Below are 72,089 nucleotides of genomic sequence, written 5' to 3' on the forward strand. Positions count from 1 at the left end.
CTTTGCGACCCCATGGACTGTAGCCTACCACACTCCTCCGTCTGTGGGATTTTCCAGGCAAGAGTACTGGAATGGATTGCCATTTCCTTCTCCAGAGGATCTTCCCAACCCAGGGATCGAACCTGGGTCTCCAACACAATATTGTAAAGCAATTATCCTCCAATTAAAATAAACTTAAAAAAAAAACTGCATCTTCCATGAGAAAATGATTGTCAAAAGGTAGCAGGGAAGCTAAAAACCCTAGTGAATTCTTTGGACCAACAGAGCAATGTGTGGATAACAGTGATTGTATTGAAGGTATTATGGATTGAATGTTTGTGTCTCCCTCCCCCAAAATTCACACATTGAAGCCAGAATCCCCAGAGTGATAGGGCCTATAAGGAGGTAATTAAAGGTAAATTAGGTTGTACGGGTAGAGCCCTAATCCAACAGGCTGTGTCCTCAGAAGAAGAAACACCAGGAAGCTCGCTTGCTGTCTCTCAAGGCCAGAGGATGAAGCAAGATGGCGGCCATCTACAGGCCAGGAGGAGAGCCCTCACCAGACACCAAATCAGCTGGCACCTGGGATGTCCTAGCCTCCAGAGCTCTGAGAAAGTAAACTGCTGTAAAGTCACTCAGACTGTGGTTATTCTGTTGGGGCAACCCGAGTCAACTGACACAGAAGGAAAGAGAAGAGTCTGGATCTGAGGCCTCAAGGTACCAGCATACTTCACTCTGTTGTGCTTCGCTTGATTGAACTTCACGGATACTGCATTTATTACAAATGGAAAGTTCACGGCAACCCTGCATCGAGCAAAGTCTGTCAGCGGTATTTCTTCCAATAGCCTTTGCTCCCTTTGCATCTCTGTGTCACATTTGCTACTCCTCACAATATTTTTATTTTTTTATTATTATATTTGTTGTGGTGATCTTTGATGTTACTGTTTTAATTGTTTTGGAGCTCCACGAACTTTGCCCAAATAATTCAGTGAACTTCATAAATGTTGTGTGTGTTCTGACTGCTCCACCAGCCTGCTGTTTCCCTGTCTCCTCAGGTTTCCCTATTCCATGAGACAACAATATTGCAGTTAAGCTGATTAGTAACTCTAGAATAACCTGTAAGTATTCAAGTGAAAGGAAGAGCCAACAAATGTGGCAAATTTCAGTGTTGTCTCATTTTAGGAAATTGCCACAGGCACCCCAGCTTTCAGCATCCACCACCCTGATCAGTCAGCATCCATCAATATCAAGGCAAGACCTTCCCGTGAGCAAAAAGATTATGACTCCGTTAAGGCTCGGAAAATGGTTAGCATTTTTTACCATAGAATATTTTTAAATTAAGGTGTGTACATTGTTTTTTTAGACATAATGTTACTGCACACTTAGTAGACTGCAACTATACCTTTTACATGCACTCAGAAACCAAAAAATTCATGTGACTCTTATTTTGATTTTTGCTTTATTGCAGCAGTCTGGAACTGAACCCACAATACTTCTGAGTTATACTTGTACTAAAGATACACTTTGCCATCCTGAAAACGTGTTTCAGACCATGTCACCAACAGCAAACTTTTGCCCTTGAAGATCTTGTCTGGATCATCCATCATGTGCTTATGTAGGTCATACATACCCAGACAAATGTAGATATGAAAAAGCTACCCACAAATGGAAGCATTGGTCATGTGATACCAATTTTATAGGTATCAGTATAGATATAAATAATATTTTTCTGGAATAATATATAGATGAGATATGTTAATGCACCTGATACTGGAATTTTTCCTCAATAAATCTTTCCTTTTCAACTAAATTCAGCCTAAGAAGTTGCGCAGGTGCCACAAATTTTAAGAAATTGCTTCTATAGGAGGCCAGTTCAGAACCCTGTGACAAGAGGACATTCAGCCAGAAAGCCCACCATACCGAGCACACGATGCTCTAACAGTGGCATCACCACATGGATGTGGAGCTCTGCATCTCATGACCCTAAATATTAAGAATTGCTGTCTTATAGCTACAGAAAATCTCTCACAAGGCCCATCTTGGCCCACCACCACCGCCATGAGGTCCTACAGGCTCAGAGCTAAAAAGACACACTTCCAAGCATGGCAAAGGAGAAAGAACAGCATTGACCCAGAACTCAAATCTTGTTACAAAATGCTCTCAAAGACTCTGCCAAGCCCTGTGCGGTTGTGGTGAATATTGCATTAGATGAGTGGACCTCTGGATGAAGCTGGCAGGCGGCAGGGAAAATGTGAAGGATGAGACTGGCTGATTAAGGGAGATTCTGGCCTGTGTCCAGCTGCTCTCATCAGGAGCAAAGCCATTTCTTTTTCCATCCACCTGACGGTAGAGGAGGACCACCAGGACTGCTGAGTCATCACATCTGCAGGGACATTTCTCAAAGAGGAACCACAGATGGTCTTTCTCAAGACCACGATGGTGGGCCTCCCATGACGCTGACCTTGGGCCTTATACAGAGACACTCTGTTCTCATCTAGAACCATCTTCATTCAAAAGCTTCAGGCCTCAGTCTCTCTCCCTTGGATATATTTTTACCCCATCCCTTCTGACCATGAGGTATACAAGTCCTCACTTCCTTTGGAATAGTCAAAATACATCATCAATTTTAAATGTTGAGTATCATCTAAAAGTTGTACAGCTCTGTGAAGAAGAAGAGGGATATATCTATTTATAATAGAATATTCTCTGTTCACATAAATATACTCGTGTATTTATCTGCATATTACCTGTTTATGTGACCATAAAGGGCTTCCCTGGTGGCTCAGCAGTGAAGAACCCGCCTGTCAATGCAGGAGACTTGGGTTCAATCCCTGGGTCAGGAAGAACCCCTGGAGAAGAAAATGGAAACCCACTCCAGTATTCTTGCCTGGAAAAATCCCATGGAATAGAGGAGTCTATCAGGCTACAGTCCATGGGGTCACTAAGAGTCGGATGTGACTGAGCAACTGAGCATATACACCCATGCACACGTGAGCAGAGAGAGTGATGTGGAAGGATCTGTATCAAGTTGTTAGTGTTGGTTACCTGGAGGGGCAGAACTGAGAAGAAAACCGAGATTGCTGCATGTTTTTAATGCTTCTATATTAGTTCTCCACTTTTTTCTGTGATCCTGTCATTTCTATACCTGGATTCCTAAGTCAATCTTTCCCACTAGAGATTTCCTCCAAAACTTTTATCATTGCAATATCAGAAGCCTAAACTGCTTTCCCAAATGCTCCCTATTTCTCTGAGGAATGTCATACTTCTCTTGTCCCCAGAATTCAGTCTTTAATACGTCTTTCTCCTGCCTGACAATCCCACCCCCACTGCATCTTTGCCTCCTGAACTTATTTCCACTCTTACCCTCGTCGGCAAAGTAATGTCTCTGCTTTAAATAAAAAGCAGAGACATTACTTTGCCGACAACTTTCTGTCTAGTCAAGGCTATGGTTTTTCTAGTAGTCATGTATGGATGTGAGAGTTGGACTATAAAGAAAACTGAGCACCGAAGAATTGATGCTTTTGAACTGTGATGTTGGAGAAAGCTCTTCTGAGTCTCTTGGACTGCAAGGAGATCAAACGAGTCAATCCTAAAGGAAATCAACCCTGAATATTCATTGGAAGGACTGATGCTGAAACTCCAATACTTTGGCCACCTGATGTGAAGAACTGACTCCTTGGAAAAGACCCTGATGCTGGGAAAGACTGAAGGCAGGAGGAGAAGGGAACAACAGAGGATGAGATGGTTGGATGGTATCACTGACTCGATGTATATTTGTTTGAACAAGCTCCAGGAGTTGGTGATGGACAGAAAAGTCTGGCGTGCTGCAGTTCATGGGGTCGCAAAGAGTTGGACATGACTAAGCATCACTACAAACAAAGCTAGTGGAAGTGATGGAACTCCAGTAGAGCTATTTCAAATCCTGAAAGATGATTCTGTGAAAGTGATGCACTCAATATGTCAGCAAATTTGGAATACTCAGCAGTGACCACAGGACTGGAAAAGGTCAGTTTTCATTCCAATCCCAAAGAAAGGCAATGCCAAAGAATACTCAAACTACCTCACAATTGCACTCGTCTCACACACTAGCAAAGTAATGCTGAAAATTCTCCAAGCCAGGCTTCAGCAATACATGAACCATGAACTTCCAGATGTTCAAGCTGGTTTTAGAAAAGGCAGAGGAACCAGAGATCAAATTGCCCACATCTGCTGGATCATCAAAAAAGCAAGAGAGTTGCAGAAAAACATCTATTTCTGCTTCACTGACTATGCCAAAGCCTTTGACTATGTGGATCACAATAAACTGTGGAAAATTCCTCAAGAGATGGGAATACCAGACCACCTGACCTGTCTCTTGAGAAACCTGTATGCAGGTCAGGAAGCAACAGTTAGAACTGGACGTGGAACAACAGACTGGTTCCAAATAGGAAAAGGTGTATGTCAAGGCTTTATATTGTCACCCTGCTTATTTAACTCACATGCAGAGTACATCACGAGGAACGCTGGGCTGGAAAAAGCACAAGCTGGAATCAAGATTGCCGGGACAAATATCAATAACCTCAGGTGTGCAGATGACACCACCCTTATGGCAGAAAGTGAAGAAGAACTAAAGGGCCTCTTGATGAAAGTGACAGAGGAGAGTGAAAAAGTTGGCTTAAAGCTCAACATTCAGAAACCTAAGATCATGGCATCGGTCCCATCACTTCATGGCAAATAGATGGGGAAACAGGGGGAACGGACTGACTTTATTTTTCTGGGCTCCACAATCACTGCAGATGGTGATTGCAGGCATGAAATTAAAAGATGCTTACTCCTTGGAAGGAAAGTTATAACCAACCTAGACAGCATATTAAAAAGCAGAGACATCACTTTGTCAACAAAGATCCGTCTAGTCAAGGCTATGGTTTTTCCAGTGGTCATGTATGTATGTGAGAGTTGGACTATAAAGAAAGCTGAGTGCCGAGGAATTGATGCTTTTGAACTGTGGTGTTGGAGAAGACTCTTGAGAGTCTCTTGGACTACAAGGAGATCCAACCAGTCCATCCTAAAGGAGATCAGTTCTGGGTGTTCATTGGAAGGACTGATGTTGAAGCTGAAACTCCAATACTTTGGCCACCTGATGCAAAGAGCTGACTCATTGGAAAAGACCCTGATGCTGGGAAAGATTGAGGGCAGGAGAAGGGGACAACAGAGGATGAGATGGTTGGATGGCATCACCGACTCGATGGACATGGGTTTGGGTGGACTCCGGGAGTTGGTGATGGACAGGGAGGCCTGGTGTCCTGAGGTTCATGGGGTCGCAAAGAGTCGGACACGACTGAGAGACTGAACTGACTGAACTGAAGTGACTGAACTGACCCTTGCTCAGAGCCTCACTGCTGATTTCTGCCAAGGTCACTGCAGGATTCTCAGAAACCAAGCCACCACCTGCTCCAGCTTCTCCCACCTCCTACATCTCTTCTGATGCTTCTAATGTGAAGCTTCAACCCAGGCACTCAGTTAAATGTCTCATTGCCTTCTGAATAAGCTCTAATCCAGACTCACACTGGGCCTTCATTGTATAGATTCCAACTATTCCATCTTCACCCTTTGCTGTTCTCATACAGCCCATTTGCACACAAGCCAGCCTGGAGCTCAAACTTCGGAAGGTACATGCAATGATTTTCTATCTGCGTATCTCTGTTGATTCTTGGAATTCTCTGCCCTCTCCATCTCTGCCTATGGAAATTCTTCCCATCCCCTAAAGTTCATTTTGGAGGCCACTATCCCCTAACAAAATGTGTTCCCCTTCCCGCCCCATCCCCGCACCCCACCACTGCCCCACCTCTGAGTGCCTATAACACTTGGTAGGTCTTTGTAGGTTCTCATATCAAATTGTCCTGTTAGTCGTTTCTGAACTTCTCTTATCTACTCTACTATTTGAAAGCTTATTAAAGAAACAGATTAACCTAGTCCTGTCTATCTCTCCTCACCATCTAATTGCACTTGGTACTTAACAGTACTTATACATGGTAGGCACTCTACTAGCATTTGTGAACTTGGTTTGAGTTGACATTTGTCTGCAGAGAAATCAAGAGTGAAAAGACTAACACAAGTTGAGCAATCACTATGTTCCAGGCACTAAACTTAAGTGTTGTGTTAGTTTTGCTTCATTTTAACATAACACAACATAATTATGTAGCTATACACAATAACAAATTAACTAGGAGGTCCTATAAGACAATATCAGCAGTAGACACTTCTGCATATTTACTTATTATTGCAAGGGTATGCGCTTCCTTGGTGGCTCAGCTTGTTAAGAATTCACCTGCAATGTGGGAGGCCTGGGTTCAATCCCTGAGTTGGAAAGATCCCCTGGAAAAGGGAAAGGCTACCCACTCCAGTATTCTGAACTGGAGAATTCCATGGACTGTATAGTCCATGGGGTCATGAAAAGTCGGACACAACTGAGTGACTTTAACTATACACTCATTATTGTAAGGATTGTGAAAAATGATCATCAGGCAGTAAGAAATTATGAAGTACACATTTTCAAGGAAAGATTACTTTGATTTCTATGATCTTACAGTTATTTGACACTATGATACCATATCATATGCAAAGTAGGTCAGTGTTCGGTGTACTTTACAACATGCTATGATATAGCATATCATAAAATAATATCAGCTATACTATTTGACCTGAACATCCTATTTTCTGATGTGCCAATTACCAGTATATGCATCATTTCCTATAGCTCCAACACTGTGATATTAAAGAAACTATGCTTACTTAAAAATGAATGCTTATAAGCCTAAACATGCAAGGAAAATAGCTCCAGAAAAAAAAATAACTCTTAGATTAAAGCAATACTGGACTTATTTTTATTCCATAAAAAGAAACTGTTTTTAGAGGAAAATTCCCCTGCAAACCTTATTTATATATATATATATATGTATCATTCCCATACAGTGCCATATAGCCTCCCCTGACTTTCAATCCTTAAACCTTTTATTTCTAATAGTACCCAATTTTATACAGTCCTTTGAAATAATAAAAGCTTATTTTATGTTTTTAGAAATAAATTATAATCGAGAAAGATTATCTTAAATAAAGATATGTAACTTACCAACAAAGAAGTCCGAAATGGCCAAGTTAAGAAAAAAGTAATTACTGCGATGTCTAAGATTTTTGTCCACCACAAAAGCTAAAATGACCACAGCATTTCCTAGCATTATAGCAAAAGCTAGTAAGCTCATTAAAAATGCTAAAGCAATTTTTGAAAAAGAATTTATGTCATTGCTAGCAGAAGAATTTGTGTCATTAGTAAATGGCATCACATGAGAAGAATTTGTGCCATTAGTATACATGACATCAAACTTAATACAGCAAACTAAGCCAGCAAGACAATTCTGACAAGTGTCTTTTCCAGTCGAACACCTAAAATATATAGTCTCCTACACATAACAACATTTTAAGAAAGGCTAATGCTGATCTCATAGTACTTCCTGATTCTTGATAAAAGCAAACTTGTGGTAACAGTTTCCTCTTAACTGACACTGAAGAAGTGTTTCCAAAGACAGTGAAAGGTCTTATCTTAAACATTTTGATGTAACTCATCTATTTCCCATTAATAGAGCAATATTATATAAAATATAATTGATACACTCTATAGGTAAGGAATTGGACTCAAATGAGAAGATATAAATCCAGTTAAATGTCCCCTTTAGACCAAGATATAATATCAGGGGCTGAATTCACCATCACAGCTGAAACAGCGAAAAAAAAAAAATGGACAAAATATATGAAACCGTAGTTTTTGAAGCACTGGACATCAGGCAATGAAGAACATTAATCCCTGAGAGAAGAGGAGAAAGTGAGGAAAGTCCTGCAGTTGCCCCAGCTCATTGTCTTGAGAAATCTTCCAGGGCACAGAGCAGAGAAGGGTATCCAGAGTAAGCCCAGCAAATTCCCTGAGATAGGGAGGTTAAGCTGAGTTGGGCAGTACCAGACAGAATTCTGTGCCGGGGAGCTGCAGAGGACCCTCCTCAAGCATTCACCAGGATACTGATCAGCACAGTGTGTGGGGAAATGTTCTCAGACAGGAAGAAGAACCACTCAAAAAGATTAACAATACCCAGGAGTCCCAGGGAGCCAGTTACAAAATTGTTCCCACCAGTTAGACATGAAATCTCAATTCATGAATAATTGAGTAATTTACTCAAAAAGCCATTGAGTAATATTCCATATTCAGAAAGGCCTTGCCTCAGTAGTCAGAAATAGGTAGCCCCTTACTGAATACTGCTAGGATCCTGCCTCACAAATCTTAAAAGCATAACTTGAAAGGATCAAACTAGTTCCAAGTGACTTAACAGCAGCTCAAGAGTATTTGTAGAACATAAAAATATCCAGTCCCCAACAAGGTAAAATTTATACCATCTGAAATACAATTAAGAATAATCAAACATGCCAAGAAGCAGACAAATAGCATCCATAATGCAGAGAAAAATAAATCAGTGAAACCCATGACTGACACAAATACAAAGACATTAAAGCAGTTATTCTAGCTGTATTCCATATTTTTAAACAGATAGATACAATTTTTAAAAAAACAAGATGGCAGAGTAGAAGGATGTGCCCTCATCTTCTCCTCTGAAATCTCCAAAATTGCAACTAAGCTCTGAACAACCATCGACAGGAGAATGTTGGATCCCACCAAAAAAGATATCCCACTTCCAAGGGCAAAGGAGAAGCCCCAACCAGACAGTAGGAGGGATGAAATCACATTTAGAATCAAACCCCATAGAGATCTCTTCAAGAAAATTAGATATCAAGGGAACATTTCATGCAAAGATGGGTACAATAAAGAACAGAAATGGTATGGACCTAACAGAAGCAGAAGATATTAAGAAGAGGTGGTAAGAATACACAGAAGAACTGTACAAAAAAGATTTTGTGACCCAGATAACCACAATGGTGTGATCACTCACCTAGAGCCAAACATCCTGGAGTGTGAAGTCAAGTGAGCCTTAGGAAACATCACTAAGAACAAAGCTAGTGGAGGTGATGGAATTCCAGTTGAGCTATTTCAAATCTTAAAAGATGATGCTGTGAAAGTGCTGCACTCAATATGCCAGCAAACTTGGCAAACTCAGCAGCGGCCACTGAATTATAAAAGGTCAGTTTTCATTCCAATCCCAAAGAAACGCAATGTCAAAGAATATTCAAACTACCACGTAATTACACTCATCTCACACACTAGCAAAGTAATGCTGAAAATTCTCCAAGCCAGGCTTCAGCAATACATGAACCATGAACTTCCAGATGTTCAAGCTGGGTTTAGAAAAGGCAGAGGAACCAGAGGTCAAATTGCCAACATCTGCTGGATCATCGAAAAAGCAAGAGAGTTGCAGAAAAACATCTATTTCTGCTTTATTGACTATGCCAAAGCTTTTGGCTCTGTGGATCACAACAAATTGTGGAAAATTCCTTAAGAGATGGGAATACCAGACCACCTTATTTGCCTCCAGAGGAATCTTTATGCAGGTCAAGAAGCAACAGTTAGAACTGGAAGTGGAACAACAGACTGGTTCCAAATTGGGAAAGGAGTCCGTCAAGGCTATATGTTGTCACCTTGCTTATTTAACTTATATGCAGAGTACATCATGCGAAATGCCAGACTGGATGAAGCTCAAGCTGGAATCAAGATTGCCAGGAGAAATATCAACACCTCAGATATGCAAGTGACACCACCCCTATGGCAGATAGTGAAGAGGAACTAAAAAGCCTCTTGATGAAAGTGAAAGAGGAGAGTGAAAAAGCTGGCTTAAAATTCAACATTCAGAAAACTGAGATCGTGACATCTGGTCCCATCACTTCATGGCAAATAGATGGGGAAACAATGGAAACAGTGTCAGACTTTATTTTCTTGGCCTCCAGAATCACTGCAGATGGTGACTGCAGCCATGAAATTAAAAGATGCTTGTTCCTTGGAAGAAAAGCTATGGCCAATCTAGACAGCATATTAAAAAGCAGAAACATTACTTTATTGACAAAGGTCCATCTAGTCAAAGCTCTGGTTTTTCCAGTAGTCATGTTTGGATGTGAGAGTTGGACTACAAAGAAAGATAAGTGCCAAAGAATTGATGCTTTTGAACTGTGGTGTTGGAGAAGACGGTTGAGAGTCATTTGGACTGCAAGGAGATCAAACCAGTCCATCCTATAGGAAATCAACCCTGAATATTCATTAGAAGGACTGATGCTGAAACTCCAACACTTTGACCATCTGATGCAAACAACTGACTCATTTGAAAAGACCCTGATGCTGGGAAAGATTGAAGGCAGGAAGAGCAGGGGATGACAGAGGATGAGATGGTTGGATGACACCACCGACTCAATGGACATGAGTTTGAGCAAGCTCCAGGAGTTGGTGATAGACAGGTAAGTCTGCTGTGCTGCAGTCCATGGGGTCATAAAGAGTCGAACACAACTGAGTGACTAAACTGATAACAGATATAAAGGGCTTCCTTGGTAGCTCACCTGGAAAGAATCTGCAATGCAGGAGACCCCGGTTCAATTCTTGGGTTGGGAAGGTACCCTGGAGGAGGGCACAGCAACCCACTCCAATATTCTTGCCTGGAGAATCCCCGTGGACAGAGGAGTCTGCTGGAATACAGTCCATGGGGTCGCAATGAGTCCGACACGACTGAGTGACTTAAACACATAGATAAAAAAGATATTTTAAAAATACCCAAATGAAACTTCTAGAAATGAAAACTGAAATGTATGAACTAAAAATACATTAGAAAGGATTAATGAAAGATCAGAAATTGTGGAAGAAAGGATCATGAACATGAACACAGAGCAATATAAACTACTCAAAATGAAAAATGGACATAAAAGAGAATTTTTTTTAATTTAAGAGAGCTTTACTACACTATAGAACAACTTCAAGTGACTTAATGTATACCCACAGAAGTCCCTGCAGGAAGGTAGAGAGGAGGGAACATAGGGAAAAAATTGCAGAAATCATGGCCAAAATCTTTCATCATTTGATGAAAACTATAAGCCAAGAAAACTATAAACACAAGAAACGTGGTGAAAACTGCACAAAGCACATCAAATCAAACCCTTAAAAACCAGCGTTTTAAGAAAAAGTCTTAAAAGCAGCCAGAGGAGGAAAATTACATACAAAATAAAAAAATACATGGATGGCAGCAGATTTCTCATCAGAAACAATGTAAGCAAGAAGATACTAGTCAACATCTTTCAAGGGCTGAAAAGAAAAATCAACTTAGAATTCTGTACCTAGTAGAAATAACTTTTAAAAAAAAGTTGAAACTAGCACTACAAGAAATGTGAAAGGAAGTTCTTCAGGCAGAGGAAAATAGGTCCAAATGGAAACAGGAATCTATACAGAGGAATGAAGAACAACAGAAATGGAAGTTTTCTTTCTTGTTTACCCTAAATAGAAGTAAGGTGCTAAGGGCTAAGGCTGCATTTTGTTTCATTTTGTCTTATTATTTTTTGTTTAAGTATGATATATACAAGAAAAGCACATAAATCACAACTGTGTAAAATACACATATCGTAGATGTGTAACTGATTAATTTTTACAAATCGAACATACCCCTGGAACTACTACCCCAGGCAGGAAACAAAGCACCTTGGGAGCTTCCCTGGCGGTTGAGACTGGGTGGTCCAGTGGTTGAGACTACACGCTTCCAATGCAGGGGTCTTGGATTCCATCCCTGGTCAGGGAACAAAGATCCCACATGGCATGACCTAAATAAATAAAGGAGAAATTTTTTAAAAAGAAACAAGCACCTCAAAAATTCCCTTACCTAGTCAGTGAACCCTGTGGGTAAAACTGTCTTGACATTTATAATCATAAATTAATTATGCCCATTTTTGTATTTTATAAATGAAACTATGTTCAAATTTACATTAAAATACTTCATATATTCTATATGGCATGATTAGATTATAAAGAAATTTGTATTAATACATTCTACCCCAATATAATTTGCTAGTTTCATTTGCAGTGCTTCTCAATTTACTAAAGTGAGGAAAAAAAGAATTGGCTACATTTCCTCTTTTCTTATAATTTCAATGGAAGGGAAAAAAACTATTTTTCTCATTTGGTAACCATAAGCTGAGCCTGGAGCTTCCTTATTGAACAATTCTACTTTATATGTATTCACTAGGTAACCACTTCAAAAACCTGGAGTAGGATCTGGGTAATAAAAAAGGATATATGCCTCAGAACCTACATGTCTTTCAAATATATATAGTTTTCCAAAAGAAAGAGACTGATGAAGGAAGAAGCAAACTGGTTCTTCCCATTCCATCCCAGTCGTCTTCCCTCACCCTTGGTAGAAACTTAGAATGAATTTAGCCTTCCAGCTATGTCTCTTGATATCAGGGTCCTCCATTCACTGCCCATGCAGGCCACAATAAGGAAAATAATATCACATACCATTGACTTATTTTACTTATCAATCCAAAAGTCGTAGGTTAATAGAGGGATTCTCTGGTGGCTCCAGTGGTGAAGAATACACCTACAATGAAGGAGACCAGGTGCGATCCTTGGGTCTGGAAGATCCCCTGGAGAAGGGACTGGCTACCCACTCCAGTATTCTTGCCTGAAGAATCCCATGGACAGAGGAACCCGGCAGGCTACAGTCCATGGGGTCTCAAAGAATGAGACACGACTGAAGGACTAAGCACAGGTTAATAGAAAATTGGCATGGATAACAAACACACTTACTTAAGAAGATGGCCATGACAAAGAACCAAAGGGCTGATATACAAACCTCCAGCACTGTGTTTTGCAACATAAGGTGAGGGGAATTTAAAATAGGCTTCTGTGAGACAGATGATTACACTTTTGTGATGAAATTAAGGAGAAAGGGTTTATCTTTTACAGGAATTTACCGACAAGTCCTCCCTACTTCATCAAAATTTTCTTTCTTAGTAGTCAGTAATCCCTAAAACTAGAGCTACCATTATGAATTCCAAGAGTTGGACACGACTGAAGTGGCTTGGCATGCACATATAGTTGATTTAGTGTTATGTTATAGCAATGTGACTGTTATACACAGATATATATATATAAAAGTTACAGATACAAATATATATACAGATACAAAAAGATACAGATATATATATATATAAAGTTATATCTTTTTCATATTCTTTTCCATTATGGTTTATCACAGGGTATTGAATGTAGTTCGCTATGCTCTACTGTAGGACCTTATTGTTTAGGATTATCACATCTTGTGCCAGCCATATAGACCAACCCAGTGACTTAACCAGAGGGGCCTTCATTAGGGAGAAATATTTGGATTAAAGTAATGATAAGTGGAATAAAATTGAAATTATTGCTAAGGTGAAGTTAGCCAATCAATAGGCATTACAAAAGGCAAAGTCTAATAAATTTTGGTGCCTTAGGAGAAGTACAGAGCAAGAGAATATTATTCTCTTAGTTTTAACTCAGATGCCCTTTGGGGGAAGGACTCATTTATCAAAATCTTCTCTTTGAATAATCAAGAAGTAAGCAGAATAGCCAACCCAATGAACATACATATTTACACTTGTGAGAGTGGTCTGTGTCTTCATGATGGATAAACAAGTTAAAGGTCTGACGGTAACCATATGAAAAATACTAAGGTGGCTATGCCTTTTGGTTCCTATTTCATAGGATAGAGCTATTACGGAAGACCTGAGTTAGGAAGAAAATAAAGGGATTATATATCCACACTGATTAATAATAATCTGGATGAACAATTGCATGGCCATTAATTTTGATGGTGAAGATTTAAGGAATATGAGAATAGAAGTCCGTCTTCTGGAATACAGGAGTAGAAGTTCATCTTCTAAATGTTCCATCTGTCAAAACATTGTGTGTGAAAATAGTTCCTTGCCCAACACCGTGGGTAAAAAGTCATAAAGAGGCAGAGGAAGAATTGAGACACTTGGGTCACTGGAGAAAGGAAAAGAATTTAGTATAACTTGGTAGGCCCACCCTCCTGAGAATGAAAAGCCTAAAAGTCTATGTGGATGGCTGTGGGAAGCTCTATGTCATATCCAAACAAAAGTTCTTTTAGCAGTCACAAGTACTTGAAGTATCTTATAGCCTAAGGGGGTCAATGTGATCAGGTTCCAGATGTAATTCCTAATTGTAAGAAAACTCAGTCATGTCCAATTCTTTGTGACCCTTTGGGCTGTAGCTCACCAGGTTCCTCTGTCCATGGGATTGTTCAAGCAAGAATACTGGAGTGGGTTGCCATTTCCTCCTCCAGAAGATCTTCCCGACCCAAAGACTGAACCCAAGTCCCTGTGTCTCCTGCATTGCAGGCAGATTCTTTACTGCTGAGCCATCAGGGAAGCCCTGATCGTGAGAAGCTAATACTCTAAATGTCAACAGCAGGTCTGGTGGATCAAACAGCTTTTGCCTGCTTGAAAAAAGAGAATCTTAGGAGAATTAGGAGCTGATCTAGGAGTAATTGATGAAGAGGGATTCACTTTAAATGAGGAAAGATATTTTGAAGGAAAAAAAAAAAAAGACTTCTGGAACAAATGGGGAACCTCCAAGGCATTTTCCTCCAGGAGGAAAGATAAAGACGGCAACTGGATGATAACATAGCACTGGGAAAATGGACTTTTCAACAGCACAGACACTGTGATAATCTGCCTAAACTCAGCAGCGGAAACAAGCTTGTATATCAGCACATCTGGACTCTTCACTGTCGTAACTCAAATGGAGTCTGAGCTGCCCAATAACCAGAGATTCTCACTGCGTGGGAGACCTGTGGGCTCTACAATCTGTGGAAATTTGTAACTGGAGAATGCTACCTCTCAAAGTGCTCTTTAGCAGCTTTAGTGTCATGACTGATGGCAAACCGTTCCTTTCCTGTAACATTACTAACAGGTATTGGACAAAACTTTAAACAGGACTAGAGGGCTCCCCATGGAGAAGAGTTATTCCCAGTTGTGGAACACTAAGAACCACTGTCTCTCAGACAGGGAAAAGGAATTTGTGTTTTCAAGAGGTTTGGAGTCCTGGAATAACAGAGACACATGTGGTCTCTAACCTACACCTCTCTGAGAAAAGCTAGATTTTGTTGGAATGGACAAAATAATGATATGTAATTATATCTGATTTATATTGTACAGTGTATCCATGACACTACTGTGTGGTATAATACACAAATCATAGATAAATTTAATATTGTAGAAGCTAATACAATTTATGGTATTACCAAGATTGATCTAATATATTATGAGATTATATTAAAACCCCCTCATGATGTTCTTCCTGTGGAGGAGAAATGGCTTAATCTCTCTCACCTAATGGATGTATACATTAAGTGCTGATAACTGTAAGTCAGCAAGACAAAAGTATTATAAAGTTAGTTCAAAATATGAGGAGGTTTGTGCTAGTCTGTACTAATACTATTGGATTGTTCATCTGTTTAAATTCATACCAAACCCTTGTTAGTTATTACAGATGTTTGCAATTTGGTGAATTTTGATTGTCTCTGTGATTATGTCATGCTTTAAGGCAAGTAATTACTGTCAAACCAAGAGCTATCGTTAGGTCTAAAAAGGGCTTGCTCATAGGTCAGGGAGCTAGACCATGCTGTGAGGGGATGTTCCAGTTCCAGAAGATCTGGAATTAGCCAGATCAAGACATGAAATGTGCTAGTTAATGGAGTTGCTTTGGAACCATGAGTTTGAGGAGTTCCCAGCCAGTCTGTTCCAGCTTTCAAGCATTGTCGATTGGTAACAGTGAGACTGATGATTTGCATCTGCTTTTCATGTCTCAGGAAGCTGTGCTGTTGGGCTGATTATGTAGCAAGAATATGCCTGTGTGACCAGCAGGGAATAAGAAACCCTGGCTGAGACTCCCATTCTGGCTCCCTAGTTTCAAGGTGCTCCGAGTCAGTTGGTCCTAGGGAAGAAGCACACACGTGTGGCCCTTACAAAGAGAGGACATTTGGAGTTCAGCATGACTTCTCCAGACCCTGTTTATAAAGCAGCCTTGGGCAGTGATGTTTATCTTTCCTCTGTGCTGATGCTGTGTCAGATCCCCTTCCTGCAACAAACCACGGATTTGTAAGCATTTTCATTTTGGTTCTGAGTCTTCCTTAGTGATTGAACCCTGTCTAGCTGTCACCATTAATGCAGCTAGATTCCAGATGCTTTAGGAAAAAAAGGCATTACAGCCATAATTTCTCACCCTCATCTCCCCTTCACCTCCCCACCCCCACACCACATACATACACAGGTACACACTCTCTCCTAGGATGACAGCTCACATCTCTCACCCAGGAGAAAGCAGACCGCCTAAATGATGCACAGTGGAAACTTGAGTCTGTCAAAAACTGCAAGATACAAGAAACTACTGGGACTTGATCTTATCTATGGGGTGCGGGGAAATCCCAGGAAATAGTGGGAAAGGGCTTTGGTAAGAAATGGGGGTGATTAAAGATGAAAGACATGAAGAATGAGCTAAAAGAAAAATGTAAGGTAAGTCTGAGAGAGCATTCGCTTGGAACACTGCTAAAGCCTTATGTCCTCACTCACTGTGGGCCCAAAAATGCTGTGTCACAGGACCCATCCATAAAACCCAAGTCTGTCTCCATCCACAGTACTGGTCAGACTCTACTGAAAGTTTACAGGAAAGAGCTACCTAAACCTGCATCAAGGATGAGTGCGTTTTCAGAATCAACAAAACAGAAGAGAAGCCTAAGGCAAATAAGGAACAACAGACAAGCAGACAGGTGTCTTAGTTTATGTAATCCCAGAAGCAGATCCTGAGACAAAGAGCTATACAAGGAGTTTATTTGAGAGCTGATTCCAGGAGTACTAGGAGATGAGTGGAAGAAGGAAGCAAGCCAAGAAGGGTGCATTGAAGTAACACTTTGCCTAATGAAATCTTAATTCTCCTGGGACGCTCTGGAAGCCAGTGTGGAATGTGCTCCTCCGGGTTATTCCCATAGTTGTAAGGGAGCCAGAAATCACCGGGTAAAGATTGCTAGCGTTTGAGGGTGGCGTCAGTTCTCTGGTATTTCCAGCCTGAGGTGCCTTTGCAGAGCAGTATCAGGCCACCAGAAAAAGCCATCAGCAAGGAAATACAGATGCTGGCCGGTGGGAGGTCCGCAGGTGTGAGCTACAGCAGTGAGGCCAAAGGAGATAACAGGCTGGGTACTGACAACATAGTTTTGATCCCAAGAGCTTTTCTCCAGCAAAGAGTAATAGCAACCATATGTCCAACTTTTACCTTTCTTAGATGGCGGCTAAGGACTCATTTTGTAGACAAGAAGGAACGGGTTGTGTCTCATTGGTTACATTAGGGGCTCCCATGTAGGGTTTTTGAACTTGAGTGCCGTGTCTGGCTATATCATACTTTAGATTCATATCCTGGAACTGAGCCACCCAGAAGATATATGCCACCCATTACCCAGTACCACCATGGATACAAACCTGTGAACGGATAGACACCAAGGGACAAAATTGGCCTAACTAAAGATGTAAGGGTACTCAGAATACCCTCACAGAGTGGGTAGGATATGTGACCTCAGTGCTAGAGATGATGATGTAGTTAATGAGTGGATGTTCCAAAGGGTAGATAAAACTTCATTAAGAAAATATATTATGCAGGTTTTCACCCTGTTGCAAGAGACCAAATGACATGCAAAGCCTGAAATATTTACCATCTGATTCTTTTTCAATGTTAACCCACTACTGTAAGCCACAAGTGAGTCCCCCGACCCTAGTCAGATTCTCAATACCTCACCCCAGGAGAGGAGATCTCAAGGAAGAACCAGAAAGATTAACTGGTCTGCCTTTCTGTTGTTGGGGCTCACCAGGACCACCATCATGTTCTATGATTTGCTAGAAGGGCTCACAGAATGCAGTAAAGGTGCTGTACTCACAGTTAAAGTTTAATTCAGCAACAGGATACAGAGTAATATCAGCAAAGGGGAGCATCCAGGAGAGACCAGGCACAAACTTCCAGTTGTCCTCCCCCAGTGAAGTCATACGGATAGTGCATAATTCTAGCAATGATGAGTAGCAACATGCATAAGCTGTTGCTAACCAGAGAAACTCACCTGGACTTTGCTGTCCAGGGTTTTCTGGGGGATTGATCATATGGGCATTTAGCATCCACATGGTTGACCTTCATTACTCAGTCTCCAACCCTTCCAGAGATCACACTGATACCACATGACCCAAGATTCACACCATGAATCACATTGTTAACATAGACTATCTGGCTCTGCCAAGGTCCCAAGTAAACAAAAACACTTAAACAGCTAAGATATTCCAAGACCTTAGAGGCTGTTTCCTAGGATCTGATCAGTGGCCAAACTTTTCTTTGAAATAGGAAGCATTTGGACAACCCAGGCCTGCTTAGTTAATCCTTTATTGCACCCTTACCTTAGTATTTTCCCAAAACTGGATGAATGATGGAGAAATAAAGAAGTAGCTCAGGAAAACATAGCAAGAAGCTGGGTGGAGAACAGCCTGGGGAGAGGCCTCAGAGGCCTCCTGAAGAATGAGGAGCTGTGTTTCCTTCACCTCGTAGTGGGCTCCTTCCTGGATACCCATGGATGGTAAATGTTTTCGGTGTTGTGTTCTCTGCGTGATCTTTCAAAAGCTTTCCACCAAGTTGAGGGACATGAGTCAGAGGCAACTAGACAGAGCTGTGGGAGCTATAAAACTTGGTATCATTAAACAATAAGAAAGCTTTAGCAACTACTCCTTTAGAAATGCAAAGGGAATTAAATACACAAACTGAGAAGCATACAGAAAACTTATGGCAGCTTAACTTAAAAAAGGAGACAAAAAAAAAATCAATATGTGAAAAAGAAGGAAAAAGCTATAAAGAAAATGCAAAATAGTCTCAGGAAAAAACGAGCTTGGTTTTTGTACTTCTCTTCATCCCTAAATGTAAGCCTGCTAGAAAGTCCCTGCATGGTGATGGTTTTAGTCTCTTGTTGGTGGTTTAGTTGGTAACTCATGTCCAACTCTCATGATCCCATGGACTGTACCCTGCCAGGTTCCTCTGTCCATGGGATTCTCCAGGCAACAACACTGGAATGGGTTGCCATTTCCTTCTCCAGATGATCTTCCCAACCCAGGAATGAAACCCAGATCTGCACTGCAGGCAGACTCTTTACCAACTGAGCGTGAGGAAAGCCCTACTCTCTTGTTGACTGAAGGAAATGGAAGACGTTGGAGACTGAAAGCGAGCAAGACCTGGAGGGTTCCTGGGCATGGAAACCTTTTTGTGTTCCCCATTTCTTCTTTGTAGGGGTTAGGCTTCAGCCTCTGTGAGCTTCCCTGAGTTCCAAAGGGCAGGCTGCTAATCAGAGAAGGGAGGCCATGCAGAGACAAGGGAGGAGCAGTCAAGAAACAATAATACAGCCTTGCAGGCAGGGTCCTGGTTCTGCCTCAAGGGATACGTATAACGAGTATCTTTGAGGTCTTCTGCAGAACTAAAACCCTCAACAAATGAGGATGTTAACTACTAGATGAGCATTCTTCAATCCAGAGAGAAAATCACAGTTTCATAACCTCAAGAACCACAGAAGCTCATTAGGAGACCACCTGAGACCAGATTAAAGGAATGCAGGCCTGCACACACCCTGATCCTTATCAGCAACCCCACACTTTAACCAAGGCTGTAAAACTTTTCACCAAATCCCCCCAGATTGGGACACATGATTCTGAGGGCATGGTCCCACTGTATCCCCCTTTGCCTGGCAAAGCAATGAAACTATACTTTTCTACTTCTCCCAAAACTCTATGAGATTCAATTAGGTAGTGATGTACAGAGGTCGAGTTTTTGGCATCAAGACTACAATACAGATTCCATCATCTACTGGGTAAGATTAAGCCTCTTGCTTTGTCCCTCTTCTCTTTGTTCAAATTAATTTTTGTTGAGCATAGTGGATTTACAAAGTTGTGTTAGTTTCTGCTCTACAGCAAAATGAAACAGTTATACATATCTACTCTGTTTTAGATGCTATTCCCACATAAGTCATTACAGAATATTGAGGAGAGTTCCCTATACTATACAGTAGGTTCTTATTTATTATCTATTTTATGTATATAGCAGTGCATACATGTCAATCCCAATCTCCCAATTTGTTCCCCCCCCCCACCTCTCTTTGACCCTGGTAACCATGAGTTTGTTTTCTACATCTGTGACTCTATTTCTGTTTTGTAAATAGGTTAATTTGTAATATTTTTTAGGTTCTAATCATCAACATCATATGTTATTTATCTTTTTATGTCTGACTTACTTTACTCAGTATGACAGTCTTTAGGTCCATCCATATCACTGCAAATGGCATTATTTCATTCTTTTTATAGCTGAGAAACATTCCGTTGCCAACATCCGCTGGATCATTGAAAAAGCAAGAGAGTTCCAGAAAAACATCTATTTCTGCTTTATTGACGATGCCAAAGCTTTTGAATGTGTGGATCACAATAAACTGTGGAAAATTCTGAAAGAGATGGGAGTACCAGACCACCTGACCTGCCTCTTGAGAAACCTGTATGCAGGTCAGGAAGCAACAGTTAGACCTGGACATGGAACAACAGACTGATTCCAAATAGGAAAAGGAGTACGTCAAGGCTGTATATTGTCACCCTGATTATTTAAATTATATGCAGAGTACATCATGAGAAATGCTGGGCTGGAAAAAGCACAAGCTGGAATCAAGATTGCCAGGATAAATATCAATAACCTCAGATACGCAGATGACACCACCCTGATGGCAGAAAGTGAAGAGGAACTAAAGAGCCTCTTGATGAAAGTGAAAGAGGAGAGTGAAAAAGTTGGCTTAAAGCTCAACATTCAGAAACCTAAGATCATGGCATCCTGTCCCATCACTTCATGGCAAATAGATGGGGAAACAGTGGAAACAGTGTCAGACTTTATTGGGGGGGGGGGCTCCCAAATCACTGCAGATGGTGATTGCAGCCATGAAATTAAAAGACGTTTACTCCTTGGAAGGAAAGTTATGGCCAACCTAGACAGCATATTAAAAAGCAGAGACATTCCTTTGCCAACAAAGGTCCGTTTAGTCAAGGCTATGGTTTTTCCAGTGGTCATGTTTGGATGTGAGAGTTGAACTGTGAAGAAAGCTGAGTGCTGAAGAATTGATGCTTTTGAATTGTGGTGTTGGAGAAGGCTCTTGAGAGTCCCTTGGACTGCAAGGAGATCCAACCAGTCCATCCTAAAGGAGATCAGTTCTGGGTGTTCATTGGAACGACTGATGCTGAAGCTGAAACTCCAGTACTTTGGCCACCTCATGCGAAGAGTTGACTCATTGGAAAAGACCCTGATGCTGGGAGGGATTGGGGGCAGGAGGAGAAGGGGATGACAGAGGATGAGATAGCTGGATGGCATCACCGACTCAATGGACACGAGTTTGAGTAAACTCTGGGAGTTGGTGATGGACAAGAAGGTCTGGCGTGCTGCGATTCATGGGGTCGCAAAGAGTTGGACACGACTGAGCGACAGAACTGAATTGAACATTCTATTATATATATATACACACACACATATATATATTCCTCTATCAGTGGACATTTATGTTGCTTCCATGTTCTTACTATTATAAGTAGTGCTGCAATGAACACTAGGGTGAAGTGAAGTGAAGTTGCTCAGTCGAGTCCAACTCTTTGCGACCCCATGGACTGTAGCCTGCCAGGCTCCTCCATCCCTGGGATTTTCCAGGCAAGAACACTGGAGTGGGTTGCCATTTCCTTCTCCAGGGGATCTTCCCAACCCAGGGATCAAACCCAGGTCTCCCATTTTGCAGACAGACTCCTTACCCTCTGAGCCACCAGGGAAGAACACTGGGGTACAGGTATCATATTGAATTATGGGGTTTTCTCCAGATATATGCCCAGGAGTGGGATTGGTGGATCATATGGTAGCTCTATTTATAGTTTTTTAAGGAACCTCCATACTGCTCTCCAGACTTCCCTGGTGGCTCAGTGACAAATTATCTGCCTGAAATGCAGAAGATGCAGGTTCGATCCCAGGGTTGGGAAGATCCCCTGGAGAAGAAAATTGCAACCCATTCCAGTATTCTTGCCTGGGAAATCCCATGGACAGAAGAGCCTGGCAGGCTACCGGCAATAGGGTCGTCAAAGAGTTGAACACAACTTAGTAATTACAACATCAACATACTGTTCTCCATGGTGGCTGTATCAATTTACATTCCCACCAATGGTGTGGGAGGGTTCCCTTTCCTCCACACCCTCCCCTTACTGTGTCCCTCTTGACAAAAGCAAGATGAATCTTTAAGTCTATGTTCAATTGCCTTCTATTCACTTTTTTCCCACAATGATTGGATAAAGCAAGGTAATGTTTATTTCTGTTCTTAGCTATATTAGCAAAGTTAATGAATTAAGTTAAAGGATCTAAACAATGTCAATAGATCTTGGACCACTAGTCACAATCCACTAAAAGAAAACTATTTTACTTCATTATTTAATAGCAAATTGCTAATTGTTGGCAGGATTTGTTTATATATATTTTTGTTTACAGAACTTGAATTTTTAAAGTACTATAAATACTTAAAGAAATAGACATATATCAGATGTGATAGAGAAGGAAGGGAACTAGTACACAAGTTACAAAAAGACTTGACACTTCAATAAATTTAAATAAATTCAAATAGAGTACCAAAAACAAAATTCTGAGCTTTGCTCCTAACAACTGTATGTTCACACAAGGTGAGAGAATGAAATGTAGCCAATGCGATTTCATCATTATTCTATTTCCTGAATAGTCTCTACTTAGTAGCCCATATCTGTGAAAACAGTTCAACACAACCTAAGGCTAGGTCCCCAGGACTGTCTTTCCACATAGAATTACAAAAAAAAAAAAAAAAAAAAAAAAAACCAGTGCAGATTATCTGCACAATCCATTAAATAAATCCCTGTTTACTTTCTGGGCCAACCTACTCAGTATCCCTTCAACATCTTATCTACAGTGGTTACAGTCATCTTGTTTACTTTTGCACCTTATCTAATACTACAAAGTCAGCAGTGTATTTATCAACCTTTCTTTCCTTCCTCCTTGAAATGAATGCCCTCTAGCCTCTCCAGTTTAGAGATTAGAATTAAGAAATTACATAAAATAAATGCTTCATTGGCAGGTGGATTCTTAACCACTATACCACCAGAGAAGTCCTGTATCCATAGTTCTGCCTATTCTGGGCATTTCATGTAAATAGAATCATGTACTACATGCTTTTTGGTGGCTGGCTTCTTTCACACAGAATAATGTTTTCAAGATTCATCCATGTTGCTGCATGAATCTGATTTCATTCTTTTTAAATGATTGAATGAGTCATTATGTGGAAAGACCACATTTGTTTATCTGTTTGTTTATTGATGGGCATTTGGGTTGTTTTCACTTCTGGGCTATTATGAATAATGTTGCTATAACATTTGTTTCTACGTTTCTGTGTGGACATATGTTTCCAACTCTCTGGAGTTTATACCTAGGAACAGAACTGCTGGTGAAATGGTAACTCTATTTTTAACTTTTTGATGAACAGCCAAATTGTTTTCTAAGGCAGCTACATCATTTTGCATTCTAATCAGTAATACCCAAGGAATTCAGTTTCTCCACATTATTGCCAATACTAGTTCTTTTCCATTTAAAAAATTATTATATTATGTTAGTGGATATGAAGTGATTTCTCATTGTGGATTTGATTCACATTTCCCTGATGTCTAATAGTGTCAAACATCTTTTCACGTGCTTCTTGGCCATTTGTATTTAGTCTTTGGGGACATATATATTTAAGTATTTTGCTTGCCTTTCAGTTGGGTTGTTTGTTACTTTGTTGTTCAATTGTAAGATTTCTTTACATATTCTGAATACTCACCTTTATCAGATCTACAATTTACAAATATTTTTTCTCCCATTCTCTGTGTTGTCTTTTCACTTTCTTAATAGTGTCCTCTTAAGCACAGAGGTTTTAATTTTGATGTATCCCAATTTATTTATTTCTCTTTAGTTGCTTGTGCTTTTGGTGTCATATCTAAGAATCTATTATATAATCCAAGGTCATGAAGATTTCCTATTATGTTTTCTTCCATGTAGCTTCTTCCAGACCCTTACAAAACTAAAACAAAATAGCACAGCAGTACAGTGGACAGACAAAAGAACTGAAGAGTGTGATTTTCCACAGTCTTAAGTAGAGTATTTATTTCCAAATCTCGTCATTATGACTACATTTAAACAAGTCGGATTTATTTTCTTGGGCTCCAAAATCACTGTGGACAATGACTGCAGGCATGAAATTAAAAGTTGCTTGCACCTTGGAAGAAAAGCTATGACAAACCTAGACAGCATATTAAAAAGCAAAGACCTCACTTTGCCAACAAATGTCTGTATGGGCAAAGCTATGGTTTTTCCAGTAATCATGTACAGATGTGAGAGTTGGACCATAAGATGGCTGAGCACTGAAGAATTGATGTTTTCTAATTGTGGTGCTGGAGAAGACTCTTAAGAGTTTCTTGGACTCCAAGGAGATCAAACCAGTCAATCCTAAAGGAAATCAACCCTGCATATTCATTGGAAGGACTGATGTTGAAGCTGAAGCTCCAATAATTGGTTACCTGATGCAGAGAGGTGACTCAATGGAAAAGACCCTGATGCTGGGAAAGATTGAGGGCAGGAGGAGAAGGGGGAGACAGAGGATGAGATGGTTGGCATCATCAACTCAATGGACATGAATTTGAGCAAACTCCAGGAAACAGTGAAGGACAGGGAAGCCTGGAGTGATGCAGTCCTTGGGGTCGCAAAGAGTCAGACACTACTGAGTGACTGAACAACAAAAATATATACAAACATGGTCTTAAAACTTCTAGTTTTGCATGTAAGGAACTTGGAAGTTGCCACTCCCTTCTGCCAAGTAAAAGAATGAATGGACTAAAAAATAAACTCTTTTAGATTCATAAAAGAAGAAAAGTCATAGGGCAAACCACTGTCCCCCAAACTGGAGAGAGACACAGAGTCCTGAGTTACTAAAGCAGAACAGAGTTTGAAAACAGGAAATGCCACGGCAAGTAGTGCCAGGGGAGAAAGCGTGAACTATAACTGATTTGCTGGAGGATCAGTGTCGACAAATCTGAGAGTTAAAAACTCCAGGAAGGAGTCTTCCCTGGTGGTCCAGTGATTAGACTCTGTGCTTCCACTGCAGGGGACTCAGGTTCCATCCCTGGTCCCTCATGGCATGTGGCACAGCCAAACAAAAACTTTTTTTAACTAAGAAAAACAACTCCAGGGGGATCCACTCACAGGGAAGTACCCACAATACTGTGAGATTTATCTCCAGGAGCTTGACCAGGTTCCCACAGAAATATCAGAAAAACCCACTCATGCAGGGGAAGGGGAAAAGGGAACACTTTGAAATATGACTGAGCACTCTGTCCTTCTTAACTAGGCCTACCCAGTGGAAACTAGTTAACTGGAGCCTGACCTATCAGGGTTTTATCAAACCCTAACAGATATGGGGAAAGGGAAGTACCCGACTCCAGCCCACTGAAGTTATCCTCCCCTAAAAGGGGAGGCGGGAAACAAAAAGAAAAAAAAAAACTTGAGAAACATTTGCAAAGCTCATAGTCCAGAGGCATAGGCTCACTGAGAGACCGAGATCTACTAATAATCACAGAACACTGAACACTTCCTCTCCTCCGTACACACCTCACCAACACATTACTAAAGGCCTGTTGACAGCGGTTTTTTTTACACAGTACATCATGGCTGGCCTTTCAAGGAAAAGAAACAAACAAACAAAAATCACAAGGTATACTAATAGGCAAAAGACAATTTGAAGAGACAGAGGAATCATCCAAGCCAAACATGTAGGAATGTTAGAATTATCAGGCCAGAAATTTAAAACAGCTATCATGAATATACTAAGGGCTCTAGTCAGAAAATGTAGGCAGTATGGGCAAGAACAAATGGGCAAACATTAACTGGAAAAAAATAGATGCAGTCCCATGTTCATTGCAGCATTATTTACATTAGCCAAGACATGGAAACAGCCTAATTGTCCTTCAACAAATGACTAAATAAAGAAAATGTGAGATATACATTCTATAATATTCTAGTTTTGGAAACAGTGGCAAACATTTGTCATCCCTGAGTTCAATTCAGTTCAGTCGCTCAGTTGTGTCCAACTCTTTGTGACCCCATGGACTGCAGCACGCCAGGCTTCCCTGTCCATCACCAAGTCCTGGAGCTTGTTCAAACTAATGTCCATCGCATCGGTGATGCCATCCAACCATCTCATCCTCTGTCGTCCCCTTCTCCTCCCGCCTTCAATTATTCCCAGCATCAGGGTCTTTTCAAATGAGTCAGCTCTTCGCATCAGGTGGCCAAAGTATTGGAGAGTCAGCTTCAACATCAGTCCTTCCAATGAACACCCACGATTGATATCCTTTAGGATGGACTGGTTGGCTCTCCTTGCAGTCCAAGGGACTCTCAAGAGTCTTCTCTAACACCACAGTTCAAAAGCATCAATTCTTCAGTGCTTAACTTTCTTTATAGTCCAATTCTCACATCCATACATGACTACTGGAAAAACCATAGCTTTGTCTAGATGGACCTTAGTTGGCAAAGTAATGTCTCTGCTTTTAATATGCTGTCTAGATTGGTCAAAGTTTTCTTCCAAGGAGCAAACATCTTTTAATTTCATGGCAGCAGTCACCATCTGCAGTGATTTTGGAGCCCATAAAAATTAAGTCTGTCACTGTTTCCATCGTTTCCCCATCTATTTGCCCTGAAGTGATGGGACCGGATGCCATGACCTTAGTTTTCTGAATGTTGAGTTTTAAGCCAACTTTTTCATTCTCCTCTTTCACTTTCATCAAGAGATTCTTTAGTTCTTCTCTGTCTGCCAAAGGGGTGGTGTCATCTGCATATCTGAGGCTATTTATATTTATCCCATCAGTCTTGGCTCCAGCTTGTGCTTTTTCCAGCCCAGCATTTCTCATGATGTACTCTGCATATAAGTTAAATAAGCAGGGTGATAATATACAGACTTGATGGACTCTTTTCCCGATTTGGAACTAGTCTGTTGTTCCATGTCCAGTTCTAACTGTTGTTTCTTGACCTGCATTCAGATTTCTCAGGAGGCAGGTCAGGTGGTCTGGTATTCCCATCTCTTTAAGAATTTTCCAATTTGTTGTGATCCACACAATCAAAGGCTTTGGTGTAGTCAGTAAAGCAAAAATAGATGTTTTTCTGGAACTCTCTTGCTTTTTCAATGATTCAGCAGATGTTGGCAATTTGATCTCTGTTTCCTCTGCCTTTTCTAAATCCAGTATGAATATCTGGAAGTTAATGGTTCACATACTGTTGAAGCTTGGCTTGGAGGATTTTGAGGATTACTTTGCTAGCATGCGAGATGAATGCAATTGTGCAGTAGTTTGAACATTCTTTGGCATTGCCTTTCTTTGGGATTGGAATGAAAACTGACCTTTTCCAGTGCTGTGGCCAGTGCTGAGTTTTCCAGATTTGCTGTCATATTACGTTGAGGGAAGGCAAACATGTGTAACTGGCAACTCACAAAATCTTAGGGATAGGAATACCAAAGAAACTCCCAGATAATAAAGTTCAACTAGTGTATTTATAAGAGGATCAGAATATAGATCCATGTCAATTGTTCATTCTACTATCTAGTACATCACTGGATTATAATTTTGCTTCCTAAATATCTTTGAAATCCAACTATTTCATCTCTATTGCCATTATCCTAGTCCAAACTATCACAGTCTCTTTATTACTGCAATAGCCACTTAAATGCTTCCCAAGATTCACTTTTGTTACTTTTCAATGTATTTTTTGCCAAGCAAGCAGAGTTATGTTTCTGAAAGACAAATCTGATTGTTCCCTTCTTCTGCTTAAAATCTTTCAGTTGTTTCATATTACTCTTTTTAAGATCTTATCAGGGTCTACAAGATTCTGCTTGATTGATTCATCACCTACCTTTTCTCCTTGATCTCACAAGATTCTCTAGCCCCATGCACTCTAGTGACATCATCCCATCATTTCCTATAAGTAGACGTTCTCAATACATTTATAACAGAAAAATGAACTGTTAGGTAGGCTCTTCCACCAATGAAATTCCCCAGATCCTTTATTTCAGTTGGGAATTTTTTTCTCAAATTCATCACCCGCATGCCTTTGGACAGCTTCCATCAGCTATAATCCTTTCACTGGAGTTTTCTTTCAGCTTTCTTCCCTCCTGCTTTGTTACGTCACCACAATTAGAACAAATCCACTGCCACTCTAGACCACTTAGGGTCCTGTCACTATTTCTTTAAATTGTGGCAAAATATACATAAAATAAAATTGCGTATCTTAATTATTTGTTAAGTATACCATTCAGTAGTGTTAGTATATTAACATTGTTGTACAACCAATCTCCAGAACTCTTTCAACTTGCAAACCCCAACCTGTGTACCTATTTCCAACTTCCCATTCTCTAATCCTCTCGATGACTATTTTACTTACTGCCTGTATGAATTTGACTACTCTAGTTATCTCATATAAGTAGAATTGTACAATATCTGTCCTTTTGTGATTAGCTGATTCACTTATGTCCTCAAAGTTTATCCATATTGAAGCATATGTTAGAATTTCCTTCCTTTTCACAGCTGAAAGATACACCATTGTGTACATAACACATCTTGTGTCTCTTTTCATCTGTTGACGGACACTTGGGTGGCTTTTACCTTTTGGCTATTGTGAGCAGCGCTGCTGTAAACATAGATGTAAAATATCTCTTCAAACCCGGCTTTCATTTTTTTGTGTGTGTTCATACCCAGAAATGGACTTGCTGGATCGTATGGTCATTTTATATTTAGTTTCTTGAGGAATCACCATACTGTTTTCCATAGTGGCTTCATGATTTTATAGTCCCACCAATAGGGAAGAGGAGTTCCAATTTCTCCACACTCTTGCCAACATCTGTTCTGTTCTTTTGTTACTAACCATTTCAGTGGGTGCAGTGTGTTATCTCACTGTGGTTTTGATTTGCATTTCCCTAATGATTAATGGTGTTGAGCAGCTGTTTGTGTGCTCATTGGCCATTTGTTTATCTTCTTAGAATAAATGTTTATTCAAGTCCTTTGCTTCTTTTCAGATTGCAGGGTTTTTGTTGTTGAGTTTAAGAGCTATCCATATATTCTGGATATTATTCTGAGTACTTATCAGAAACATGATTCACAAATATTTTCTCAGATTCCATAGGTTATCTTTTCACTCTTTTAATTGTGTCTTTTGATGCAAAATTTTTATTTTGATGTTATCCAATTTATCTATCTTTACTTTCTTCACCTGTGCTGTTGGTGTCATTTCCAATGAGTCTTATTAGTTTGTATTTTTATACTGGAATCAGATATACATAAAACAAGAAATAAGAAATATTGAGTTTAAAAGAAAAAGTTTCCACATAGAGTCAACATTGATGCCTACTTTATCCATAACTATACAGTCTTATTTTTCTTGGAGCTCTTATACTCTTTCTGCTTTTTTTCCATGATGCAATATAAACATGTGGTTCAAACCTATAGGCATTTTCCTTCTAAATACTCAACCCTGCCAACATTCCTTCTTTGACAATATTTCTGTCAATTTTAAATCTGAATTACCCCTTGGCTTCAGCTGTGCTGCCGTGCTCGACCCTGTGGTGGTGTTTCTTACTGAAAGAAGACTCCTCTGGGACTTCTCACGCACACCTTCCCACACAGCCCACTAGTTGAGAATCACAGCTGTAAGGAGCCAACAGCCTTTCTTCCTGCACACCACTGCTGGTCTCATGACTCACTTTCCTCTCTGGGCTCCAAAGAGATTCTCCATGTTGATTGGAGATCAGCCCATAATGCTGATTTGATCATTTCCTTTTTCCTTTCTTTTGTTCCTTAATATTTATTTATTTGGCTGCATCTAGTCTTAGTTGCAGCATGCAGAATTTCTTTTAGTTGTGGCAGTTGCAGCATGCAGGATCTTTAGTTGTGGCATATGAACTCTTAGTTGCAGCATGTGGTTTCTGGTTCCTTAGTAAGGGATGAAACCTGGTCCCCTTGCAGGGGTAGCCCAGAGTTTTACCCCCTGGACCACCAGGGAAGTTCTTCCCTTTTTGTTTTAAAGAAAGTTTCTGTGGGTTCTCTCATCAGGTAATCCAATTTCTCTGATGTCTGGCTTCTCCTTCATCCAACCTAATGCATCTGGGCCAGACAGAACCAAAGCATCACACCCAAACTGGTAGCATTCAGTAGGCAACCACCTGAGGGGTAGATGAGTAAGGTGGTAGAGCAATAGCAATAAAGGGGCATCTAAGTGGCAGTGAAATGGTTTCTCAATCAGAAAAACAGGTTAGACTTAAATGGCACCTGCAGCTAGCCAATTGCCCAGGTCGGGACCTGAATGCCGTCTTAACTCCTTTCTTCCCTGCAGCCCTCAAACCTAGTTCCAGGTTCTCTCAACTTTACCTCCTCAGTTCAGTTCAGTTCAGTCGCTGTCTTGTCTGACTCTTTGCGACCCCATGGACTGCAGCATGCCAGGCCTCCCTGTCCATCACCAATTCCCAGAGTCTACCCAAACTTATGTCCATCGAGGTGGTGATGCCATCCAACAATATTATCCTGTCGTCCCCTTCTCCTCCCACCTTCAATCATTCCCAGCATCAGGGTCTTTTCAAATGAGTCAGCTCTTTGCATCTGGTAGCCAAAGTATTAGAGCTTCAGCTTCAACATCAGTCCTTCCAATGAATATTCAGGACTGATTTCCTTTAGGATGGACTGGTTGGATCTCCTTGCAGTCCAAGGGACTCTCAAGAGTCTTCTCCAACACCACAGTTCAAAAGCATCAATTCTTCAGTGCTTAGCTTTCTTTATAGTCCAACTCTCACATCCATACATGACTACTGGAAAAACCATAGCTTTGACTAGACAGACCTTTGTTGGCAAAGTAACATCTCTGCTTTTTAATATGCTGTCTAGGTTGGTCATAACTTTCCTTCCAAGGAGTAAGCATCTTTTAATTTCATGGCAGCAGTCACCATCTGCAGTGATTTTGGAACCCCCAAAAATAAAGTATTTACCTCCTCAATACTCCTTAAATCCATTTATTTCCATCCATTTCCCCTATTAGTAACTCAATTCAGGCCATCGCCATCTCTCATTAGAGGCTTTTCTTTTCATGCCCTTTTGCAGTGTAGGAGAGGAAAACAGATTTTCCCTCTACCATTCTGAGTTCTTGGTTAAAAACAGATTAACAAGAGAAAAACAGTTTATTAACACTATGCTGCATGTATACACTGGAGATAACCAGGGGAAAAAAAGGGTAAAACTTTCTGAGATGGACCAAGCCACTACTTTAAATACCATCCTCAGCTAAATACAAAGGAAATATTTGGGGAGTAGGGGGTGGGGAAAAGGTAATTTACAGGAAGGTGAGAGAAGGAAATGTTTAGTCAGCAAAAATTTCCCTGCTGGCAGATAAGTCTCAGGTTTAAAAGTTTTATCTGGTAAAGCTCTCTTCCGGGTAGAGGTCCCCTTTCTAATGTAAATTTTCTTTATGAATGTAGATTTCCCTTACAAAAAGGTAACTTCTACTCTGTTCTCAGAGCTTCTGCTGTGTTTGCAGTTTTCAAAAAAAAAAAATCAGCTCAAAGTAACTCAATATGTCAGAGATATAATAGGGTGGCATATTCAGGTGTCATGACCAAGATCTTACTGATTACAGACAAATCTGATTTCACTTCTTTTACAATAACATACCAACCCACCTACTGAGCTCCCACTTTGTGTGAAGCATTACACTAGTGACAATTCGAACATTACCTCATTTTATTCAACCCTCCAAAACTCCTATGAGGAAGGATTATCAGTCCCACTTTACAGATGAGGAAAATAAGGCTCAAAGAAGTAACCTGTCTAAGATGGTTCCATGTCCAGTGGAAGCAAAATTTAAATCCAGCTCTGACTTCCAAATCTACTTGATTAGAAACACGTACTTGTGATGAGTTTGATGTTCTTTTTCAAGGAAGAACAGTCCACGGGTTGGTGGAGCCCAGTGTCTGGCAAGCAGCAGAGCGCCCTTCCTGAGAGATTTTGGGCAGGTGCTATTTTTATAGGGACTAGAAGAGGCAAGGCAGGAATGGCATGATTGGCTAGGAGGTCAGGAATTACCTTCTAAGGTGAGCAGATCCTATTTTCTCGGGCAAGGTAAGCTAGCTAAACTGAATTGGAGCATTGTGTTCGGTTTAAGTTAGGTTTTCTGGACAGACCAGGCAGACTTAGGTTTAGATTTGTGACATGGGACAGGCCACTGGGGCAGCCTCCATTTTGTGCATCCTGATAATATGAATTAACTTTATCATGCCCCTAGACAGTATACAACTCAAAATCTGGGCCTCAACAAAATCTGGGCAACAACTCAAAATCTGGGAAAACAAACAAAATTTTTTCTAGGTCCAGAGACCCAAATCCCATCTGTTAGCATTATACTTTTGACCTGCTTGTTTCTCTTTCTACTTGGTCTACACGAAGGGTTGGCAAACTATGGATCACAAACCATGGTTGTCCTCCTGAGTTCAGAATGATTTTTACATGTTGTGGTACTGTATTTATAGTTAGAAATATGTATCTGGTCTTCATCCCCATCTCTGGCACAGAACTCTTAATAGTTTATAATATTGAGAAATTGGAAAAAAACTTAAATATTGGAAACTAGTTTATATTATATAGTTTTATATTATACTAGTTTATATTATATATTATATAGGTATGTATATTTTGATATACCCAGAATATAGAATATGACGAAGCCATAAGAAATTAAGCCATAGAAGAATATTTATTGACATGGGAAAATGTTAACAATATACCTCTATATGAAATATGCAAGATACAAAACAGTATATACAGTTTAATACCATTTTTATGGAAAGAAAAATAGCCATATATACAAAATCATGCATAGGAAAAAAATAGAAGGATGTGCATACCAAATGTTAATAACGTTATCTCTAGACAGTGGAATTACAAGTGGCTATACAATTTTCACAATAAATTTTACCTGCCTTCCAAACAGTATCTGCTTCAAGCTATTCTTTCTTGGTTGTGATCAATTTGATATAATTTCTCTTCAAATAGGCTCTGTATCATGATCTATACCTCCAAATCATACTGCTGTTCCCATTTAAAAAGTAGATGCTACTTGCTCTTTCATACTGGTATATGGAGAATATTTTTAACTAACACAATATACTATAAAATATGCCACAGTATAGATCTGGCTATAGAAAATTATTATTTGGAGAATTTGAAAACCTTCTAACCGAGAGAAATTTTAAATAGACAAAAGGATACTATAACTAGTTAGGGGTCCATAATGAAGAGTGAAATAACTCAGGTTCCATAACTGGAGACTTTTGGATCTCTCCTTTTTACTAGCTGACTTTGGGCAAAGGATATTAGAGTTTTTTAGTCTGGTAAATGTGGTTAATAAAAGAAGCAAAAATAAGTTGTTGGTTTTTTTTTTTTAGTAAGGGAAGATGGGATCAGATTAAAAGGTTTTCTATAAAGACCTAAATAAATGTTAGATAAAACAGCTAGAAAGAAATTCAAATTTGGTGTTGCAGAAAAATTAACTCACATTTTTCTGTAGCACCAGTTCTTACTGTTTTTTATCTTCTTTGACAGGTTTTGACATGCCAAAACTGTGACATCATTTTAATGTTAATTAACAGCCATTAAGTTCTTCATTTTAACAGCTAATACATAAAACATACTTTTTCATGGAATTTGAGGTAAATCTTTTAAATAAATATGGGTTACAACAATTAAACACACTGACAACAAATGTAATTTAGATTTTACCTCTCAGAATCCATTCTAGGGTAAAGCAGTTTACTAAATTCTAATTAAAAATACCAAGTCAAGATGTTGGATCTCCTAAAACATTAGAGAACAGGAAAAAAAAAAACGTGTCCACTTTTCTTTGAGGTTTTCCATGCTCCAGCACCATTCCAAACTGCTTCCTTATTTCTGTTCCCTCTCTTTGGAAGAGAATTTCAGGCAAATCTGTCACTAATTAATAATTTTTAATAGTTGCTTATAACTATTATCTGAAAGGGAACAGTTAATGACTTCTAATTCCTCACAGATAAATTTATTTTCTAAATGCCTTGTGGTAAATTGTACAACTTGCAAATAAAAAAAGCAACTTTTATAAAAAAACTGATGAAAGGAAGATTTTATAAGAATGGGGGGGGGGGGGGGAAAGAGGGATTTTCTCTGTTTTTCCCATCAAAGATTCGTTCCTTCTCTCCACAAATCATGGAGCTGAGAAAGATAGCTGGAGCAGGAACAGGAAAAGTGCACCACATCTACAGAACTACACAACACCTGTCACTCTGCACCAGTGGGGTTCTGCCACCTCTATGCCATTCCATAAATGTCCCAATAACCTAGCACAGCTGAGGCACAGTTCTAATTCCTCAGTGAAGATCACAAGAAAACCTCTTCCAGGCTGTTAGAAGAAACCAGACTATTACACCGATACATTTCAGCGGTGGGAGGAGACTACTGGCTCACCATATTGATTGCTTAACAGTACAAGAATTAAACAAAAAAGGAGAGACTAGAAAATCACTTTGAAAATTCACAAACACCAACGTGCAACAGAAAATTGAGGCATGACACTTCAGCTAACAAATCTGTTAGATGAATTATCACTTCAGCACATTAACTGCAGGTGTATACTCCTGGATTTTCACTTAATCCATTACTCCATGATGAACACTATAAAATGAAAGATGACAGATTTATGAACTAAAATCACAAGAAGAAACTCTTGAAGATCAATCTTCAATGAGGCCCTACTCCAATAAACCATAAAGAGCAGTAAAAGGTAATACTCACTTAACAAAATGAGAATCCCAATGCCGAGAAATCAGGTACTTATATTCCTCTAGAGACACTTCTTCCCCACCTAACAAAGGCACTTGACATGTAATGATATGCACAGTTAACTCAGGTACTGCCCTGGGCAACTGTTACCTTTCTAAAATTAGATGCAGTGGTGATTAACTTCAAATTAATCCTTCTGAATCAGCCTGAAACACACATGAAAATATCACAAGTTCTCTATTTTGGCAGATGATATAACCAAAGAACAAAAGATATGCTGGTGTTCACAATGAATTGGCTGACTTGAACAGTCCAGGATTCTCTCTCTGCACAATATATTCCTGGATGACTGTGGAATTTGTATATAATTATAGGCAAATTAACCTTTCATATTAATTTCAGATGTTAATGTTCACTCCTCTTCTTGTCTTTCCTTACTTTTTTGTTCTTTCCCAAAGCCTTAGATGATTCCTCCTGAAAAAGACATAAATTAATGTAGTATCTTCCTACACTTAGGAATCTTAAATATTCATACAGAATATGCAGAATAGTGAAAGTGTAATTACTTCCATTTGTATCATCTTTCCGTTTTACAGGGCTCTTTCACTTACCACAGTCTATTTTAATATTTCCAAAACAATCAAGGATAATCAAAGAAAACATTTATCTCAGTTATCTAACATTTATATTTGAGTAATTTCAATATTATTTATAAGTTTATTTTTTATTGGGCTTCCCTGGTGGCTCAGACAGTAAAGAATTTGCCTGCAGTGCAGGAGACCCTAGGTCAGGAAGACCACCTAGAGAGGGAATGGCTACCCACTCCAGTATTCTTGCCAGTATCCTTGCCTAAAGAATTTTATTATTTTCCGTGAATGTATATATTTTGGCCATGCTGCACAGCTTGAGGGACTGAACCCATGTCCCTGCAGTGGAAGCCTACAGTCCTAACCACAGGGCCCCTAGGGAATTCCCCTTAATGTTTTTTAATCTATTGTTCATTTTCCAAAGTAAGGCAGCAAAATTTAAATGAATTAGATATGAATGTATCTGAAATATGAGACAAAAACCTCAAAGTATAAAAGAAGAAGGCATCTAAAGGCATACCAGGGAAAAGGGGATATACTTTGACACTAACAGAGAATATTAGAATTTTATGGATGTTTAAAGACCATCCAGTTCACTGCAGCATTAGCTACAACTTCTACGGGCCTCAATTTTATGGAGTGGAAACTGATTGGTCTTTTAAGGTTTTTATAAAACCCCATGAATCTACGAAATTAAGGTCTGAAGAGATGAACCAACCTGTTCAAGATCACACAACTAATCAATCACATTGTTCTCACGAAAACCTAAGCCTCTAGTTTCCTAGTTCAAAGGTTCTTCCAATACATGTCACTCATTCTAATTCACTCTTAATTTTCTTTTTCAATTTTTTCGTTCAGTTTCACAGGCAGTAGTGAGAAACTCTCTAGATGTAATATCAGTAACCACTTACCGGTGAACTTGTGTAGTTCTTCTCCACTAGAATGTTTCTAGCACAGTTGTTGATATGTTTGAAGCGATCTGGTCCTAGCAGAATTCCTCCATACCAGCGTGATACCACCACCATGACATTTCTCACATTCAAAATCTGTTATTTTCAGAAGCACAATTATGTATAGATATGGACAAGTACAAATGTGAGTTTTAAAGAAAAATGAAAAAAATATATATGTATATATATGAAATTGCACATAAAATTTCCCCCTGACTTTAGTGGCATTACCATGAATGAGCAGAGTGAGTAACTGAGGGGACAACTGAGGGGACAAATGTTAGAATGAGAAGGGAATTTGGAAAACAAACTCTGTGGTCCACGGTGTCCTCAAATTCTAAACCTGGGGGCCACCAGTCAGAGTGAAGGGGAGGTCATGCAGTAGGTTCCAGTTCTTGGTAACTTCAACCAGAACAGCTGAGCTTAGGCAGTTTTCTACTCCTACGTCAAACAGCGACACAAAACCTGCTTCTGAACAAACTGCCAGACAGAACTGAGGCTGTATGAGTAATCGTTGGTGCCTACTAGTAAGGGCTCCCTCAGTTTGACATTTGTCATATGTTGCCCTTAGCATGAAGCCCACCAGTCTACAGGCCTGAACCCCCAAAGTTCCTATCGAGGGAAGGGCCTGGTTAGAAAACAAACCTCTACGTACAGTGGCAGAAGAAACTATAGCAGCCACCTTAGGGGGAAAAAACCAATCCATTCTTAAAATTAATGAACAATCAATGATCACTAGACAGATGAAGAAAATTCAGCAGCATGAAAAGAAAGGACAAGATAAACAAACCAAAATGGACAAGGAGAAATTTAAGGAAGAAAACATCTGAAAAAAGAAACTCTAATTAGTATACTCAGAAAAATTTTAGAAGACACTGCATTCATAAAAGCAGAACAGCAAGCACACTATGAAAAGGGAAAAAAAGAGAACAAGAAAGAACTCCTGAAAATTAAATATGGTTGCTAAAAAAAAAAATTTATTCAACAGAAATTTTGGAAGACAGTTAAGAAAATGTCTCAGAACATAAAGCAATGAAATGGACAACTTAACAAAAAAAGAAACATTCTGGAGCTATCCAGAAGTCCAATATCCAACCAGCATGAGTTTTACAAAGACAGAACAAAGAAAACAGAGGAGAGGAAACTGTCATGAAGAAAAAAGGATAAGTTTTTCCAGAGCTGAAGATAATCTTCTATTGTCTATCACTGGAAGAGCTTGAAAGCATAGCTGCTGCTGCTGCTACTGCTAAGCCGCTTCAGTCGTGTCCGACCCTGTGCGACCCCAGACGGCAGCCCACCAGGCTCCTCTGTCCCTGGGATTCTCCAGGCAAGAATACTGGAGTGGGTTGCCATTTCCTTCTCCAATTGAAAGCACAGCACAAGTTATTAACCTTTTGCTTTCTGCCCCATATCCAGTGGTTAAAATTATCTCTCAATCAATGTTTAAAAATTATCTACTAATAAAACCAAATATGGCTCATTACATATCATATAACTGTTTGACTTATTCCTAAATGGAGCTCTGTTTGGTTGAGAAATTTTATGGCTCACAGAACAGGACTGGCAGGGTTTAACTCACACTTACCTCCATGAGATGGAGAAGGCGCCCACCAGCTGCTGTTTCCCCGTCATCCTCACAGTCCTGTAAGAAGGTCTGCTTATCCTCACAGTATATTCTAGAAACCCATATAACAGTGTTATACTTTGAAACCTTGAAATACTGTAATAAAAGTTATACCCCTTCATACTTGTTGCCATCAATTTACTTCCAAAATTAGCATATTTATTTTAAAAAATCTTTCTTGATATATATTGGTTATATTTTCACTGATGATTTACTATCCAATATGCTTCCTTTTTTATATTCTGGAAAGCTAAAATCAAGAGTACTTCCTTTGAATCAGAAATGCTACAATTTCAGAAGGTGAGCTACACATCTGACACTCTGCTTCATTTAATCTTGAAGCTGAGATTAGAGAGAGTAGTCACTAAAAAATGTTTACTGAATCAGCTATCTGAATATTACACGTAAGAGGCACTAACAAACGGTATAAAGGAAACAGGTGGTATACTGTCATCAAAGAGCCTAAGCTCTAGAGAAGGAGACAAAAAGTACATTAAAAAAGATGGAGATGAAAAAAATCAACCTAAGTCAATATTTTATACTTTTCTAACGTCTTATTCTAGCCACAAAGCATTTATCTTCCCCACTATAAGAATTATAAGATTTATTTTTCTCCATAATTTCCCCCTGGATAGTTATCAGTATCAGAAATAAATCACAGAGTTTTTACCCATTTAAATTATCTAGAAAGTTAGCATCTAGAATAATAAATAGGGCTACACTGTAGTTGAATAAGCTTGGCAAGTAAGAGGTATAAAAAAGAAAACAGTGCCAGTTAAGATATGCCATCTAGTGGATTTTTTAGGCCCCTTTACAAATGGTAATATTCTATTTAGGACTAAGTAAATATAGCAAAGATTATCTTTCCAGCTATTGTGATAAAAAGCCAAATATTACCTTATCTATAAACCTAAGTCAACTTTATTAGTTTTATTATACCAATCATATTCATTCATTCATTCATCCATCCATCTTTCCATCTACCAATCCATCTATTCATTCATTCACTCAGTAAATATTTACTGCCCAGTTCGATCCCTGGGTTGGGAAGATCCCCTGGAGGAGGAAATGGCAACCCACTCCAGGGTTCTTGCCTGGAGAATTCCATGGACAGAGGAGCCTGGCAGGCTATAGTCCATGGGGTCAAAGTGTCGGTTAAGACTGAAACCACTGAGCACGTGCGCACGCACGCACGCACACACACACGTTCTTTCCTGGAGAATTCCACGGACACGCGCGCGCACACACACACACACACACACACACACACACACACACTCTCTCTGAACCAAGCTCACCATTATTTAGAGTTGCCTCATTTCAAGAACAGAAAATTAGTACTATTAAACAAAATTTTATGTGGCAAATTTAAGGTAAAAAGGAGACAGGGATTGACTTTAAGGAACAAAAGAAGAAATTTAACTATAAAAATCAGTACTGTTAGGTTTTTGCTTTTTTAAAAAAGAAGTACCATGGACATTTTCACTAACCCTTTCCTCACATGCCAGGAAGACAATGATGCAGCATCCGATACCTGTGTGGACCAATGGCCTGAAGAGTACCCCATAACTCCAAAGCAGGAACACAGCCCCAGAACCAGGAAGTAACCTTAAAAGGACCCTAAGCATTCAAAACACACAACACAAAGTCCATGGACCACATACAAGTTATTTCTTTAACTCCCAGTGGAGTCCTTTAAGCCTCCACTTTGTGCCTTTTTAGTTTTCTCCGACACACAATTCTGACAAGCTAAGCTCCTTCGTTCCCAAATATCAATTATATAAGGGGGGATTTGGAGGGGCTGCTATATGCAGTCAGCTGACATCTGTGAGAAGTGATAACTGATCACCATCAATATGCAAAAATACTCAAGTACTTAAACCTGGGGCTTGAAATACAGTATCTGGCACATTATTTAACTTTTAGATAACTTAAAATCAATATCATGTCCAGTGACTGTTGAAGGGGCAGCCACACAGCCATGTATTAATAGGAATAACAGAGATAAATAACACTAAATTCTCGAGTTCAGCTCTACCACTTGACAACGATGTGATCTTGAAAAAGTTAACCTTTTTACAGTGGCACAGTCACTTAAATAATTAGAATTAACTCATGTAAAGTACATGGCACAGAGTAGGCACTCAATAAAGATGCAAACTAAATGAATGGTACCTATTAACACTTTCACAGCACGTTCTAACCACCGAGAACAAGTCTAATCTCTCCTTTTTATATTGATGACCCTAACTCACTAAAACCCCAAAATTTTACACCCTGACACTCTAATAAGTAGGGAAGTATGTAACAAGTAGGTTTTTGGAAGATTTGGCATTTAATGGGATGTAACTTAGTAATATTAAAAACTCACCAATCAAAAGTAATCATTCCTTTTGAGTTTTCTGAATTTTAGATAGCCTAGATTTTACAGATAGTGTCAATCACATTTTAAGTTTACACCGAATTCCTATGTCTATACTCTGATCTATTTGAGTCCTAAACTATGTTGTTAAGTCTGTATAAATTTGAATATTTAAAAAAAATACACCCTTCATCTCTTTACAACAAATTTTGCAGAGATTTGCATAAAGCCTTCATACTCAAAGACGTGTAGTGAAAGAAGCACTCTAAATTCACTGCTAACGGGAGCATAAATTGGTTTAAAAAAAACTTCAGAAAAATTTTGGCAATATGGATTAAGAATTTAAAAAATGTTCACATTTTTTTATAATTCTACTTCTAGGAATCTATTCATTTTTTCCTTTTTAACTATACTTCTGCTTCATTTCAAAAAAGAATATCAAATAACCAGAACCTATCCTGAGGAAATAATCTAAAAAGTATACAAAGATGTTCACGGGACTATTCTTTATAATAGTTTTAAAAAATGAAAAACTAAAACAAAAAGGAAATGGTTAAATAAATTGTGGTATGGAGTCTCAGACAAATATTATAAAGCCATTAAAATAATGTTTATAAAGCAATTATAACAACATGGAAAAATGCTTTTGTTATATTAAGGAAAAACCTGGATACTAGAATGAAGCATTAAAAAATAAACTTTGCATAGAAAAGACAGAAAACATTTCACAATATCAGTTACACTGAATGGCAGAGAGTGAACTTTTCCTTTTTTTTCTGCCGTATCCAAATATTTTACACATGATTATTACTTTTACAATGGAAAAAAAAACACAAAATTGTTCGTTTGTTTTAAATCATGTATCTGTTTCCCCCATCTTTTTTTTTTTTTTTAACAAATTGCACATTCCTAAAGTTGTGATGGTCACTTACCGGTATGCATAGATGTTGTGGGTGGCACTAGCAATTTTCTTATTCTCATACAATTTGGCAAGAACCATTTTCACCTTAAAAGCAGAAACAATATAAATAAAGTGATATATATATTTTTTATTTGCTCTGTAAATGCTAAAAAAAGTCTTAAAGCATATTGATATACATACTGCTGAACTGAAATTAACAAACAGTTATTTAAAGAATCAACTACATTTTGAAAAAGCCATTTCCAAAGTTTTCTCCTCATTTTAGGGGCAAAAACCGAATTACTCTAATTGGTACAAAAAAAACAGTCCTAGAATTTTTGAGTACCAGTTTTCAACAAATATCTGAGCAGTAACCATGTTCAAGATACTTGCACATAAGAAATCTTCCCCATACTGTAGAGAAAGTTAAATGAGAATATGAGAATTTCTAGAAATGGCTCTGAAAATTTACCAGCGTGAGAGGTGCAGAGTAATGGTATGTTTCAAAACTTATGGAATCCAAAACTCTCCCTGGAAGAAATAAGGTTCAGAGAGGAGGTAACAAGAGCCAGAACTTGAAGGATAAGTGACAATTCTGCATCAAAATGGAAGAGTAAGGTGGGGCAAGAAGAAGTCATTCCTTCAGAGGAAACAGCATGTACAAATGGACCAGATTTAGTAGGAAGAAATAAACAATGCTTAAGTTTAACTGGGGGCTTCCCTGATAGCTCAGTTGGTAAAGAATTCGCCTGTAATGCAGGAGACCCTGGTTCGATTCCTGGGTTGGGAAGATCCGCTGGAGAAGGGATAGGCTACCCACTCCAGTGTTCCTGGGCGTCCCTTGTGGCTCAGCTGGCAAAGAATCTGCGTGCGATGGAGGAGATCTGGATTTGATCCCTGGATTGGAAAGATCCTCTGGAGAAGGGAAAGGCTACCCACTCCAGTATTCTGGAGAATTCCATGGACTGTAGAGCCCATGGGGTCACAAAGAGGCGGACATGACTGAGCAACTTTCACTCTGGGCTTCCCTAATAGTTCAGCAGGCAAAGAATCCGCCTGCAATGCAGGAGACCCCAGTTTGATTCCTGGGTCGGGAAGATCTCCTGGAGAAAGGATAGGCTACCCACTCTAGTATCCTTGAGGTTCCCTGTAGCTCAGCTGGTAAAGAATCTGCCTGCAATGCAGGAGACCTGGGTTCAATTCCTGGGTCAGGAAGATCCCCTGAAGAAGGGAAAGGCTACCCACTGCAGTATTTTGGCCTGGAGAAATCCATGGACTGTATAGTCCATGGGGTCACAAAAAGTCAGACATGACCAAGTGACTCTCACTTAGTTGAACTGGAACTTCAGATAAACCACAATTTTTTTATTTTAAGTATGACCTATGCAATAATGTTTATCTGAAATTCCAATTTAGGTAGGTATCTTGGCAACCTTAGCAGGGACATAAAAGAGAAAGGTTCAGAAAGAGACCAACAGTTTTATGTAGCTCTGCCTTAAGAGTATGAATGCAATGACAGAGGTATCAGGATGATTAAGCAGGGTCTTATCACAGTGACTTGTATAACGTGTTTGAATTTCTCCTTGTAGCCAAAGGAAATCAGCAAAGATTACTGAGTATGTGGGAGAAGAGTGACACGTGGTCAGTTCTTCCAGAAAAGTAGTTGGCAAGGGGCACAGATGAAACGAGGTAGGGAAGACTGAGTTAGAGATGGGGAGGCCAACTTGGATCAGAAATGATGCAATCTTGTGTTTCTCAGACTCAGATTCCTGATTAGTAAAATAAGTAGACACTGGCCTCTAAGATTTATTTCAGCTCTCACAAATTATAATCCTATAAGTCTAAGTGACTATAATCAGAAATGGAAAAGGAATCCAGGATGAAGAGATTCAGAATAGAATGTCTAAGGACTGTAGCAACATGATTATAAGTAATGGCCAAGGGCAAAACAGGCTTTCTGAGAGAAAAGCCCAGAAGCTTACACCAGAAGCTCTTATCCTGACCACAAATCAATGAAGAAAAAAACTTCCTCTTCCAGAGTCTAAAAGAGAATGAAAAGGCAATGTGGTGCAAAAAATTATATTCCTATATATAGGGCTTTAAAAGAACTTTGACAGACCAAAGGGAAGAAGACCAATGCTTACTCTAAAATTTTTCTAGTTAATTTAACTTCATAGGTGTACTGAAATTGTCTCTTACATTCATAGTTTAGGGTAGATTACAGCAGCAAGGAAAAAGAAAACAATTCTGCTGAAGATACTAAGAAAGACAAAGACCTCTGAATACCATTTCTGACGGAGAAGTTTCCCAAATGATATCCTTTGGTGGTTATCAGGTCACCTAAAATCAGAAAGCTGAAAGGAAAAGGAATTCAGGTTGGAAAGACTGGGCTCAACCAGTCTGTCTACTATCCCCCTACCTGGGTAACAACAAATCAGGCTAGGTTTTACAGAACTCCCATGTGATAGGACCAATGATTTTTTAACAAGTAGGTAAGCATCATAATTTTCTATACTACCACAATGGGTTTTTCTTCTTTGAAAATCCATTAGTTAAGCCCTAATCAGAGTTTGCATATAATTTTGAAAGCAGTGATCAACAGAAATAAATATTCTATGATTCCCAATAATTTGGGGGTAGAAAAATCAGCAAATAATTTTTATCTTGAATGAAAATTAAAAGCAAAAACAAATATATTATTGCAAAACCATCTGCTTCAATTACGTTGGTAAAACACCATCAAAGTGAACTGGACACAGCAAATTTACCTGTTTGGGACAAACTACTGGAGCCAAGTGTGCCTGAAAAGTACTTCTTCGGTCTGTAATAGGAATGCCATGATCAATTGGAGGTAACTCTTCTATTTCTATAAACGTAAAGAATTAGGTTACTTTTTAAAATTCTTACATACAAATACTGAAAAACTGGCAAATGGTATAGTGGAGGGAGTTAGGAAAGAGATGTAAATTACATGGCCAATCAACTCAAATAACCAATACTGGTTGTCTATTAAATTACAATTTTAAGTAAAATGTTCCCCCAATAATATCCTACATTAAGATAAAACTACTTGACTCATAAATGCTTTTCACCTGCTAAATGGTCACCCAGTGAAAACGGCAGGTTGGCACGCAAATCCTGGACTGTTTCAGTAGTATAAGTTGGCATAATATCTAACTTTTAAGAGTATAAAGGAGTCCTGAGACCAAAAAGATCAGCTAATACGGAGTATTTATTCATTTTACTGTTGATGGACTTCTGGGTTGGGAAACCTATGACTTTACTTTGTATAGCTGTAATATAATGTCTTCTGCTAATAAAACCGTTCCTACTTCATAGGATTGAATTAAATAAATCAATAGTACACCATATTGGTATTCCATTGAGTACTTGATTTCCAGTTATTCTGCCCTTTAAACAAGCTCAGGAACAATTAATTTTTTTCCATTTCTACAAGTCAGTTTACCTTACAAGTGATGAAATACTTCAACTAATTGATATAAAAATATTTCTGGAGCACTTTAAATAACTTGCCTCAAATCACTGCTCTGGTTTACAGCAGGACTAGGATAAGAAGCCAGGTTATTGAGGATGTTTTACCTTCCCCCCAGGTGTGTTCTCTTTTTGAAAAGACTGTGACCACTGTACTGGTACACTACTAAGGTCAATACGAACTGGATGTGATTTATTATGACTCTGATTTTCACTCTTGTTAAGAATGAACCTTCATTCTCTAAAGAAATCCTATGCCAAATCCACAAATATGTAAACGAATAAAAATGGGAGCTACTCAGAGTGAAGCAGGGGCAGGTATCCTGGGTCTTCTCCCCCATTCATTCACTTCTTTGTCCTTTCTCTTCCACTAACTTTGAGACAATATTCGAGAACTTTAAATTTTCATTCACTGTTTAAGAGGTACTATATCATAGCAGAGGAAACTCCCCATCTTCAAAGAAAATGAACATTCTCTCTGGTCTATCATGTTTTTCTAAGACACTTGAGGAACTGACGATATCATTCAACATTTTAAAATACTAAAATGGAACATACTTTCTGATAGAAACACAGAGCTAATTTATCACAGCAACCTATTCATAAGTTGAACACTACTCGATTATTGAAAAAATTTGTTTGAGCAAAAACTAAAATCTTAAAAGCATTTCACTAGCTTTAATTCAGTGGTTGCACCTCCAATTACTGTATTTATATTTGTTAGCACAGACTAAAATTTAACTCTGAGCCATCAGTAGATCTAAGATTTTAAAATAAAAATATATAAAAAGTAATAAAAATAAAAATATAAAAACAGGATATGAATTGAAAACATTAACACAGCTTTCTTAGTTTCAATTTCTCCCACCATTAATTCAAAACTCTAACAGCAAAAAAAAGAAAAAAAGAAAAACTAAATTTCTATTTTTGTCCTCACTATTCTAATAGACTTAGAAAACACCAAAATGACCAAGAGGCAGGAAAAATATAACCCAGTTCTCTGTAAATTAATAAGAATTCCTTAAAATGTGACAGTTTACTACATTTCTATACCATTCCAAAAACAAATCCTAGTGCTACCACCCCGTGCTATGCTGCGTCACTCAGCTGTGTCTGACTCTTTGTGAGTCCACGGACTGTAAGTACGCCAGGCTCCTCTGTACATGGGAATTTTCTAGGCAAGAGTACAAGGGTGCATTGCCATGCCCTCCTCCAGGCGATCTTCCCAACCCAGGGACTGAATCCAGGTCTCCTGCATTGCAGGCGGACTCTTTACCGCCTGGGCCACCAGAGAAGCCCAAGGATACTGGAGTGGATAGCCTATCCTTTCTCCAGGGTATCTTCCCAACCCAGGAATTGAACTGAGGTCTCCTGCATTGCAGGTGGATTCTTTACCAGTTGAGCTACCAGGGAAGCCACATCACTACTGTCCTCAAAATAAACTAGTAACATTCACTATACCTGTTCGATTTTCACTGACATCAAAATCCAAAGTTTTAACTTGATTTTCTGGTTGACATGCTAAAACAAGATCATCTTCACATTCAACATATTCCTCTTCAGTTTTCTTCTTTACGTCTGGGTCTATGTGGATATGAGACATTATGAGTGATCATAAGACAGTAAGAAATGACACTTAAAAAACTTTTCAGCCTCGATCTCTAAACATCAGTCTTCAGCAGAAGGAACCAGTGTTCCTGCAAGTGGCTGGCTGTCTCCAGGGTTGGGACAAGGAAAATGTAAGATGAGCTGCGACATCTTGTGATTGCAGAGAGTAAAGGAATGTTCAGAAAAAGATGGGAGCTTATTAAAAGACCACAGGAGCCCACCTGCGAGCACTCTGAAAGGCCAAACCTGGAACAATTTGAGCGACAAAATAAAGACACTATGGAATTTTAGCTCACTAAATAAAATGAATTCATTCTCATGTAAATAATCAAATAAATGTGGAGAAAAGATATCTTGTTTCCACAATATAATTCAAATTAACCATAGCAAGAAGGAAAGAAAGAAGTAAGAATCACCATATTGTTACACCACCATATTGTTTATAAATATTGTTGGTAAGATACACTAATAGATACTAAAATCAGGGGGAGGGCGGATGAAAATTTGAAGAAGGATAGGGTATTAGCACAGCCTCAGAGTATCTCCCCCAAGAGACATATCAACGGTGATAATTTTATATGACAACCTAGATAGACCATGGTACACAGATACTTGGTCAAACACTACTCCACATATTTCTGCAAAGGTATTTCTTAGATGGAATTCACATTCCAATCAGTTGACTTTGCGTAAAGCAGATTGCCCTCCACAATGCAAGTGAGGCTCATCCAGTTAAAGACTTTTTTTTTTTTCAGGTAAGGTCTTAAAAGAAAAAGGACTGACCTCGCCAGACAAGGAGGGAATTCCTTCCCATCCTTGCGTCTCAGTGTCATTTCTTCTCTTGGCCTCCAGGCTGTCAGCCTACCTTGCAGATTTTGGACTTCGAAGCCTCCATAATTTTGTGAGCCAATTCCTTGAAATCAATCAATCAACCTCTCCCTCTGTCCCCAACTTTTCCTTCCCCCACCTCTCTCTATAAATGTTGAGTTGGCCGAAAAGTTCATTCAGGTTTTTCTATCCCATCTTATGGAAACCCAAAACAACCTTTTTGACCAACCCAATACACAGACACATACACACACACACACATACACACATACATACATACATACATAAGACACACACATTTTATTGGTCTGTTTCTCTGGAGAACTTGATTAATATAGTAACTTTATAGTGGAGTCATTTTGCAAGTACCCCCTTAACTAAGGGATCAAGGTAAATATCACCAATAATAAAGCATATTGATATCATTAGCTCCTTGATATAGTACATACACTATGAAGGACACAATATCATTTCTGTCATATTTTTGCCAAAATGCCTAGTCTTACTCCAATCATGAGAAAACAATGGACAAACTCAAGGTCATGAAAGGTCATAAAAGTCAAAGAAAGAATGGGGAACTATTTATAGACTAAAGGGGAGTAAGGAGAAAAAATGCAACAAAGAATCCTGGACCAGATCCCAGAACAGCAGAAAGAACACTAGTGAAAATATTATTATTATATTTACATATGTTTGCTTTCTGTTCTTGATAATTATACTATGGTTATGTAAGATGTTACTCAGGGAAGCAGAGTGAGGGATACAGTAGTTATTTCTATTTTTGCAAATTTTCTGTAAGTCTAAAATTAGTTCAGAATTTTTTAAAGTATAAATAGTTGTAAATACTTCAAGATTTAATACTTTTACAGTAGAAAAAATAAAATAATAAAGAATAAATACACACTGAAGATTAGTAGTAAAATAAAAATAAATTACTTGTCAAGTGGGTGCCCTGGAGAAGAAAATTCTCATGAGATGTCCTGAACACTTCCATTTTAATATGAAGTCTAGAAAATTTTTTATTAAAAAATTCCAAAGAAAATTTTTGAAAATTATAAATTATACAACCTAAATCAGTAACTCAAAAAACTGAAGTGTGGTGAAACTAAATTATAGATATAGGTGGGAAAGGGAAAACACCATATTAAAATCAAAAATTTAAAAACCTTCCTAAGAGGTGAGTGATCCCAAAGTTCTGGAGTATACATAACTGGTATACGTAACACTTCTGCAATTATCCCACACTCTAGAATGGTGGATTGGCAAAAATTGATTTTGAGACCACTCTTCTCAGATGCCCTGAAATGCCACAAAATCAGAACATGAATCAGAAAAAGTCAAGGAAAACACTTCAAAAAATACTGTCCCATGATCAGAATATCTTCAGACCATTTATCTCTGATTTTAATGGAAGCAGTAAAAATACTTCTATAGAAAAACTGTAAAATGCTCTGAAAAAATATGTATTTCTATCAACTTTAAATGTATACTGATTTTGGTAAAGGAATCCTCAATAACTGGTTTCCTGTAAATAACCTTCTAAAAATTAGTAAATAGACTATTGAATTGTTGTTCTTTAATCCTTCTTCTCCCCAAACTGAAAATAATTCTATCAGTGATAACAATAAACCTCTATTTGGAAATAAAATCATACTCAGTGATTTTCCTCTCTAAAAGGCTTTTGTAGTAACTGAAAGCAAAAACTAGCAAAGTAAACAGAAAACATAAGAAACTTCTATGTTGTTATATACTTATGATTCAACAAAAGAATAATAATAGAGCAAAATATTAATTTTCAAATGTTATGAAATTAGTGGTGATGGCTGCACAACTTTGGAATCTACTAAAAACCACTGAATATACATTTTAAAAGGTGAATGATCATAGTATGTGAATTCTATCTTGATTTAAAAATCAATTTTCAAAGTCACTTTTTATACCCTAAATATTGGTCAATGTGTTTTCCAAAGTTCTTTTTCTATAGACATTACACTCATTTGAAGCTAATGTCTAACTTATATCAATAATGCATGAAGAATGTTACATGGTTAATATTGCCATAGAAAGCAAAGGTTTTTGGGCAAACTTCTTTAACCATAAAATTCTATCTCCGTAAGAGCTTATAGTAATCTGAAACCAAAGAGGCTACACCTTATTGAAAAAAATAACCATACTTACATGAGTAAAGAACTTTTCAGAGAACATATTTTATCATGTAAAACCATAAAACAGCATATAGATCTTTATTAAAAGTTTCAATGAGAATACATACATGAAAATTTAGTTACTGTAAATTAAAAAAGCAATGATAATGTTTTTCAAACCTACCTGGTTCTGTCATCTGAGATTTTTGTATTAGGACATCTCTTATTTTCTCTACCCACAGGTAAAGAATACTTTCACCAATATTCTGGCTAAACAAAATTGAAGGGAAAAATTGTTATTAAAAAATTCCTTCTCAAATTCAAGACAATATAGACATGTTTATACTCTAAGAAATTAAATTATATCTAGCCATGTTTCTTTCTTTCTTTCTGTCTTGCGCGCAGCTTGTGGGATCTTAGTTCCCCAACCAAGGGCTCAACCCAGGTCCTTGTAGTGATAGCTCCAAATCTTAACCATTGGACCGCCAGGGAATTCCCTAGCCTTGGCTTTTAAAAAGAAACTTATAAAAACATGAGATTTACTAACATTTGTAGATGAATATTTAATACATCAATATTAAAAATCCCAAATGGCTCCCAAATTAACACTGCTTACTTAAAATAAGTAGAAGAGCTACAACCAAAGAGGGGAAAGAGAATTTCTGAACTTGAACGGAATTAAGATAGATATAAATGATTTTGTTTCTGTCAGTGAATATAATTGTAGTACTGATGCCCAGTCATTGCTTGCTTTCCTAAACTTTTTGAACAATTTCAAACCACTTATTTCGTATACTTATTTCAACAATTAAGAATACAAAGCATTTGAGAAACTCCCCAAGAAAGTCAATTTACAAGACTAAAAGACAAGCAATGCAAAGTTTTAGATTCTTATTTTGTTTTCAACATAATATTCTATTGCCCAAATTCATTTCGGTTTCAAAGAGCTGTCTGGCTGCATCAGATAATTAAATCCATCTCAAAGGCTCATTGAGAAAAAGAACAAGTCATAGTTCATTTCCACAGAGTTATGTTAAATGATGGCAACAGCAATAAAATAAAGGCCCAAGTGTCTATTTTTTAAGGAATGATACTAATTTTAGATGTGTTAATATGCGTGTTAAAGGAACTCACCAAACCACTTCATAACACCTTAGCCCTTCCTCTAACAGTTGCTCTTGAAACCATTATCTCTCTTTATCACCACTCATCGGCACCCAAAGGAAGCTTTCAAAACAAGCATACAGAAGAAAACAACACTGTTTTCAAATAACTCTGTACCCTCCAACACTCCCATCCCACCCATAACTCCTGAGTACTAAAACGACCCTCTGTGCTCTTTGGCAACCTGTCAAGAGAGGGCAAAAGTCAACTGGAAAAGTTTTAAAAATTAAGAATGTTGGTTGAGTTTCTTTTAAACAATTCCTACTCCCTTCCTCTCTCCTCCATAAAAGATTCAGAGGCACAGAGACAGAGAAAGGTAAAATGTATTGAATGTATAATATACTAAGCCCAAAGTACATGATATATTGATATAGCAACACATTAATGCTCATAATTTTCTAATAGAGTAGGCTTTATTTTCCCACTGTACAGATGAGAAAGCAGACCTGGAGAGATCAATTAACTTGTCTAAGACAGTCCTATAAGCAATAAGAAGTCCAGAGCGAGAATGTGAATGCAGACTTACTCCAGAGCTCAGGTGGCCCACATCACTTTGCTCTCCTAGCAAGCAGCTGTGCCCTTAGGCAAGTAAGACACTTGAACTGCCTCAGTTTCCCCACCTACAAAACAGATTTACAGCATCTTGTCTTACTTTACAAAAGCAGTCTCTTTTCAAGTGGAGCTGTCTTAATTCACTCAGCAGATCTGTAAGGGCCTCGCCTACACACCAAGCACTATGTGCAACCCTGAGGGTATAGCAGTGAATGAGACAACTGGGTCCCCCGTCCCAGTGCTTGCAATTATTGTTCTTAAAAATGTATGCTTTTATATGTAATTCTTTCCATCTCCTAACCCCATTCTACTGAATTCATCACATCATCATCATCACCAAAGGTAGTAGCACTAATATCTAGTTTTTATTAAAAGCCTACTATATACAAGATGTTGAAAATGCTTGGTTACTTCACTTAATCTTTACAGCCCCTTTTGAGACAGGAAAACAATCCCTCTGTGAATACATATTCACATTCAGATTTGTTATTTTTGTTAGGGGACTTTGGGGGGAAGGGGCGGTGGAAAATGCCTTGGAAGAATTTCTGCAGTTAATAACTAATTTTTCCAAATAATAAGGAAGACATTAAACCTTAACTCCAAATTTCCTCTCCTCTAGCCCATGGCTTCCTGAAGAACAGCACTCCATCTAACATCATTTACTGACTGCTTCCTTTATCCCTAGTATTTAACTAGATTTACTGACATCCAGTTTAAGGAAGTTGTGGTAGATGTGAAAGGTTTCCTGAAGAAAATGAAAATTCTTTCCCTTAGACCCCCAAATTCTATCACTGATGGTGGTTTGGATGGTGTCATTGTTCCTGCTGTTTTGTGTTTTCTCTCACGACAGTGGTTTGTAAATCCCACCCCCCCTTTTTTTAAAGTATAGTTGATTATTCATATCTTTTAACTACAAACTAGGATTTGGTGGTTTCCAAACTTTTGCCTTCACTGTAATAAAATCTCTCACAGAACCAAAAACAAATTAAAACAGACAAAATCTGGAATTTTTCCTCCTGTGCCCTTCTTTTCCCGCACCCCAGTGGTCCTGGAGGAAGTTTGCTGATTCCTAAAAATCGGTGCAAAATCTGAGAATACTCATTATATGGTGAGATGCTAAGCTTTTATGTATGAAATTGTTATGGTATAGTAGCTGAATATAAAAAGTCTAGAACAAATTTGTTTCAAATTGAATAAAAGATCAACTTGGATTAAAAACTGTTATTTTAGTAGAGACATAACTGTGATTAAATATACTTAAATAACTATAATCCAATGCAGAACGATCAAAACAAAGTCAAGTTACTTGTGACTCTCATTTTACCCACGGCTCTAATTTTCATACCTTTAATTCTCCAGTATTTATATTTGTTATTTAACGGTAAAGATATTCATTAAAATGTACTACAAAGTTGCACGACCTCAAACAAATCACTCGATTTGAGTTTCCATCATCTCATTTTCAAAATGACAAAACTAGATGAGATGACTCTTCTGACAAGAACAACAAAAATGAGAGCTGCTATTATACAGTGCTAAAATATATCACATGGGTTATGTCACTTAATCCTCACAATGATATTATTCTATTATCCTCATTTTACAGATGAGAAAGAGGTCACATTATTTCAAAAACTGACCCCAGAAGCCTACCCAAGACACCCTTAACATCAGCTTGATTAAACTTCAGACAGGCAGAGCTTCCTGACTCTAGGCCGTGACTTTGTTTTTAGAGCATTTTCTTTAGAGAACTTGTCATTATGAATTCTTCTTTAGCTCCTTTGGGATTATGGATATCTTTTTAGAAGCTATGGCAGCTTTAGAACCAAGGAGTGTCTTTCTCAAGGACCTGGGAGCCATTCTTCTGAAATGCAGTCAAGGAAGGAGCGCCCTGCTGCCCAGTCTCTGTTGGAAGGAGCATCTAACTACTGAAGAGCCACAACCTGCACACACAGATGGCCTGACCACGGAGAAGCACTCTATCACTGATGGTGGTTTGGGTGATGTCATTGTTCCTGCTGTTTTGTGTTTTCTCTCACGACAGTGGTTTGTAAATCCCACCCCCCCTTTTTTTACCTCAGGAAGAAACTTAATGGGCTGGATGCTCTCTGATCAACCTCCCCCCAGCATTCCCCAGTACTTTTCCACAGCTTATCCCAGCCCTCAAAAACCTTGCTGCCTTTTGTTTCAGCCAGCTGAGTTCAGACTGAGTTCTGCCTCTCTCCCTTGTTACAACAGTCTTGAAGAGAGTATTCCTCGCCTATTTAATTTGGTCTGGTGCACTTTCTGCTTTGACAAGCCTCATTCTCTAAGTTCCAAATCTAAGACTTCCTGTGATACATCAAACTGTGAAGAGCTGTGGGAAATTAATCATTTTCTTAGATTTAAAAGTAAATATTGTTGAAATGAACTATCATAAATTCAAATTTTTAAAATTTTTAATCTTTTTCACTTTTCTATTAATACCAAGTGGTATAAAGTTTGAAATATTTTTTAAACCTGTCATTTACCTTTTGTTTTATAAAAATCATTATTTTCATATATTCAAAATATCCATGTTTAAATTGCAAAATGTTTAAACAAAAAATAAGGTATGATAAGCAAATAACTCTACATCTACCCAATCACCGAATTCTAGTTTATGCTCTTAAGTATTCCTCTAACTGAGCATTCTTCTCCGCTGCATTCTTGTTGCCTCAATGAAGATCTCCCCTGTCTCCCTCTTAGTTATGGACTGCTACTCCGATGGAGTCCCTTCCCTCAGACTCTTCACTGCCTACCCTCCACACTGCCACACGGATCTGATTACATCACTCCCCTGCCTAAAATGCCTGGAGCCTACAAGATAATGTCCAAGCTCCTTACCCCAGCTTACAGGTTCTTTCCTCTTACACCTAGATCAATTCCTATCCCCAGTATATCAGACTACTTGCTGAACCCTGCAGTTCCTTCTATCTGAAAATCTCTCCCTTTCTGATTATCTGCCAAGCACCACACCTTCACAGTGGAACCCTCCTTGACAACCTCACCACATGCCCAGAGACCTCTAAAAGGAACAGCACTTGGTACAACCTCTCAGCAATTACGTCCCTATAGTGTATTGGTACACATCTGTCTTCATTCTTAAATTCCAAACTCCTAACAGAGTGCTAGCATGTAGAAAATACTTATAAAATGTTTACTGGACAAGGCTGTTAGCTTTCAGACTTCTTCCTTCCTTGCATAAAAGAAAACATAGTTCACCTTCTTATCTAGGCAAAAAAATATTTCAGCAGTCAAAATGATGCTAAATAAATATGAAAATCTTGATAATGTTACAATATTTAGAACATAATGAAACTATAAACATTAAGGACTATATTTATACATTTTAAATGTTTACTTTTCAATGACCAATAGCATTTCACTTGTTGCCCCCTGCAGGGATTTTATGGAAAAATATCATTAAAAGTTGTCACACACAACTTTAAGAACAGAATCTACATTTCTACCTAGACCACATGTGTGAAAAGAATACTATTGGACTGGGGTTATTTTCAAGTGCTTTCAATAAAACAAGATGGGATGAACCATATCCTATCTTCAGAACAAACTGCTTTATTTCTGATCCTTCCTAATTCTCTAATAGCTCAAGAGAACTAGCTAAGGAGAACAGCAAGTTGTGCCCTATATGACACTATCTCTTAAGAAAGGGGGCACTTTGGGGTAGAAAAAAGGCAGACGGGAAGCCATTTCAGAGTGCATGACACTGTGCAAAATAGAAGAAAAATCTCACTGATGAATATGACTTAACAGGATGGAAGGCAAGTGTGGGAAGATTTTCCAAGAAGAGGAAGTGTTCAACACCATCGAAAGTTAGAGAGGCCAAATAAGATAAGAACTGAAAAATGATCATAAGATGTACAATTACGACATCCTTGGTGAGCAAATCTGCAGTGTTATTTATCTTATCCTACTTTAGGGGGTACATTGGTAAATAGGCATAAATAAAAGATTACAGAAAGAAGTTTTTGTGGGGCACAAAAGTTGGAATGACCAGTAAGATCATGGACAGAAAACATTTCATTGAGAAAACATGTAATATCTATATTTTGAGGATGATGGAATCACGAAATGGGAGCATCTCCCATTGATATCTCCAGTTCTAGGTTACTTCTTGAGTCAAATGTAAACCTAGGGACTCAAGGAAGACCACACTACCTCTTGGTAGGAACCAACAGAATCAATTCCATGAAGACTTAGCATTTTTAAATTTAATATTCTGTGAGGAAAAGAAACCTGGCATAGACACAAAGTGGGTTTTCTCACTGTGCCAGATGGGGAAGCCACCTAGAACACGTAAGACAATCCTTATCGGTTCCTGGATTACAGTAAAACTGATATTTCAGAACATTATTTGTTGTACTAAATTAAATCGTATTAATCTCAATGCGATTCACCCAAATCACAGAAACATCTTCTCTGGACTATTGCAGAGCCTCCTAACTGATATTCCAAATGCAGTTGCTCCCTTCCAGTCAGTTCTCCACCCAGACACAGAACGGGGTTTTCAAAATGAAAATCTCACCACAGCATCATACCACTTCTCGGCTCTTCTTGGCTTCCCATGGGTCTCAGGACAAAGACAGGCACTCAACCTGGCCTACAGAACTCTCCATAACTTCCCCTGCTTACCTCACCAGGTTCCTTTCCCACGCTGCTCCCTTTTCCCCCAACACCCCCTCCTTATACCACCATTATTTTGTGTCTTCATATGCTCCAAACTCCTTGACACAGAGCCTCTGCACATGCTGTGGGCTTTCACTGGAATTCTTTCCATTTAAGTAACTCAGCTCCTAAGTCAAACAAGCCAACCCTCACCTACTAGGGCAGGTCTTATTTCAAACTCAGGTAGTACTACACATTAATATCCCTCTTTCATACAACTTATCACAGCTGCAGTTTAACATTCATTTTTACAGAGTTATGAGTAATATCTCCCCTACCAGCAAATTCTAAATGCTATGAAAACTGGGACCATTTCTGTTTTTACTAATTGTATATATCCAGGATCTAGTATAATACCTGCTATGAAGTATCTGCTGAATGAATGAGTGAAAAATACAGTATACTATCAATAGACTCTCAGTCCTATGGCCTAATACAAGAACATTATCATTAACAGTACAGGTAGTTTAAAGAATAATTATGCTTAGGATTCTGCTGTTACCAGTTTCATTCAACATAGCCTATGAAAATATCAAAATAAGAACAGTGTCTTTGAATTTACTTTCACAGCTAGCTAAGTGTTTTTATAGCTATTAGTTCTAAAGAATACTTTTGTTTTTGTTTCTAAATAGAATTTATATCAAATGTATATATAAAATTATATAACTAATCTTAAAAAAAAATTAAAAAAAATAAAATTATATAACTAATCTTTCAAGGATTCTTCAACTGGATTCTTTTTGTTAATGGAAAAGCAGCTTAACAAAAAGTTTACAAAAGGGCCTAACATATCACAGTTCCAACAAAGCCCATAACAGAGTCACTAATAGCATTGTTTTTAATCATCCATTACTTACATGTATATTTCCTCAAGGCTATTTGATAAATCTGCCCGTTCTTGCCCTTTAAGCCAAGGAGCACTAAGATTAAATAAAACAAAACAAAGATGATTATGCAAAGACTGTGTTTATATCACAAAGAAAAAACACTGATTAATCACACACTGATTTTAAGTTCTAAAATTTTTCTACTTTGATCAAAATATTATTTTATGTTGTATAAATCTGTACAGTTCCAAAAAGGTTTCATCTGCATTAACTCATTTAGTCCTCCCAGGAAACCATGATGACACCAACACCATCATTATTCAATTAAAATATACTTTAAAAGACGGGGGAGTGCATAAGATACCATAAAATTTGCCCAAGTTTACCTAAGTGGCAGAATATGTTTCAGAATCTAAATTTCCAGATTTACAGTATTTGCCACACAACCAGAGTTCCCAATTTTTTCTAACTGATGTCCCAAAAAACAACTCTAACAAATAAGTCAATTGCCACATGACTGTAAATCAACTTTTTCTGAAAAGAGCACTTGTGTTTGCAAGCTTTCTATAGTCATATCTTTCATTTTCAATGAATAAAAATGAAAAATTACAGAACCATGAGTGATAGCAAACTTTACTGCTGTGATTTTAAAACACTCATACAAAAGATAATTTAAAAAATAAAATACATAAAAAATGAAACAAAAGGATAATGCCACTGGTAGGTAAAAATGTTAATAACTGAGATTTAATGCAGTTCTATCTGAACAGATTTATACAGCTTAGCAGGTCAAGCAGGCAGGGTGATCAAAGGTTAATTGCAGTCTGCAGGTCATGACTCAGTAAGACTACACTCTGGCTACTGAGAAGATGGTTCCTCAACAACAAGGGCAAGGTAAGTACCACAAGCACCATGGGCAATGCCTGGAAGGAGGTTCTCTTATGCAGAGCCATGTCAAGGAACCGGGGAGGTCATGGGAAACAGGTTAGGAGTGACTCTACAGACCGAGGCTTCTAGATTACCAGGTTGTCTAACGCGGAAGATTTCCTTTCCCATCTCTAACAACATTCTGGAGCTATTTTAGCCCCTATGAATCCCATAATTCTGTAGCTATTTTATCCCCTATGAATCCCTTGATTCTTTTATACTAAGTGGCAAACGTCAGTGTGTTTTTACATAATTTAATTTTTAAATGTAAATACTCTACATGAAGTCCAACGTGTTTTTAATTTCTATATACATTTTGACAAGGTAGTCTATATAAACACAAGGTATAGTACAAACAATCTTTGCAAAGTACTTTTTATAAAAATATAAATGTAGAAATATAGCTTACTTCAGTTGATAAATAGGTGGAGCTGTACCTGGGTATTCATTTGGTAGCATCACCTACAAAGCAGTTTAAAAACAAACCTGCTTATACTTTATCGTGGTTCAAAAACAACAACATTCATAAAGCCAGTCACCAGACAGATTTCTAACTTGCCAAACTAAGACACAAAACCATTGTTTTATCAAATTTCAGAAGCGAATTCCCTCCTCACATTTATGCTTCCACCTTAAATATGTTGCTATAGTTAGTTGCTCAGTCATGTCCAACTCTTTGCAACCCCATGAACTGTAGCCCACCAGGTTCCTCTGTTCATGGAATTCTCTAGGCAAGAATACTGGAGTGGGTTGCCATTCCCTTCTCTAGGGTAAATATGTTGTTAAGATGATGCCAATTTTTTAAGGAGATTATTTGCAGAGAAAGTATAAAAGCAATTAAAATTAGAAAAAGTGGGGTCGACAAAGACAAAAGGGAAACTGAAATAGGGTCGTTATACCCCAACCCCAGATGACGAGGGTGGCATTATAACATGTTCCAGATAATTTTCTTAAGAAATTAAAAAAAAAAAATCCTACCAAATACTATTAAATAGCTAACACTTACTAGAAAACCATGCATGTTTCTTTTGAAATCAGTATTACTATAAAAATGAATAGTGATTAAAAACTCAATTTGGCATCTTTTATGTTGGAAGTACAGACAGTCAACAAAGAATAAGCATTAAACATAAAGCCGTAACTGATCGTTTCATGTATATATCCTAACCACAACTGACTCCCAATTAACAAAGAAATGAGTTATCTACTCTATGAACTATCTAAATTACTAATCTAGTCTTTCTTGTTAAATGTTAGCCATCTTCCCAGGTTTATACCCTCTTCTATTAAATGGAGAAGATAATGAAAGGAAGTGAAATTCGAGTCTGCCAAAGGTACATGAAGAACACTTAAATAACTGGCAGAGGAAAGACCGATATTATCAATGAAAGCATTACTGGAGAGTGACCTGAGATGTAACTACCCATATATTTGGATCATCAGTTGTTAACAAAAGTCAGCAACAAAATGACAAATCAGAACAAGTCACACAACAATAATTAGAGGAATACAACAGTAGTCAGTAATACAAAGTCAATACTGTAACTGGAAAACGGCTGTAGATGAAGAGGAAAAAATACCTGTAAGCAAAGTGTCCACTTGGGGTCATCTATATCGTCGCTAATTCGAATACAAAATATTTTGGCACAGTCATCAATGACACACCATTCCTCGCCATATATAGCAGCCATTGCTTCAATTTCCTCATTCTGAAAGAGGTTGATGAGGGGGAAAAGTCAAAAAATTTTTGACTACCCTAAAAAACCTGAGTCTTCCTTACTGCTTTATAAGGTATCTGCATTTAACATAACCATCTTGGGTGAAGGAGCCCTAAAGGAAGGACACCAAACAATTTCAGCAACAGGTCAAAATGTCCTACTCCCTGGGTACCAGACTCTATAGCAACGAAGGGCACCAACCTTGCTACTACATCCCTGTGCTTTGGACCACTACTGAGCCAAAATATATATGCACTCCTACATCATGCATGAGATTCACAAGTGAAAGGATGAACGTATCTTCTCTGCTCCACCTTCTCTTTTTAACAGGTAACCCCTCCCACCCTTCCCCCAACCCCTGGACCACTGCTACCTATTATATCTGCCCTTATATTACTACTGCCTCGCTCCTGCTTTGTTTTGTTTTGAATTTGGCCACAAGGCTGGGTGGTTGATGGGGTTTTTGGTAATCAAATCCTCGAAACGTTTCAGAAATTACTCTTTGGGTTTCGGGTGAAGAATAAAACCGGATCTAAAGGTAAAAATGGGGAGCAACGGATACTTCCAACTTTGTATGATCTCATTTTGTCCTTAGGGCCCATTAGGAAAAGCTTCAATAGCGCCCACGTGAGCCACGCGCTAGGGGTAAGCTCAAGCCCAAGAGCAGAAGATCTACGGGTCCTCAGGGGACTCCAGGGTCCGTGTTATTATTGCCCCTTTTGCAAACGCAGGAACTGGGATCTTAAGTGGCCAGTCCAAGGTCACCCGGCAGAGACAGGCCGGGGAGCAGAACCCTGGTTTCTGCCTCCCGCCCGGAGCTGCTGAGTCGCGTGCTGATGGTTGACAATGGCACCGTCCAAGGCAGGTCCAGCGCGCCGACGCCCGGGAGCCGCCGGCGCGAGAGATGAGCTGAGATCGAGCGCCCGGAAAATAGGACGCGGCTGAGAGAATGGCGCAGCCTCAGCCCCTGGCGGTGCGGGCGAAACCGGGGGTGGCCCCGGGCAGAAGCCCCCTCGGCCGAGGAGGCCTGGGGCGGCGAGACGAGGCCGAGACGAGCCTGGAGGTCGGCACCCCGCCGGGGCCTCACCTGCCTCTGGTCGCTGCCTGCATCCCCCTCAGCCATGTGGCCCCGGGAGCTGCCGGGCGGCCACCGCCTGCCCAGGTCCGGAGCGCGGGGGCGGGGCGCTGCGGCAGTGAGCAGAGCGCTGGCTGCAGCGAGACCCGACCCGGAACCGCAACCCCGCCACGCCGCGCGGCTCGCCTCTGCTTCCGGGTTGCGGGCCAGGTGGGGCTGGGGGCTGTCACGCTAGGGCCTCCTCGCGCCCGCCTCTCCCCACCTCTTCCGCCGGGCCTCAGGGACGCAGTCCTTTCCAAGGAGCGGCAGGAGTCCGCTTGGAATTTGCTCCTGGAGTCGCCGGGGCTGAGGGCTTCTGCTCGCCCACGGCGCCGTCGGTGCCATCGAACCCCGCCGGAGACTGGGTAGTCGGGTTCACCGCAGCGTCCCAGGAAGGGACTCACCGCAAGAGACTCACTCACTCACAGCCCAAGTCTCATCTTTGCATTTTAAGCAGGGTAGTTTTGTTGTACGTGTTTTAAGATGTTTTTGTGATTTGAGCAAGGGTAAGTTTATGCGAAGAATTGACTCATTGGAAAAGACCCTGACGCTGGGAGGGATTGGTGGCAGGAGGAGGAGGGGGCGACAGAGGATGAGATGGCTGGATGGAATCACCGACTCGATGGGCATGAGTTTGAGTAAACTCCGAGAGACAGGGAGGCCTGGCGTGCTGCGATTCATGGGGTCACAAAGAGTCGGACACGACTGAGCGACTGAACTGAAAGTTTAATTTTCCCAAAACTGTAGAGCAGTAGAGGGCAGAAGGCAATTTTGAAAACCTTCTGAAAAACTTAGCACTCGCTGTTGTCTTGTGATAATTTTCTTGAGTGTCCTTGGACTGTTTTTCCGGGAGCAACTTTTGCTGAAGACACTAGGATTTACCAGTCAACATAAAGGTCGTTGTTTCACTGTCCAAAAATTTGAATCTGTTTGTGTCGTTTCTCCCCTGCCCCCAACGCATGCATTCCAGTATATTGGTTGTGGCTAACATCTGTCACCTTACATGAGACACCTTAATCAAGTCCCTTAATATCCTATTTGAGAGACAGTTTATCCCCTATTGCCTCACTTTCTTCACACGTACACACACAAACTCAAAATATTGCATCTTTCTCCTGTCTTCCCTAATCACAGGCATGTTTTATTTCCCTTTTAAAACACTTCTCTGAATCAGGAGAATTCCGAAAAGAATTCCACCCGAATTAACTTTGAGGGATCTTAGTATAAGTCTTGTGGATTTATTAATTCAACAGACATTTATTAGGTTCTTACTGTGCTAAACTTTGGAAATGCAGATTTAGATGTGCATTGCCTTTAAAAAGCTAAAATGAGGGAGAACAAAAGTAAATTAGTATTTAAATGGGTGAGAATTACATCCTGTTAGTAGCACAAGGAAGGACCCGCTACTGAATCCCTTCGCTGTTCTCCTGAAACTATCACGTTGTTTGTTAATCAGCTATGAATTAATAGAAATTTTAAGAAGTTTTTTTTTTTTAAAAAAGGAAGCATCATCTATTCTAATTTTATTGGGCTTCTCATTCCAGATGATGCTTGAAGTGAGTTACAGAAGAAGAGGTAGAGATTAGCAAATTGAAAAAGGAAGGAAATTGTTTGCGATGGAGAAAAAAGTATTGGCAGAAAAATCGTGGCCCATTTAAGGAGCATCATGCATTTCATTGCCTCTGACATCACAGCTGTCAGCCTCTTGTCATGTGACTTCTTGTCAGGTGACTTGGATAATCCCTTTATGATTGTCTCCATAAATCTGCACATGTGCACTCATTTTGGTTCCAAGAAAACCAAGCCTGAAGGACTTACCCTCTGTCATGTCAGTCATACCCCCTTCCTCCAGTTACTGGGTTTCGATAGTATGTTTTCCTTCACCTTCAATAGAAGCAGTTTTAAACTCCTCCTTCCAATCAGGTAGGGCCCCAAAGTTCATGTGTGACCAGTCCATCACGGTATTTTTCTTCTTGGTGAGGATTTGTCTGAAAGTTCCCTGAGGTTTGGGCTTCCCAGGTTGCACTAGTGGCAAAGAACCCACCTGCCAATGCAGGAGACATAGATGATCCTTGGGTCAGGAAGATGCCCTGGAAGAGGGCAGGGAACCCACTCCAGTATTCTTGCCTGGAGAATCCCATGGCTAGAGGAAACTGGCAGACTATCATCCCTAGGACGGCAAAGAGTTGGCCACGACTGAAGCAGTGTAGCACGCACACATGCACTGGGAGGTTTGGCCACTGTGCATCTCCAGGTCATCTGAAGCTTTCTGCAGTTACCATCCTAATACTACCTAGATGACCATCTATTGTTAAACAGCTGTTTTTCTTCCTTCACTCTGAATTCTACTGATCTCCTCTTAATGTCTTACAACTTCTGTTGCAAAAAATAGTAACTGTCACCCTTAAAAAAGAAAAAAAAAAAAGCCATAGAATCCTTTTCTTAGTGAAAGCTTATGTAAAACAGATTAGGTTGTTCTGCCTGAAACAGTGGTGTTGGGCCTGAAGTCCCAACTATCTAGCAACCTCCCTCCCAGTGGACCTGCAAAGACATTCAACCCAGATTTTAAAACTATTGTATTAAAATGTAATAGAAAACAATGCACAGCACAAGTTAACCTTCTAAACAAGGCATAGTATTAGTTTATCTAGTTTCTCATACACAGCACCTCTTTTTCTTACCGTATACATCAACCCAGTCTATTTTACCTTCTGGAGATTGCACCCATGATTTTCTATTGATTCCTGCTTCTTCATAGCTAGAGTCTTTAAATCTTCTTTTGAGCTCAGATTCTAAATTGAAGTTACTTTTTCTGCCAAAGTGCACAAAACAAAAATATTTACAGCACCACTTTATGAAATGATTCATTTTCAAGGCATCAGCTACTTTATGCAATATCCCATCACACTAGAAATGTTCCCTTCTTGGTTTACACACAGAGGAAGTAAAATATGTCCTTATGAATACTAACATGATTGGAACAATTTATTATAACTATTCCCACCTAAAAATGTAAATAAGGGGCTTGAGATTAAGGATGTTGCAAATGGAGATTGTGGCTGTGTCTATTTTATATTGCGAATAGGACCTCTGTAAGCTTTTTTTTGTTTGCTTTTTTTTTACTCTTCACATCATTCCCTGCAAAGAAACCTGAATAAGGTTCTAAACTCAGATATGCAAAGAGCACTTTGGCAAAAGAAGGAGGAAAATAATTACTGAAGTAATAAGTGTTGCAGACAATCTACATTTGCAGAAAGCAAGACTTTATAGGCAATTAAGTTGAAAAGGTTTTACTTAATAGGAACTTTATGCAGTTAAGCAGTTGCTGAAAATGCACAGCAAATAACAGATTTGGATACATGTAGGGTCTCTACACCAGATCCTGCTGATTTCCCCATCCATTTACCTAAATGGCTGGTTACTGAACATCTTCCTCAAACTCAGTATGTTCAAAACTGATCTCAGTATCTTTCTCCCTAAACCTGCTCCTCTGCCTGTCTTCCCCATTTCCGTATTGGCAACCCCTGAACCCTGCATCAGACTTCCCTCATGGTTCAGCCGGTAAGGAGCCTGGTTGCAATGCAGGAGACCCGGGTTCAATCCCTGGGTTGGGAAGACGCCCTGGAGAAGGAAATGGCAACCTGCTCCAATATTCTTGGCTGGAAAATCCCATGGACAGAGGAACCTTGCAGGCTACAGTTCATGGGGTCACTAAGAGTCGGACACAAGTGAGCATCAATAATTGGCCAAACCTGAAACCTGGGAGACATACTCTACAATTTTCACTGTCTTCATACACAGACAACAAGTTCTGATGATTCTGATTCCTTAATATCACTTACCTTCCTTATATTCTCCTAGTTTTTCTGATTCCATCTGGACCCTTTTTAAGCTACCCACCTCACATCTGGCAGAGGAATCCTTCAAAATGCACATGTCTGATGCGTCTTTCCTCCCTGGAAATCCTTCATTTGCTCCCCATAGCTTTCATGGTAACAAACATCCTAACACACAAGATGTGTTCCTGGATACCTCTCTGATTTTGTTTCCTGCTGTTTTACCCAGACCAGCCTTAACTATTTTACTGAAACTTTCTTTGATGAAAGAATTCTATGGATTTTGGGGGGGGGGGGGGATGTGAAAACTGCTATTTTACACCTTAGAAACTGTGGGGTGTTAAGACATGCAGAGTGAAAGTGTTACTCCCTCAGTCGTGTCCAACTCTTTGGGACCCATGAACTGTAGCCCATCCCTGGAATTCTCCAGGCAAGAATACTGGAGTGGGTTGCCATTTCCTCCTCCAGGGGATTTTCCTGACCCAGGGATAGAACCCTGGTCTCCTGTATTGCAGGCAGATTCTTTACAATCTGAGCCACCAGGGAAGATGTACAAAGAGACCAGTGAATGGAATGAAGGAAGAAGATGCATCTGTTTAACAACAGATGGACAGCTACATGGTATTAGGATAATAACTGCAGAAGTCTTCAGGTGATGTGGAGGCATGTGGCCAGATCCCTCAGAACTTGCACATAGAGGAGAAATATGATGACTGCCTGCACCAGAATTTCTATGTAGGGTGGACTTCAGAACCCAATATGATTGGAAGGAGGTGCTTAGAACTTTTTGCTTAAGATTAAGAAACATAAACTGTCCAAACTATATACTTGGAAAGAGAAGGAGTCATACTCAGGCCATAAAGGACCAAAGTTCTCTCTTCATACCAAAATAAGTGCATACAGATAGAGAGATGTTGTGGAAATGATCATTAACAGGTTACATAAGCAATGTGACAAAAAGGGTTGACAGCTGTGATAACAGGAAGAGGAATGAATTATTTGAATGAAAAAAACCTAACCTGGAAGTACATACATGTGATTGTAACTGAGATGCCTGTCACATCAGGTGTGAGGAAAGAGGCCTGCGAACAGTTCTCTATAAACCTATTTCAGCCTACATCGATGGTTTGAATAGGGGTCTTCTAAATAATCTCTAGGACCTTGCTACTTAAGGTGAGGTCTGTGGACCAACAGCATCATGTTATCTAAGAGCTTGGTAGAAGTATGGAAAGTCAGGCCTCCATGCCAGACCCCTTGGGTCTGCGTTTAGTAAGATTCCTGAGTGATTCTTATGCAAATTAAAATTTGAGAATCTTGTGTGATGACCATGGGAAAGGACTTCTCAGATCTTGGAGAGCAGGGAAGGTAATTGACTGAGGGCCCCGCTACTGTGCTCTGAGATCTGTTACTGTGTTTGTACTGAGACTGTACTTCCCGTGGGCTGCCCTCAGCTGCCCTCAGCCAGGCACACAGCAGTGACCCAAGCAGACCCATTCCTGAGGGATGAGACACTCCTCTGATGGGAGGCTTGAGCTCCTGGGCTCACAAAGGTCTTGCTGAACTTTCCTTAGGTTTACTGCTTCAAAGTCACTTCGGACAGTGACTGCAGCCATGAAATTAAAAGACGCTTGCTGCTTGCAAGAAAAGCGATGACAAACCTAGACAGCATATTAAAAAGCAGACATCACTTTGCCGACAGAGTTTTGTATAATCAAAGCTGTGGCTTTTCCAGGAGCCATGTATGGATGTGAGAGTTGGGCCGTAAAGAAGACAGCGCTTCTTTTGAACTGTGGTGCTGGACAATACTCTTGAGAATCCCTTAGACAACAAAGAGATAGAACCAGTCAATCCTAAAGGAAATCAACCCTGAATATTCATTGAGACTCCAATACTTTGGCTACCTGATGTGAAAAACCGACTCATTGGAAAAGATCCTGATGCTGGGAAAGATTAAGGACAAGAGGAGAAGGGGGCAATAGAGGATTAGGTGCTTGGATAGCATCACCAACTCAATGGACATGAGTTTGAGCAAACTCCGGGAGATAATGAAGGACAGGGAAGCCTGGTGTGCTGCAGTCCATGGGGTTGCAAAGTCAGACACAACTGAGCAACTGAACAACAACTGCTACACAGCCTTCCTCTGTCCTTCTTTCTCTCTGTTCCTCCACTCAAGGTCAGATGTACATCAGTTTGATGGCTCTCAGAGCCTCTTCAGGCTCTTAGTTCCTATTTTTTCTCACAGGCATTTCCCCCAGTAAGTTTCTTGCACATTTAATCTCATGTTGGCATCTGTTTATGTTGTTGACTCATTGGAAAAGACCCTGATGCTGGGAGGGATTGGGGGCAGGGGGAGAAGGGGACGACAGAGAATGAGATGACTGGATGGCATCAGCGACTCGATGGGCATGAGTTTGAGTGGACTCCAGGAGTTGGTGATGGACAGGGAGGCCTGGCATGCTGCAATTCATGGGGTCACAAAGAGTTGGACACGACTGAGCTACTGAACTGAACTGAACTGAACTGGCATCTGTTTCTTCAGAACCCAGCACAGGCTGCTTTAAGATACACTGTAACACAGGTGAATTCTGCCTACATAGTACTGACTTGAAGTCATATATATCCCTGAAATATTTTTCTAAGGGAAGTATGTCCTTAACATATCTAAGAAGCAAAACACAAACACCTTAGCACGCTATTAGTGAGTCTTTCCTCAATTTCCTATGCTTATTGTATGCTCCCAGCTAATGAAAGTTAATGTGGCAGACGCAGGCCAGTGAATGCTGAAGCTATAGGTTCTCTTTGTTCCATTTGTGTTCTGGCCAACTGTTTGACCAATTGTGGCCAAGAAATGTGACAGAGGCACAAAGGAGGATTCACATGATGCATATTAAAATATAAGTTTTAAGGAGAAGCTCTCAAAAAAAAAAAAAAAAAGTCAAGGAAACAAAGCCAAGATTAGCAAGCAACTGGGGAAGGAAGGAAATCCTTGAATATTTTAATATCATCATAAATAACACAGCAGCCTAAGAAGATTAGCTGGTAATTGTACAAACATTAGCAAGAAAGAATGATAATTTTAGGCACTTCCTGACTTCAGGAGATCTGAAGAGAATGGAAGGGTGACACCTAATGTATACTACTAGAGCTCAAATACTGTGGAACCATGGGGTAAGGACCCTGTATAGCACTGGTCTGATCAGCACCCCCATTTCAGAAATAGACACCCCTATCTCCAAACAAGGTGTGCAGCCACTTCAGTGACCTCAAGAGCAGGGGCTGATTTCTCAGTAGCAGTGTGTCCAAAAGTGTATTCCATAGAAATTCATTCCTCAGAGATGGATGAAACTGGAGCCCATTATACAGAGTGAAGTAAGCCAGAAAGATAAAGACCAATATAGTATACTAACGCATATATATGGAATTTAGAAAGATGGTAACGATAACCCTATATGCAAAACAGAAAAAGAGACACCGATGTACAGAACAGACTTTTGGACTCTGTGGGAAAAGGCAAGGGTGGGATGTTTAGAGAGAACAGCATCAAAACATGTCTATTATCTAGGGTGAAACAGATCACCAGCCCAGGTTGGATGCATGAGACAAGTGCTCGGGGCTGGTGCACTGGGAAGACCCAGAGGGATCGGGTAGAGAAGGAGGTGGGAGGGGGGATCGGGATGGGGAATACGTGTAAATCCATGGCTGATTCATGTCAATGTATGGCAAAAACCACTACAATATTGTAAAGTAATTAGCCTCCAACCAATAAAAATAAATGGAAAAAGAATTAAAATAAAACAAAAAGAAATTCATTCCTCAGAGAGGAAGGTGGTAAAGTGAGGTGTTCCGTGATCAGTCAAGTTTATCATCTCTGTGCCAAACACACCTCATCTGATAATTTTGTGTTAAAACTCTTAATGCCCTTAGTATTCTAGCGTACAGTATAAATCTCCAAGAGAGGATGGTAGTATGCAGCTTTTCTGAAAGAATTTAACTAAGGAATCCCCACCTCTCTCCACCCCCTAAAACCTTAGAGCAGTAGAATTACTGGAACACTTTTTGATAAACACTATCCCCACTTAGCGTCATTATACCTTATATTCCCCTGGTAATACAAGTTCAAGGTCACTGTTGTATCTATTTCTGATCCAATATTGAGAAGGACCTGGGTCCCCCCTTGCCAAAAATATTAACTCTGGCTTAAAAAAAAAATTTTTTTTTAAGAAACCTCTTAACAAAGTTCTAGAAGGGATAGTTACCAGTTCTATTGTTAGTTGTTAAAACCTTAGAGTGGACTGAGTTACGACCAGCAGGGAAGAGGATCATGGAAGGGAATGAGAGGGGTGAAGCAGTGGTTTAACCTCCCTCAGCATCACACACAGTGACCCCGTCTTAGTCCAGGGTTCTTCCACCTCCTTTCCTCTTACGTGGTACTTCAGTTTTCTTTTTCTCTAAAAGTTTTCCTCGGACTGAAAGTAGAAATAGAGAATAGGATCAACTCCCTCTGTACCCCAAAATCAGTGTCCAAAGGAGGTGATCATGTGAAACTTTTAAATGTTTGATAAAAATATTGGGGCTTCTCAGGTGGCACTAGTGGTGAAGAACCTGCTGGCCAAAGCAGGAGACATGAGACAAAGTTTCGATCCCTGGGCTGGGAAGATCCCCTGGAGGAGGGCATGGCAACCCACTCCAGTATTCTTATCTGGAGAATCCCCATGGACAGAGGAGCCTGGTGGGCTACAGTCCCTAGGGTCGCAAAGAGTCAGACACGACTGAGTGGACTTAGCAAGCACCTATCCTCAAATGCTACTTTGTTCAGTAATAGTGTAAAGCTTTATTTTTTCCTATTGTATCAAGTCTCAGTTCCTCTGCCTGGCTTTCAGAGACCTTCAGGTCAGCTCTCCTAATGCAGCTGTTTAATCCTATTCTCCAAGACTCTCCACTGTAATTGCCAACCCTGTCTATTGTTACTGCAGCTTCCCTTCTAGGCTCACTGCTCACCTTACTCCAGGCCCTCTCAGCTCCCCCGGACCACTGCAGTAACTTCTTAGTTCATTTTCCTGACTCCAGACTTTTCCCTTTCCCATCCTGCTTCCTGCCAACAGAACGCTCTCACTGAAGGATCACTGTGATCATGTCAGTCCTTTGTTCAAAAGTCTTTCCATCTTCTGCAGTCCCCATCTCAGTAAATGGCGCCTCTCTATACCGGCTCCCTGTACCAGACACTTGGGTGCTGCCTTTATTCTTCTTGTCTCTCACCCCACTCGTGGAATCAGTCACCAAGTTCTTTATGTTGTCACTTGTATCTCTCAAATCAGTCTCCTACTACTTTTCTCCATCCTCAAAGTCCTTGTCAAAGCCGAGACCCCTTGACTGGACCACTGCAACAGCCTCCTAACCTGCTTCTGACTTCACTGTTTTTCAGCCCATTCTCTACCTTGCCGTTTGACATAGCTCTCTCTCTGATGGAGCTCTAATGTTGTGATTCTCCTGCTTAAAACTCTTTGGGGTTTTCACTCCATCCCTTTGAGGATGAATCTCAAAATTTGTGACACTCTGTAAAGGATGTTTTGTGATATGGCTCCTTTTATGTCTCCAGTCTCGTTGCTTCGTCCCAAACTCTCTGTCCTGCACCTTCTCTTCTAGATTTACTGAACTAGATCCACTTCCTCTCAGAAGGCATGTGATCAATTGCTCACTTGCTTGACTGCTGACCTCCAGCCCTTCTCACACATTACTCCCTCTACATGGAATGTTCTTTCCTCCCACATCCAACGCATTGTTTTGGACTCGGCTTCCTTGATGGCCATTACCATGTCTCTCTTCATCTTTACCTTGCAAGCACCCAGTACAGTGCCTAGCATTGGGTGGGCTCTGAATTCAGAGAAGTTAAATTGTTCATCGTCATATAGCTGGTAAACAGGTAAAGAAAGTGAAAGTGTTAGTTGTCGCTTGGTCGTGTCCGCATGGACTGTAGCCCACCAGGCTTCTCTGTCCATGGCATTTCCCAGGCAAGAATACTGGAGTGGGTTGCCATTCCCTTCTCCAGGGAATCTTCCTGACCCAGGGATTAAACCTGGGTCTCCCACATTGCAGGCAGATTGTTTACCATTTGGGCCATGAGGGAAGCCCCAACAGGTAGAGAGCTGGGATTCAATTCAGGTTTCTGAGTTTTGTGTACCTGCCATTTTACTGCATTGCCTCCTAACTTGGGATAAAACATTTTAGACATAAAATCCCAGTTCATTCATTCATTCAACAAATATGTTTTGATTTCCTAATATGTGCCATGCATTGTGTTAGATAAAGGGGGTGAACTGGTGAACAAGGCATTCCTTGGCTTTAGTATACTTCTACTCTGATGAAAGATACAGATGAATGAAGATACATTTGTACCACTATGTGACAGATATTATTATAGGGGTGGGTAGAAGATAAACCGGAAAGACTATGGGAGGGGGTCAGGGAAGGCCTTTGGAGAGAATTGATTTCTAAGCTCTGACAGTACATAGCATAAGCCTCGGGAAGATGAGGAAGCTGAGGAAGAGAGTTCAAGGCACAAAAGAACAACATCGGCAGAGGTCTTAAAGCATCAGAGACCATGGCAAATCAGGGAACTGAAAGTTGTTCGCAATTGCTGAAGTGTAGAATTCTTTAGTCGCTCAATTGTGTCCAGCGCTTTGTGACCCCATGGATTGCAGCATGCCAGGATTCCCTGTTCTTCACCATCTCTTGGAGTTTGCTTAAATTCACGTCCATTGAGTTGGTGAAGCCATCCAATCATGTCATTCTCTGTTGTCCCCTTCTCCTCCTGCCTCTGATCTTTCCCAGCATCAGGGTCTTTTCCAATGAGTTGGCTCCTCGAATCAGGTGGCCAAAGTATTGGAGCTTCAGCTTCAGCATCAGTCCTTCCAATGAATATTCACGACTGATTTCCTTCAGAATTAACTGGCTTGATCTCCTTGCTGTCCAAGGGAGTCTCAATAGTCTTCTCCAGCATCACAATTTGAAGGCATCAATTCTTCAGCACTCAGCCTTTTTTACTGTCCAGTTCTCACATCCATATATGACTACTGGAAAAACCATAACTTTGATTATAAGGACCTTTGTAGGCAAGGTAATGTCTCTGCTTTTTAATACGCTGTCTAGGTTTGTCATAACTTTTCTTCCAAGGAGCAAGAGTCTTTTAATTTCATGGCTGCTGTCACCATCCACAGTGATTTTGGAGCCCAAGAAAATAAAGTCTGTCACTGTTTTCATTGTTTCCCCATCTATTTGCCATGAAGCGATAGGACCAGATGCCATGACCTTCATTTTTTGAATGTTGCTTTAAGCCAGCTTTTTCACTCTCTTCTCACTTTCATCAAAAGACTCTTTAGTTCCTCTTCGCCTTCTGCCATTAGGGTGGTGTCATCTGCATATCTGATGTTACTGACATTTCTCCCCACAATCTTGATTCCAGCTTGTGCTTCATCCAGTCCGGCATTTTGGATGATGTACTCTGCGTATAATTAAATAAACAGGGTGACAATATACACCCTTGATGTACTCCTCTCCCAATTTTGAACCATTGTTCCATGTCCAGTTTTAACTGTAGATTCCTGAACTGCGTACATGTTTCGCAGAAGACAGGTAAGGTGGTCTGGTATTTCCATCTCTTGAAGAATTTTCCAGTTTGTTGTGATCGACATAGTCAAAGCCTTTAGCATGGTCAGTGAAGCAGAAATATATGTTTTTCCGGAATTCTCTAGCTTTTTCTATGATCCAGCGGATGTTGGCAATTTGATTTGAAGTGCAGACTACCACAGAGATAATG

At 39.5% G+C, this 72,089-nt stretch overlaps 2 protein-coding genes across 7 annotated transcripts in view; both read right to left on the bottom strand.

The window, feature by feature from the left end:
• Positions 1-7,343, bottom strand: part of HRH4 (histamine receptor H4) — a 14,509-nt gene extending 7,166 nt beyond the window's left edge. The window contains exon 1 of the mRNA XM_065932427.1: positions 7,088-7,343. Within this exon, the coding sequence (XP_065788499.1) occupies positions 7,088-7,328 (241 nt within the window). The 5' untranslated portion in view covers positions 7,329-7,343. The remainder of the gene's footprint in view (positions 1-7,087) is intronic.
• Positions 7,344-32,859: 25,516 nt separating this feature from the next.
• IMPACT (impact RWD domain protein) lies at positions 32,860-60,540 on the bottom strand. Of its 6 annotated transcripts, none has more exons than XR_010662878.1 (12): positions 60,414-60,540; positions 59,189-59,317; positions 58,018-58,070; positions 56,712-56,774; positions 49,616-49,701; positions 46,313-46,435; positions 44,128-44,225; positions 41,391-41,464; positions 38,058-38,148; positions 36,434-36,568; positions 34,948-35,409; positions 32,860-34,827 (listed from the first exon to the last, which is right to left on the bottom strand). XR_010662878.1 is itself a non-coding variant. In XM_065932429.1 (12 exons), exons 1-11 carry the CDS (start codon positions 60,447-60,449, stop codon positions 35,341-35,343), a joined length of 957 nt encoding a protein of 318 aa, XP_065788501.1. In that variant the 5' UTR covers positions 60,450-60,540; the 3' UTR covers positions 32,860-35,141; positions 35,320-35,340. The 6 variants fall into 6 exon arrangements, 5 of the variants coding, with proteins under 5 accessions (XP_065788501.1, XP_065788502.1, XP_065788500.1 ...); XM_065932429.1 differs by having other exon boundaries at positions 32,860-35,141; positions 35,320-35,409; XM_065932430.1 differs by having other exon boundaries at positions 32,860-35,409; positions 44,128-44,180.
• Positions 60,541-72,089: the final 11,549 nt, after the last annotated feature.

The sequence above is a fragment of the Muntiacus reevesi genome, chromosome 4 (assembly GCF_963930625.1).
Source record: "Muntiacus reevesi chromosome 4, mMunRee1.1, whole genome shotgun sequence".
Lineage (NCBI taxonomy): Eukaryota > Metazoa > Chordata > Mammalia > Artiodactyla > Cervidae > Muntiacus > Muntiacus reevesi.

Coding starts and splice junctions, on each gene's coding strand:
- IMPACT (XM_065932429.1), bottom strand. CDS start 60,449: ATGGCTGAGGGGGATGCAGGCAGCGACCAGAGGCAG. Junction 56,775..58,017: donor CCACCTATTTATCAACTGAA/GTAAGCTATATT, acceptor ATTTAATCTTAG/TGCTCCTTGGCTTAAAGGGC. Junction 38,149..41,390: donor CACAACATCTATGCATACCG/GTAAGTGACCAT, acceptor ATGGGTTTCTAG/AATATACTGTGAGGATAAGC.